The sequence below is a fragment of the Oryza brachyantha genome, chromosome 6, assembly GCF_000231095.2.
Source record: "Oryza brachyantha chromosome 6, ObraRS2, whole genome shotgun sequence".
In the NCBI taxonomy this organism is placed as follows: Eukaryota; Viridiplantae; Streptophyta; class Magnoliopsida; order Poales; family Poaceae; genus Oryza; species Oryza brachyantha.
In genome coordinates this window covers 16,338,072-16,399,019 of record NC_023168.2, presented here as the reverse complement: position 1 = coordinate 16,399,019, position 60,948 = coordinate 16,338,072, and the positions used below count along the sequence as shown (strand labels likewise).

The window sequence follows — 60,948 nt, the reverse complement described above, 5'->3', positions numbered from 1 at the left end:
CGATCCACCATTGTGCCAATCAATTTTTCACCGCACGAACTCCCTAGCCTCGCCGTCCTTGGTCCCCGCATGGTGGTGGTTTCTCAATTTGCCACACGACGAAAGAGAGAAGCTAGGGGCGGCAACAGAAAAGGAAGGAGTTAGTCATATAGATGGTCAACAATACAGCGATGAACTGGCGATTGGGGATTTTTTTAGAATGAGAAAGTGCTTTTGGACTTATTTATAATTATTTTTTTATTGAGGTGTTGCCTACATTATTTTGGATAATAGTTTAAATGAAATCAACTTAAGAGGTGAAGTGCAAAAAAAAAACAAGACTGAAATGGAAAGATTATGTGAGGGTCTGTTTAGGGCACAACTGCATTGGATTGATCCTAGCTTTGTGAGTGTCTTTATATACTTTTTGCTTAGTTGGAGCTTTAGTTTACTTGAGAAAATGCCACGCGTACATTGGTACAATCAAAGGTAACAACATGGATGGTAAGAACCTAACGTGAGCGCATGGCACACACGAAGTCAAATGTTAGGAGAGGAACGTTTTATCATAAAAAAATAATCGTATGTATAGCAACACTAAGTCTACTAGTTAGGGATACGATGAATGGTTCTGGAATCCGTTCACCCATAGCCCTTTCTACATTTCTACGTGACAGTCATTGATAGACTCAGGGCGCATTCGCAAGACACCGAAGGGCAAATATCTCACTCTTTCTTCGTGCACACACATCCCGAATTGCTAAATAATATATTTTTTACTTAAAAAATATGTAAAAGTTGTTTAAAAAAATCATATTAATTTATTTTTTAAATTTACAGTAGCTAATACTTAATTAATGATATGCTAATGACTCTTCTTGCCGTGCACTAATTAGACCCATTTGCACCCGCTGGTACGATCAAGCCCTCAATTCTAAGCACAGCGGTTAACAAAACCAGGCCCACCATTCAGAATTCACAAAAATAAAACTTAGGCTGCATTCAGTTTCTAAAAATTTTTAGAAGAGAGGTCACATTTATGTTGCTTTCTATGGCACGATATAAAACGAGTGGGGGTAGGTGATAAATTAAACAAGCATTGCCACACAATAGGAACAGCATGATGCCCTTTCGGTCCAAAACGATCGAGGCGATCACTAGGATATGCCATTTTGATGCCCATCTGCAGATCAATGTTCCACGCTGCAGTTACATTGAAAACCATATCCTCGGGCTCTCTTCTTCCAGCCCCATATGGCTTTTCTAAGCCATCCACTAGGCAAGTTGCTGCTTCTCAAATCTGTGTAATTTTTTTATATTATCTTCAAGAAATACGTGCCTACAGGCTACAGTGCAAAAAGAACAATATTATAGGCACATAATTTTATTAGAAATATTTTCATAGCATAAAATACTACTGCAGTTATTTGGACAGTACGAGGCTGGATCGTTACGGCATATTTAAAAAACAGAAAAATTATATATGTTTGTCAATCTAAAAGCCAAGTCTAAAAAATAAAATAATTATGGAAAAACACTAAACCAATTCTAAATTTAAGATTCTAAATTTAAATTTTAGTTTATAAATATAAATATAAGCGAAATACGAGTACAAGATAGTATCTGCGCGATTGTGTGAGACGGCCGAAAGAATAATGCGAGGAGGTTCTCACCATAGATTCGGGTCATTTTTGTTTTTTTTTTCTTTTGCCCTTTCCGCCATGAGAGCAAGTATAATAACAGACTAAGTGGAGAGGATAAAGAGGAGAAGCGGCCTACAAGCTTATAACCAGCTATGACACAAGAAACAAGAAACTCTATGAGAGAGATAAGTTGACCATGTATTAATTATAAACAGCTAAATACTACTCTCTCTTAGGGCTGGATAACGAGCCAGCTCGGCTCGGCTCAGCTCGGTCTGGCTCGTTAAGATAACGAGCTGGCTCGGCTCGGCTCGTTATCGTAACGAGCTAAAAACCTAGCTCGGCTCGGCTCGTTACAAAGCTCGAGCTGGCTCGTTAGGCTCGTGAGCCATGCATTGAAAGTGAATTTAAACAATTTTTTAATAGATTATACAAGCAAATTTTCAGTTCAAACATGAAAATCATATAAAATTGTATCTAAATATTAAAGTTTGAACCACATATCATATGATGAACCTATAAAGTGCTAAACACATGTATTTCGGGTGAAATCAATGAACGCCGGCTAATCGCGTGTCTTTGGTGTAGCTCGTTAGGCTCACGAGCTAGCTCGAGCTGGCTCGTTATCTCTAACGAGCTAAAATGCTAGCTCGGCTCGTTAGAAAAATGAAACGAGCCAAGCCGAGTTTATCACGAATCGAGCGAGCTAACGAGCCACGAGCTTTCCGTCCACCCTCCACCCCTACTCTCTCTGTTTCATAATGTAATATATTTTACTTTTTTGTTGCAATGTTTGATTATTTGTCTTATTCATTTATTTTGCTTTTGACTTACTTTATTATCAAAAGAACTTAAGCATGACTTGTCATTTTTTATATTTATATTAAATTTTTGAATAAGATGAATGGTCAAACGTTGCAACCAAAAAAGTCAAACATCTTACATTATGAAACAGAGATAGTATATGAGTAGGCTGAGAAAAGACTATAAGGATTCTTAGGGCATGCACTATGCAAGCCCCTCAATAGAAGGGGTTCTAGGTGCCACGTAGGATAGACCACTCTTTTTACAATGCAGGCCACTTGTGGTGGGAACCACTAAAATTTTACTTTTCAGTCTACCCCTTTTATATATACAGATATATGCACTTTAGCCCTTACAACATAAAAACTCAGTGCATTTACATCCTTCACATCCCTCCACCCACACCCGACGCCCATCCCCACCGACACCCATCTACTCCGGCATCGTTCTCCTCTCCTGCGTCGATCTCCTCTCCGGCGCCCATCTCCCCACCCACTCCGGCATCTGTGGCGGCCCTCCGCGTCCCTCTCGCCCCCTCCGTCATCCTCCACCCGCACCCCTCTCTCCTTCGTATCGATAGAGATCTAGCGACGACGGCGGCGGTGGTGCACTGTGTGGCGTGGGCGATGGCAGATCCAGCGTGTGGCACGAGTGGCGGCAGATCCACCGTGCGCTGGCAGCAGATGGATCCCGGCGGCGGCGCATGGAGACCGGCAGCGGTGGCCTGCTACGGCGCGTCGGGGACGGTGGTGGATCCCGGTCCAGGAGCTCAGCGCCGGCGGTGGATCTCGATGGGGCGGTGGGGTGAGCTCGACGTCGGCGGTGGCACGTCGAGGGCAGCGACGGATCCTGGCTCAGGAGCTCGGCACCGGCGATGGCGTATCGAGGGCGCGTCGGCGGCGGATCTCAATCAAGGGGAGCTCAGCATCAGCGATGGCACGTCGAGCTCAGTGCCGGTGGCAGATCTCGGTGGGGGGAGCTCGGCACCGGCGGTGGCGCGTCGGGGGCGACGCCGGTGGCGGATTTCGGTGGGGGAGCTCGGCAAAGCTACGCGACGAGGCATATCGGCCTGCGGTGCGGCTCCCTGCTTGGAGGCGAGCAACTCCCCGCGCGGCTCCATCCCAAGGATGCGGTACCCTCTGCAAGGTACGCATAGCTCCGCAGAGCACCGATCCTAGCTGAGCTGAAGTCGTGGCTCCTATGTGGCGAGCTGCTCGGCACGTAGGAGCACTGTACACGTCTTTATAGCTAACTTGCTGTCTATATTATTAGGCTTGCTCTTAGGTGGTGTTTAGATTGAGAAAATTTTTGGAAGAAGTGTCACGTCAAATGTTTGACCGGATATCGGAAGGGGTTTTTGGACACGAATGAAAAAATGAATTTCACGGCTAGCCTAGAAACCGCGAGACTAATCTTTTGAGCCTAATTAATTTGTTATTAGCACATGTTGGTAATGTAGCACTTATGGCTAATCATGGACTAATTAGGCTCAAAAGATACGTCTCAAGATTTCTTCCATAACTGTGCAATTAGTTTTTTGGTTCATCTATATTTAATGTTTTATTTAGGTGTCTAAAAATTCGATGTGATATTTTTGGAAAAAAAATTTAGGAGCTAAATAAGACCTTAGTTTGTACTCTACTGTAGTAGAGTGCGGTAGATATACCAGTAGGCGAGAGAGATTCAAGAAGCAGTTCAGACTAGAAGTTGTGGGTTTGAGGAGATGAGATGAGGACGGCCACTCCTGTTCTGTTCTTCACGTCGCGTCAGGAGAGTTACGGGAGAGATCGGCGAGGTGGCGACCTTTTTGCTGGGTGATCGTTTGTGGGGGAGATTTCGACTGGATTTGTCTTGCCGGGGGGTTTTCTATTGCTTTCCACCGGGATATATGATTGGATGGGCGGCGGACGGCTGGTTGGATTTGGACTAGCCAACCGCTTGCATTGTTCTTCTGTCTTTTCATCTTATAAGTTAACTAATCTTTGATATATCATTTTTAAACTGTTATTAAATTAAAATAAAAAACATAATAATTTTTGGAATAAAAGAAAAGGAGATGCATTTGTACAAAATTATGTTTTAAGATCCAATGTTTATTCCGTGTTATCCAATTAATTGTTTTCGAAAGTTCTTTTTTTTAAATTCGAAATTCGTAAGTCGTAGTTGCGACTTCTTAAACCTATATTTTTTATTCTTGTGTTTTTTAAAAATCCTATGTTTTAAATTATGAGTTTTAGATATGTTTTCTATACTTACTGTATTAGAATAAATTACATATTGATTTATTTTTATTACATATGTTTTCACTTTGGATCACCCTTAAACATGTATTTTTCATTGTACTAACACTTTTATTGACCAAAGTTTTACATTGGGCTAAGGCTAGAATCATATTTTCAATACCATATACAATTACCACCATTTGTATTTTCGACTAGTTTTCACAAATTGCACATACAACGTTACAATTATTATAGATCTGATCCTATTTCTTCTTGTGTCTAAAACTCAGTATTCACTGTTTGTACTAACACTAAGCTATGTACTCAATGCAATATATCTTTCTAAAAAATACTCTTAAATTTATATTTCTCTAATTTTATCTCTAGTACGAGGTCTGTGAATGCTCATATGTAGTAATGAAATCCCATTAGTCCGGTAGGATGTACTGTGACATGCTACATTTGTTGTTCTTTTGCTAAAGCATATATAGTTGCATGGTAAATTTTCAGGTCATTGTTATGTACTTGTAAGAGGCTAAGCATAGACAACAATTGGTACTATGACAATTACGAAACCCCGTAGTTTAAATGCTGCTAATTATACATGGTTTTAAGTGAAAGAGATAAGTGTTGTCTTGGGCCATTGTGGAGCTTTAGTCCATAAAGGTGACAAAGTGAAATTTACTCATTTACTTCGTAACCGATAAATTTGCCATTGTTGCATTTGGATCACCCTAATCGAACTATTTTATACACATAACCGACCTCAAACACATCGGCTTCAATAAATCAGGAAATGTGGTTTATATATTTGCCGGAGAGAACACTAAAGATGGCTAGAAAAGAAAGTTATATGATCCAAACCGCAACCGTGGGAGGTTTACACGCTCTAAAGTACAGCGGCAGGTTTAAAGATGGGATGATTGTTGGGCTTTTTCAGGGAAAAGCCAAACAATATATTTGCACACTAAAAATAATTTATGAATAAAAGTTGTATGTATGTGTTTTTAGCGAGCTACAAGTTAAGGTTAAAAAATAAACTATGATAAAAAAAATTCCAAAATTAACTCTAAATTCAATGTTAAAAAATTCAAATTTGGCTTATAAGTATAAGAAATAGACGAGGGTACGATCCAAATTGCAAATTAGATAATAAAAGAAAACTCCATGTACAATTAAATTTTTGTTGTAAAATCAATTACCTACAACACCAATGTTAGCGAAAAAGTGGTAATTATAACACGAATCAAACAATTGTTTTATGCCATAATACACACTTAATACTTTGTTCCGACGTAACTATAAAATAATACAAGTGTGCTAAAAGATAATTACGCTTTAAAAAAGACGCAAATATCACATCACAAGAATGGTCGTCAAATAACAAATTCAAAAGTGGGACGAAAGACCGCACATGACCATACGACCCCACGAGAATGCCTTTTTCACGCAGACCAAAAGTTTAATGAATGACCATGTGTACTTTTCCTCACACCCAGAGATAAAAATAATATCTCATGGTCATGTCAGGTGGACGGCATATCCGACCAACCAGGACATACACTTTTTCTCACTGATCACTAACACTTCATTCTTCTCAACTAACCCCAATATTTATTGGTCCACTTAGGTCTTCTCTAACATGATCACTTAATAATTCACACAATTCACACAACCACCCAGCTTTGCTTAAAATAACAAGGCATCCACGTAGCGTCACGTGGCACCACACACACAAGAACTCGTGAGAAACACACTAGTACTACTAGCTTTTTTTCTCTCAGGAATCCGATCCAATGCTTCTCAGACACATCACTGTTCCAGCATGCAAGGGTGGCTCACTCTGTAGAGCCACGTCAGCCACTTATAACTCAGATTAGTCACTTCAATATGACATCCTTACACGCAAAAAATAATCAAATTAATCACTTGGTCGAGTGCAAGGTTGGTGTAATCCTGACAGGATAAAATTTCGAGGTGGAGAGGTTAATACGATTTTTTTTTAATTTTACAGGTGGCAAAGAGAGAGAAGGAAGCGGGAGGGGCTTTTAAGTGTGAGACAGGGACGCGCAGAGGATCTGGGACTATATGCGGACGGATATTCCTCTCGCGGGCAAAGGATTATGCTGCGAATCTTCCATGGGTGCACTGATCATGGCGTGGAGTACCCCCTACTTGGCGAGGGATTTCTCGCGGATCCTCTGCGCCGTGCAGACCGTGTGTTCTCTGCTTTTGGCTCAATATATTGGCGTGCATGTTTTCTGAACTGTTAGTTAATATACTTTTTATAAAAATATTTTATATATAAATTTATTATCTCATATTATAGAGTATATTTTAATTTTATACTAGTTAATTTTATTATTTATACTATTAAATAGTTATAAAACAAATAATTTTTCATTTTTTATTCTTCATCAAGCATAAAAACATAACCGCTGTTGGAAGATTTTTTAAGTTTCAAGGAAGGTATATGCGTCGTCTCCCTGGTTAGGGGACCACGTGGGTCAAGGCAGTTATCTACGGACTACTACTTATATATTACTTATATATAAGTTCTGTAAAGCGTCGTCGCGTCGACGCTTCACAAGTTATACATCATGGACGGCTATTAAAACAAAGAGTAGTATTAAATATATTCCATGGAAGAACAGTAATATAAAAATGCAATTGGATATGTAATGAGTGATTTTCTATTGTAGTTGTGTTACAGGGTGAAAATATTATCACTAAACCTAACATACTTATGTAATGTCAAGGAGATTGGCTATTCTAATTTATCTATAAATTCATACAGTTACATACTCATAGCTCTAAAGCTCAATATATAAACATATTATATCATCACACACTTGTGAGTCTTAGAGGTGATTGTTTTGACTTTTTCATTGAAAAAGTCAAATGCCATATTTGCAAATGAAAAATAATTTATGAATAAAACTTATATATATATATATATATATATATATATATATATATATATATATATATATATATATTACTAGCCATCTAAAATACAAGGCTAAAAAATAAATTTGGTGAAAAAATCTGAAAATTAACTCCAAATTTAAGGTTGAAAATTCAAATTTTAGCTTATAGTTTAAATTACAGGTCATATAAGCAACAAGCATATCAAATCATCAGGAGTATAAATTATTACATTTTTCAGGTCAACATTTCATCATCCCATATTATCTCTACTTCATTTTAACATATATATGCATCCATCATTTATATAGTATTTAATCAATAATTAATTAATTATCCATGTATTCCATAACAAAACATGAAACATCGTCTAGTTAATGTAAGAAGTCGAGTTGTTCCAAGTGATACCAAGTATAATGCACTCGCGTATTCAACTAGTAACTCTTTTCTCGTGCGGCTGTGCCTAAACATGGATCTGATATAATGATATTTATAAATACAAGTATAGACCAACCAAAGTATATTCGGACCATGAGTAACTACTACGATTGGTTCAGTTCTCTGCGTGTACCTCATCAAACTGTAAGGACGCAGGATAATCAACTATAGGAATATTCTGCTGGATATCTCTACATGGATGCTATACTTAAACAATACTGCAAAAGAAAAAAAAAAGTTGACAAGTGGTTGAGCTCTTGAGGCTGCGTTTTTTTCGGCCTATCCGATTAAACTTATCTTAGTACTAAATGGTATATTTCGTACGAAAATTTTCTATATAAAAATTATTTTAAATGATCAAATAAATCTATTTTTTAAATTTTTAATAAATAGTACTTAATTAATCATATACTAATTATGTTTATCGTTTTCTGTGTGGCTAATCAGCCTATGCAACAGTCAGCTTCGAACGCATGACTCCGAGCTCCAACAGCCCGCTTTTACTATTTCTTTTTCAAAGATATATATATATATATATATATATATATATATATATATATGATATTTCATGTTATTAAAAAATGCGTAAATGTGCAAAAATATAAATCATGCTCAAGGTGCTTATAGTAATAGAATAAATAATAATTATATAAGGTTTTTAATAACACAACTTGTATCCAAAATCAATTGTGTCGAACATTAAAAATAGGAGTGAGTAATTTTTTAAGAGATCGCTAGGTACTAGCATCGTTAATGTATAGACCACTGTCCTGTAGTTTGCTAACCTATCTAGACAATTTGAGGAAATTCAATTATAGATGAGTATCAACCACATCTTTGATAGAGTGCTTAATTTGACTCTTTTATACCACTGCAGTTCAAGTGCTCAACGATAGCCAAAATACCGAACCAAGAAGAAGGATGCTCATTAATTATTTCAATGTTATACCATTTTTTTGCATTTTATGGACTGACATTTAAATTGGTTTTCTGAGGAACAAATATATATGGTATCGATTCCAGGGATGATCTGTGTAATCGAAATAGTCACTTTATGCAACATCCATTGATCATACGGAAGATAAATATACATGTTTATAATCGTGCTGTTTAATACTTCTTCCACATCCACAAAATATGTCCATCATACGAGTTCAAAAATCTTTCGCCATTTTAAATTATATAAAAGATGCGTCGATGATACAATTTTCATGGTTATAGCTCTAAGCTTTATTTTCTCACCGTTCATGTAATTGTTATAGCTCTTTGCAGTAATGTCATGAAACCATGTTGTTTTTATATAACTTTATTTATTCTTTTTTCCATGCTTAATAAAACACTATGATAATTAGTGGACTTTTTAAGCATCCATGTTTTTGTTCTAGTCCTTCGTAATGGCTTCATTATACTTGCTCTACTATTAGAATTAGATGCCTCATCCTATCTCTTATCAAAGAATTAAGTTCAACCCTACTTATCAAACCAAACTTAAAATCAATAGCCCAACCTATTCTATCCTGCTACTTATCCTTCGAACATAGTAGTAGGGACCACCGACTCGAAGTCAAATTCTTCTCATTAAAAAATATTAACAAATCGTCATATTTCAAACCATTTCTATATATTAATATATGTTAGTAGCGCCGACAAATAAAACCTTTTCTCCTCTACTCCGTAGGAGGACCAGAGAAAGACTGGACCACATTCCAGCCGTGTGAGCCCTCCTGTGTGCACCTACCAATTCTCTCCCTCCCGAAATTCCCACCTCTGCACAGAAAAGCGAAAGCGAACGGAGCAACACAAAATTATATCCTCCGCGCCCGCGAATATTCCTCTCGTCCGCTTCCTCTCCCCGCATATCCTCCTCCGCCTCCGCCTCCGCCTCCGCCTTCCCTTTCCCCTCTCCTCCGCCTATTTCACCACCACCCCGCCGCGACGATTCCACCTGCAAAGATCGGTTCTTGGCGACCCCAGTGCAGCAAAGGCGAGGGTTTTTTTTTTCTTTGCCCCCTTTTCTTGAGGAGTCGTGAGTTTGTGAGGTGCGAGGAGGAATTGTTATTGTTAGGGTTTAGGATGAAGTTTGGGAAGAGCCTGAGTAGTCAGATCGTGGAGACGCTGCCGGAGTGGCGGGACAAGTTCTTGTCGTACAAGGATCTCAAGAAGCGGCTCAAGCTGATTGGCGGTGGGGAGGAGAGGCAGGCGAAGCGGGCGCGCGTCGGCGGGGATGAGGAGGCGGCGGCGGCGGCGGCTTTCCCGGCGATGACGCCCGAGGAGGCGGACTTCGTGCGGCTGCTGGAGGCCGAGCTCGACAAGTTCAACTCCTTCTTCGTCGAGAAGGAGGAGGAGTACATCATCCGCCAGAAGGTGCGTGTTGGCTGATCTCCTCTCCCGCACGGCTCGCCATTAGTTTCGATCTTGAGTTTCTTGGGGGTTGGGCGTGGGGGTCTGATTGGGGGCCGCGTTGTGGAGCAGGAGCTGCAGGACAGGGTGGCGAGGGCGGCCGGGAGGGAGTCCAAGGATGAGCTGATGCGGGTGCGCAAGGAGATCGTCGACTTCCACGGCGAGATGGTGCTGCTCGAGAACTACAGCGCCCTCAACTACACCGGTGAGTGTCGGTCGCCGCACTCCCCCACCACCCGCCGCATCGCAACACCTGTAGTTTTCATGCGGCTTCCACTAATTAATATTGCAAGGGTTCGTTAGCTTGTTGCTTATGTTGTTGGCTATCTCTTCTTGGAATGTTTTGTGAAATTGGGAGCTAGTAAGACTGTAAGAGAAAGTGGGAAATTTTGCTTGCTATAGTAGTTTAGTCATGTTAAAAAAATGTGATTTAGCGCACATCACAAAGCCGGCAGGAGACATGGAAGGTTTCCGTCATGAAAGAGACGACTTCCTGTGGCTGTGGGCAGCTATGGTTTTGCCAACACTTGTGTCGCTGTCAAGGCAAGAAGAGTGATCCTTGTTTGCATTTCGGTCCGCGCATGATTTTGCTCTCTATTGATGAATGGATACTTTAGACTGGGCTCAGAAGTTAACCGTTGGCGTTGAATCTCAGGCTGTAATAATGTTTTCAACCAACCAAATGGCGCACTAAACCTTTTGTGCCAAATGAAGCTTTTACAGGGAATACTTGATTGATAATTGATTTGGTATCAGATATTATCTTCACAATGTTTTTCACTATAAATACAGCCTGATTCAGGATTAACATGATGAGGCACAGTATTGTGCGGTAGATTATCCTCAACCCTTCCTGTAGTATTGCGCTTTAGATTATCTGCTTCCTTGCCTGTCCACTGGCAGCACAAGTAGTGTGTATGCAAAGTAGCAATGTAGAATTGTACTGCTTTGCTATTTTTTGATTTGGCGTGTTGATATGCCTTAATGCTGAATAATTCATTTCCCCCTTTATCGGTGTTAGTGCCTTCTAATATCTGAAATTTTCTCTCCTAGCCTATGGGGTTACTGACAAATCATATAACTCAGTTAAATATATGTTTAATGTTGCTGTTGGCGGTTGGGACAAAATTTACTAAAAGCATCATTTCTATTATAAGCTCAAGTGTTTTTGAAATATTAATTTAATAAGCAGGATAGCATATGCCTCCCCTTGCCAAATCCAAAATTACAGTCACTCTGCATCATTTCAAAGATCGCGAGAAAGTTTCATAGACGCATTAAAAATAATGCACAAGTTGCAAAAAAAAGAAGGTGTAGTCATCTGCTGTAAGATAAACCAATTTGTTCTAAATTCCCATGCAGTATTCACACCTGAAATACCATAATAGATAAGTTTGCAATATAAACATAAATTATGTCAAGTACATTTATAGTTTTGATTTTTAGGATATGTGCAAAATTCATGTTTGGTAAATGGCGGCACATGCTTCATTGCTCAAATAATTTTCAGATGTTTAATCAGTTGATAAGTCTTCTGATTAAAGTCATGTCTAACAAAAAGAAAGTGCAATTTGTGCTACATTTGCGATCTGCATGCTACTTAATATTTGTAAATGCTCCAGCTATGAAAAATAAAAGAAATTTGTGTAGCTAATTTAACAGTCTTCATTAGTTGACTCCTAGCTGAGATGTGATTGATGTTGCTAGCTTTGCATGCTATGCGTCATCTGTTTCCTAGTGCTTCTTTAGTGGGCTACTTTTTAAAGTCAGTTTTTTGGCTGGCTTCGATGAACTTGAGGCTAATGAGTACCTTGGTTTGCTGTGTTGTTATGTGCTTGCGCACAATGGTTTCAGTGGACATGCTGTGAGCCTGTAATCCATGACCACTCTTATATCAGCATCTTGCTTTTTCTGTGTTTCCTTTACAAGATGCAAGTTGATGGCATCGCAGACCTATATGGCTATCAGTGGGCCAGGTTAACACTAATTTGGGGAGTCCGGCTTTCCGGATGTGGATACATTCTAAAGTTCGATAACTTGCTGATTGAAGATATCACACAAAATTTAAATTTACTGTTTATACCATGGCAAGCTTAGGATGTTTTGCTCAACCAGCACAACAGCATGCAAGTTGCATGCTTCTAATATGCCTAAACTGGAATGTGTCAATAACCATCATTTGTGTAACTGCATGATACATTTCTACTGCCGTTTTGCTCATATAGTGCTGGTCTATTTCACTTGCTTATGCGAATAAGAAACTATCATTAGTGTTGTACAACTGTATGAAACTTTCCTGGTTATCATTTGCGATATGAAATGTTATCCTGTCTCACCCAAATTGACTAGCATCACCTTTAGTGGTTTCCTTTACACATCACTACCATGCTAGCTTTCCAGATATGAAAAAAGTTTCTGGACCATACCCCATGAGAATTCAGGTGCATTGGCTAGGGATGTGACAAGTTGCAAATGGCTGTGATGCCTCAGATGGTATGTCACAGCTTGTAAGGATGTGCATATTTTGTGCCAATTGACCATATTTTCTGTATTTGCCAGTTTGTGCAGATATCGCCTACACTAACATATTTTGTCTGATTGAACTAGGACTATCCACATCCTTTGCCAATTGACCATATTTTTTGTAGTTAGTTTGTGCAGATATCACCTAAAATGTTTTGTCTAATTGAACTAGAAATACTAGTAATACCTTGAGTTTTTAGTTTAAGCTCCATGATTATCCTAGGTTACATAGAAGTAAAAAATCATTTATTTGTGTTTCTTCTCTTGAGGGAAAACTCTTTAGGAGAAGTGATATGGGAAGTGGACTAGATGTTGCTTGAAATTTGGAATATGTCAAACTCTTCTCCTTTGTTTTGGACGTTGCACACTACTAGTCATTACATTTTCACTAGTTGATATTTACTTTCCATGTTGCTGTTTACAGGATTAGTTAAGATTCTCAAGAAGTATGACAAGAGGACTGGGGCTCTGATCCGTCTGCCATTCATCCAGAAAGTGCTGCAGCAACCTTTCTTCACCACTGACCTCCTGTACAAGCTTGTGAAGGAGTGTGAGGCCATGCTGGACCAGCTCCTACCATCGAACGAACTGTCCGTATCAAGTGAAGACGGGAGAGGCGATAGCACCGGCGAGGACAAGCCTTTGAATCCCAGTTCATCCTTGGTTAACGGTGGCGCCATTCCAGAGTTAGATGAGATCGAGTACATGGAAAGCATGTATATGAAAGGCACAGTTGCAGCACTTAGGTCTCTGAAAGAGATCCGGAGCGGAAGCTCTACTGTCAGTGCGTTCTCCTTACCACCTCTCCAGGGCGACAGTTCGCCGGAGGAGCAGCAGGAGATGTGGAACAAGATTCCAGTGATTGAGCAAGCCGCCAAATGACATGAGCAACCTGCGATATACTGTTCATGTACACTGCATCATGACCTTGGTCTTGACATTTGCTGGAGATGGTGCCGGGGATCTCACTCTTTTGTCATATATTCTCAGTAATTTGTATGATTCCAGGATTCCTAACAGCTGTAAAATGGTGGACATGTTCAGCATAAATTGTGAAATCATAGGAAACCCATCATAACCACAGAACTGATGTTTTTGATTCACTATTGTGAGTTAAAAATCCTGAACTTCTTTGCTGATCTACATCCTCTCTAGTTTTTACTGGGCTCTCGGTACAGAATTGTTATGGATTACAGTATAACACAAAAGATATTGCTGAGTTTGACAGTTTCTATTTAGAGATGATTTTTTTGTTAAAATTTGTTCAACATCTTTGATGAGTCAGCATCATGTGTTCAACTAGAACAAACTTATTTGTTGCCTGGGAATCAAGTGATTGTGCAGTTTTACTGAAATTGTGATATTATGTTCTTTAAGGATAACATATTGTACCGACTAGAAATGAGTCTGCACTTTGCTCTAGTGCCACATAGCTAAGATAGGACTTCCATTTAGAATGTTTATTTTATTTATACTCTTAAGTAACTATTATAAAAATCGGACACTACTTTAATCTAGGTTATCTCAAACACTCGGTTGTGTTGAATCAAATTACCCGAAGTCATAGGAAACACCCATATCGTTTCGTGATGGTTCTGCCATTCACTTCTGTTTAGTTTGGGCATGCACCCTTTGCATTCGGCCCTATTAACCAAAACACGCTTTGCATTTGGCCCTATTAACCAAAGCAGCAAGAAAATGAGACCAAGTTTTGCATGTTTCATCGTACTTAGGTCGTCGAAAATGGTTACATGCGCGTGATATATATATATATATATATATAGCATTATAGCCTCCATATAAACTATGTAAGCTAACACTATGTATTTGTAGTCTACAACCTCCGTCCTAAAATAAACGAATTTCTGAGTTTTTGGATATTGGATAGAATTTTCAACCCTTCGTCTTATTTGAAAATTTTTTATGATTAATATTTTTATTGTTACTAAATAATAAAACATTAATAGTACTTTACATATGATTAATTTTTTTGATTTTTTAATAAATTTTTCAAATGGGACGGATGGTCAAACGCTAAATCTAGAAAACCTAGAAATTGTCTTTTTTTGGACAGAGTAGTAGGTGATAAGTGAGATGTTTTAAAACTTTTTTCATTCTAAATCATTGTCTTCATGTGAGGGAATAATGTAAAACTAGTTGAATTTTGTTAACATGAGATATTAGAGAAAAACTAATTAATCTAAATATTTATATACGACATATACAATGATACTATATCTTGAAAGCTAATGAACAAGTAGAGCAACATAAAAACCGTCGGTAACTTAACTTTAGTATGGCATAGAAACACGCTAAAAAGAGTTTGTTATAAACATCTTAATAAAGCATTACAATTTAATTATTATTTATGATACTATGAAAAACAATTAGCGAGCACATAGTCGATGATAATATGGATAAGCTAACCAATCTAAGATTTCTTATAATAATTTATTTTTTATATCATACAGTTATTTAGTCTTAAAATTGAAGAGTAAGTACCATGTAAATTATTGAAAAAGCTGAAATAATAGACATTACGATTGAATTATTACTTTTTTTTTATAACTGCAGTTAGTTAAATAGTTTAAAACTACTCAACCTTTCTTATTATAATAGTTTTGAGTTTTATATACTTATTTATTTCTAAGATTTTTTTGGTATCATCACCATATCAAAATATAATCGTTGGGTTTCAAATTTGTTTCAAAATACAATTAATCCATCTATTCTCTCAGATCTACTAATCACAAAATTTCTTATTTTAGTTTCATTGCCTATTTTTCCATCTCAACTAACCAAACTATTTCTCACCTCAAACTTAATGAGTACAAAATGCATATTTTGATATGAAGTAATTAGGCATTATGATAATCATATTCCAGGCCACGTGGGCCAACTGGCCATTGATAATTGGGGTTAGTATGACTCTAGCTTCGAGTCCACCTCTTATGGAGCTATAACCGAGCCAAACGATGTTAGCTTCCTCCAAATGAAGAGGAGCGAGCTAGAGTGTTCCTAACAAATTATCTCAAGGGGTAGATCTGGATTAGTCGCCACTCAACTTTTACTTCAGATTTTGATTTTGATTTTAATTTATTAGTTTGGGCTGTACGAAACATGCCTTACGCCTTCGTAGCCAGCTCATGACTCCATAATTTTGTAAACTTTGGAAGGCGCACATATTCTCTCCAATAAACGAGAGCAGAGGCAAAACTAGGGGATGGCAAATTCCACGTTGGGGACGGGCCCTGGCAGGGACTCGTCCCAATGGGGCTGGGGGCAAATCTCACCCCGCGGGGAATCGGGGCCGGGCCTGGTTTTTTCGGGATCAGGGGCGGAGCAGTTTTGACCCGTGTGATCCCAAAATATTAAAAAAATAAAAAAAAAGAAAAACCCACTATTGGGCCAGCCTGCTAGGCCCATTGCCAAAACAGCAAAGCCCTAGCACTCGGCCCGCAGTCGCACAGCCGCACTCCACAATCCCAATCAGAAATCGGCGCCTGAGCCCCCGCCGCCCCTGCGAAAACCCTCCGCCGCCGCCAAGACATGCCGCCGCGGAAGCGGCCGCCGCAGCCGGCCAAGGCTTCGGAGACCCCACCGGAAACTAAGCCCAAGATGTCGCCGCCCAGTGCGGCGGCGTCGGCCCCGGGGACAGACAAGGAGGTCCGGATCCTACCGGACGCCGCCCTCGCCGGCTTACCGGCGCCCGAGCGCTTGATCTACAAGCTCGTCTTCGCGGGGGGAGACAAGGGGATGGCGCAGACGGAGATCCGGATCAAGATGGGGATGCCGGCCAGCACCCTCACCAAGCACCTGCGCAACCTCACCGGCGGCAAGAGCATCCTCAAGGTGGTCAACAGCGTCCACAAGCGCGCCGAGAAGATCTACATGGACTCCCGCCTCGACCCGTCGCCGGAGATCACAGGGGGCACCTGGTACCGCAACGGCCAGCTCGACTCCGTCGCCGTCGCCTCCGCGCGCCGCAGGTGCCTCGACCAGGTCGACAAGCTCGGCGTCGCCCCGGCCGATGCGATCCACGAAGGCATCAGCAGGGACTGCCCCGGCGTGGCGTACTCCATCGAGCAGGTCAGGGACATCCTGCGCACCATGGCGCTCGACAGGGAGCTCGAGGAGGTCAGGAGCACCGGGGTTGGGCAGTTCAGCGACCACAGGGCCGGGAAGGTGTGCTACCGGAGGGGCGGAGTGCCGCAGGGCGGCATGATGGAGAGGATCCCGTGCGGAGTTTGCCCCAGGATCGATGAGTGCTCGCCGGACGGCGTCATCTCGCCGAGCACCTGCGTCTACTACAAGAAGTGGCTGCAGATGGACTTCTAGGCGGTGAGCTCTCTTCCACTGCCGCTTTTGGTGGGATCACGCGCAAAATTCAGCTTCCAATTGCTCAATTGGCCTTTGTTCTATACTGTGGAATTCCATAGGGTAGACATAACAATTAACAGATGTTATCATCTTATTATTGTATTTAAGTTAATATTCAGTCATATATAGTTATTATTACTTAGCTTTTTTTCTGTATTACTCTTTCTTATGTATTTATCTGCAACAAGTTTCGGAGATCTATCCAACATCAACATTCGAAATGCTAAGTTGCTTGGGAATTTCATCCATTGGTACTCGCTCATAATTTGGGACCTGAGCACAATAGAGCATGCCTTCTTCACAAGCATGATATAAAAGCATTCTGTTATAGCAAAAGGAATAATTAACATAGGTGAAGTGAGGCTTAGTTTGTCGCAATGTGAAGTTTTCACCATTCTATGAAAGCTGAAAACCCTGATGGCTTTGATGAACAGTAGCCTACATATGAAAATCTTAGTCTCTGTTTCACAATGTCATTTTGGTTAAGCATTAAATAAAGTCTGTCAAAACTCACAGTTTTGTTGTACATACCTTTTTAAGTGTGTTGTTCACACAGATAGGTATGATCTTGATGAATTTCACGGTGTAGACCAGTTCACAATTAGAACCAATTTGGTTACCTGTGACTGTAATAAGTGGTCTGGATGGATTTCACGTTGAGCCAGTGAGGTCTGCAAAAGATGGAATCAAGATATAGATCTGCATAGATGGCATGAACAAATCAGCTACTCAGAAAAATGACAGTACTCAGTATCACATTTCTACATCACTAAAAATCTAGAAATCAATGTGTATCTAGCTAGCTGCTTCTTAACATTGTGATAGATACATTATGCATAAAGTCTTTTTGATGAATAGCCACACCTATCTACAAAACAAAATGGAACAAAGAAAATGTTCTTTCTGTTAGTATTTGGACCATAAAAACTATGTATAATTGCAGAGCTCTTTCATCAGCTCTTATGCAAATTGGGAGAAGCTAATGGGAGATCATGACCAGTTCTTCGTGGAACGATCTATTCATGGTTATTCTTGATTTTGGTTCAAGGTTCAACCAACCAAATATATACACGGACAAATTGCTCAGTGAGCCCCTGGCTTTGTCTCAAGTACCTTCCCAAAGCAGCATCTTGTGCCACAACAGGATGTGCTATTTATGATTAGGAATTTAGGGTTTTTGTGTATTCCTTTGTATATCTAATCTGTCATCTCTCATATTTTAGATTTGACCTTTGATCCCAAACCACTAAGTGCGTGGTAATGCTAACATATTTTAGATTTGACCTTTGATCCCAAACCACAACATGTGTGGTAATGCTATAGGAATTAGGTTAGTATATGGAGAGAAGCTATATAATACTAAGGCATGTTGTACCTTCTGCATTTTCTTTTTGTTTCTCATAATGTCATCAAAACCTTTCTAAAAGTCTTCTCAATTCTTTTAGTCAACTTGAGGGAGGACAGTGGCGTGCTGGACATAATGTATGGCAACTATTTTGTCAAGTTGTTGATGTAAATATTAGTCCAATTGTCCATATCCTTCTTTTTATCTTGTGTGTGTACTTGTATAAATCACACAAAGGATTTCATATATATAAACTCTTTTTTAAAATTTCTGTTTATACCTCCAGTTGATCTAACAAGATTACAAGAAACAAGTATTTCCATGATGTATTTTGTAGCTTGAAGCTTGTGTATCAGGCTGATGAACTAACATATATTTAGAGAAATGGGACAAGCACAAGCTGCTGATAGGATAATTCTTAGGAACCCCTCAACTAGCTTTTTGTGATCACAAAAAGAATTAATTTTCCCAAGAACATGGGATTGAGCCATATCTTCTTTTATGGTAGGTTTTCATTTGGTTTACATGTTATTTATGTCATCATTTTCACCTCAAATCTCCTGAAGAATGTGCACTGCATCTGAAGGTGATGCACTCTCACGAGTCCTGAGTCTTTTAAGGAACTATCCACAATTCCACATTATTGATATTGTTGGCTGTAGGGTAATCCTAGATATTGCTTCCAACTTGGGGGTTGAGTTTCATGCTTGCTTTTGTCTAGACTAGGTGACTGAATCTTAAGTTACTGCAATTAAAACCTCGAGGTAATTTGCATTTTATCTGGTAAATACACAACAGTGTCCTCCATAATGTTTTTTCCCCTGACAATGCTAACTTCTGCAGACTAATGCAGGCATTTGCAGACATTTCTGAAGACAACTTCCGCTGGAGTTCAATCAAAATAGGAAAAAGTGACATCTGAGGAAAATCTCATGACATCTTTAAAGTGACTAGGTATCTTCTTGGAACCTGTCAAAGTGGATTATGCTATGAGGATGTTAACACCAGCGACTTAGTCTTGCAGCTCTATGCTTGGCGTTTTCTTGTACGCTTCTATGGTTGTGCTGGGCCAAGCAGAAAGAAGAGAAGTCTGGGTCGGGTCATGTCTCATGCCTTGTGCTGCCGCATTGTCAAACTGGGAGAAAGTGATGGGCATCTCTAAACAAGGTACTCTCTCGGTTGCTGTTGCTGATTAATCTTCTTAGGAAGTGAAACGTGATGGCAGCAGTGAGAAAGACGTGTTAAGTTGCTCTCTTTTTCCTGCTAATCTTTAGCCATGAGCGCGATCTGCACCTCTGCGGCTACGTCACACTTGCATTGCATACATATTGAAGCAGCTCCGAAGCTACGAAAAAAAGTGTGTTTTGCTTTAGGTTAATCTGCGTTCACCAATGACGTGTATTTTATTCCGATTTTAACTCGTGTTATACTGTTATGTACCCCCTCTCTATTTTAATAGATAACTTCAATGATTTTTGGGCATACGTTTAACCATTCATCTTATTTAAAAAACTTCTATAGCTATCATTTATTTTGTTATGATTAGATTTGTTGGTAAATATATTTTGATCATGACTCACATTTTCACATGATTATAACAAAATTTTGAATAAGACTAATGATCAATCGTGCGGCGTTCGGCAAAAAGTTAATTGGGTCGTCTATTAAAATACTGAGAGAATACTTAGTGCCTGGTATAATTGTGTTAGTGTTACCTTTAAGCTTTAGTCTTCTGGGTCACTGGGTGAAAACGGAATACTGTCTTGTTTGTCCATCTGTAGTATCTGAAAAATCAACTCGTTGCAATCTGTGATATTGCCCTGGGTTTAGCTCTGATGTGTATTGACTTTTGTCATCGACATCGGCACATCGGGCGGACAACGTAATTCATGACCATCTGTATAGTGTGTTGAGCGAGGTACAATAGTCAATAATAAGGGGTAATCTTTTTGGTTGTTGAAGCAAAAGATTAAACGGAATACTGTAAATAAAAAAAAACTTTATGAATAAAATTTTTATGTGTTCTTAGCAATATAAAAGCCATGGATGAAAAGTAAACCATGACGCAAAAACCTCAAAACCAACTCTAAATTTAAGATTGAAAATTTGGAATTTTGGTTTATAAGCAAAAATGAAAGGATTAGTGTGAAATAGTTGTGCCGTTGTCCATTTGAATAGTGTGTTGAACGAGGTACGAGGTACTATAGCCAATACTATAATTTTCCATCTTATTAAAAAAAACTTACATAACTATCATTTATTTTGATCGCATATTTGCAAACATATGTCAAACACATCAATGAGACAAATGATCAAACACATATCAAAAAATAAAGGGTGAATAGGATTTATATAAAAAAAACTGGTTAGGAGAGAGAACATAAGCAGTTTTGTTCTAGGCGGTTTCAGAATTTCATTGGTCAAATTTAGAACATACTCAGTCTGAAAATATAAATATTTATACGCTTTATATAACTACTTGGATGCTTTATTGGAGAGATTAAAATTGAGATGAGCAGTAGTTGTAATTGGTTAAGATAAGAAATTAGGTGAAAAATTAAATAGAAAATTTTTGTATTAGTTGAGATGAGGAGGTAGATGATCATAAGTAGTTGCATTTTACGATAAATTTAAACTACAAAAGTAGCTAAATTTTGAGACGGACAAAATACTAAGCTCTTATTTGCTTGTTTTAACTGTAGTAGTTTTGTTCCATGTTCTTCCCTTAGGGCAATACCAATGTATTTGATATGGGACCCATATATAAGAGTCCATAGTTTTGAAAACCACCACAATGTGTGCATTAAGGTGGGTCCTACTAAAGACAAAAAAATGTTTAAAAAGCCAATGACTACTTAGGTAACGGTTACAAGTTCTTTTAAGTTCTTTTGTTTAATAGTTGTTATGAACATTACCACTGTACAACTAAGATTTTTTATTGTCTTCTTTCTATCCATAATGCTATGGAAAACTTTTGCTATTTGCTTAGCATAGACTAATTGCACAATGTATAAAGGTAGCTGAATGAATTTTTTTATTTCCTATGGACTGCTTTTCAAGCACATTATGGTTGCCCCCCGTAAGGCCATAGGCATGCCTTGCCAACGGCAGCGGCGTCCTTCTCACCTCCTCATGTTTGCACTATAGTTTGTCTTCACCCTTAAAAATGCTTCCTTTGTTCTAAAATAAATTAATTTCTATAGTTTAAAATTTTGTTTCAATGCAAGTTTATTTTTACTCCCTTATATATACCCCACTCTTAGATAAAAAGTTCTATCCTTTAGTACCTCTTACATATCTTTCGGTCTATACTAATTTCTTTTTAGTAAGAGATACTTTTGTTTTGTCATTTCCTCACCACTTTTTCTCTGGGATGCTGCGAGTCAATTTACCCAAGGATGGAGGGAATGGCGGGCTTCTCTTATTAGTTATCACCCCTCCATCAACCCTCGCTGCCTCTCAAATCATTAACTTTAACGTATGCTTTTCTCCATTTCAAAAGAAAACTTAAAGTTTTCCAAAATACAAGTTGGAAAAAACGAAAAAAGCGTATGAATACTACTAACTGCAGTGCTATCAGTAGTGGTGGTTCAACTGCCACTACTCTTTTCCACGAATTTACCTTTTTTTTTTCTATCCCACACACATGGTCCAATCATCAAGAATTGGAGCAGAATGTTTTTGCAAAAAGTAAAAATTGGAGCAGGATAGTGTGGCTCAAAATTAAATCATATACTCCTCCAACTCTCTATTTTTCTCAGCTTCCAGCTTCCATACCACCCAATGTACTCCATTGAGCAAGCATTATACAGTATAATTAACTTTTTGTACTCTTACGAGTGATGATAATAGATTTACGGCATATGAGGGTTCACATGTCATAAATAACGAGTGACAAATTGTTATCATCCAATTTTAACAGTGGCAAACAGTTAAATAGCCCGCATTATGCGACTGATGCCTTGCTCATTTCGTCATAAAATATAGTTATTTTAAAACTTTTTAAAGGATCATGGATACGGGTAAAAAATTATATAGACAATATTACGATTTGTTGAGATAGGAAAGCACGTGGATAAATTAAATGAAAGATAAGTGAAGAAGTAACTATGCTCAGGGCTGGTCCAGATATTTTAGGAATCCAGGTGGGATAAAAATTAGGACCATATAAAACTATGAAGAGTTTGATTAAAAATATTCGATTAAGATATATTTTTTACACAAATCTAATATTATTATATTTGTATTCAAAAAGTACTTTCATATGATTATACTTTTGTAACATTTGACCAAAACTTTTATTCTAATGAAACAATATTTGAAAATCCGAAGGAGTAGGTATCGTCATACAAAATTCAAAGGTAGAACCTAGGATTTAATACTTGAATCTCTTTCTTCGTGGCTGACGGCAATGGCATGCACGGCTACCGGACGCCAATTCCCATCGCCGCGGCTCGGTCGCTGCCCCGCCCCCGCGCGCGCGCGAGCGACGTGCCAAAACTTGCAACCGAAAAAACAAAACACACACTTCGTGCCGCGCGGTCTCGCTGCCCTCCTCTGATGAGGCGCGCGATCGCCTTTTCGCCGGGCCGAGCGCAGGCAGCGGGAACCGCGTCCCGGTACGTGTTTCCCACCAACTCTCTGTCCACGCCTCTGCGGCTGCGGCTGCGGCTGCTGACGAGCGAGCGCGTCGGCTAATCGGATGGGGGAAACAGCGAAATGGGGGGGTGACGCGGCGGCGCACAGTGCATGCATGCATGTCTGCGAGCGTACGCGCGTGCACCTGCGCCGTCGTCGTCTCCAACTCGCCCACTCGCTCTCCATGCGTGCGTGCGTCTCACCTGGCCTTCGTTCGCATGCGCGCGTGCAGGGCGACGGCGTTATGTTTTCGTTTTTATCATGTTTCTCTTTTTTATTATGTTTATAAGTAAAAATTTGAAATTTGAATATTTAATTTATAGTTGATTTTAATTTTTTTATCATAGTTTGTTTTCAGACTAAATTATATTTTTCTTCTGTAAATATGATATTTGGTTTTTTTTTTCTGACAAGCCAAAAACAATATGGGCCCGGGAGGACTACGACGGACAGACGGCTGGTTCTCTGGTTTGACAAGTCACGTGTAGACCGTCCGATATGTCGCCCGTTACTACGTACCGATCGAAACAGTACGTACGACGTCGTCGGTCGAGCCAGGAAATGGACAAAAAAAAAAAAAATCGAACACCGTGAAACGGACCCCGAGTGCGCGCGGCCGGCCGGGACGCCGCTCACGCTCCGAAAACGTGGCCACAAATCTCGTCAAAACTCAAAATTGTGCGGGCTAGCTCCCACTCGATCCTGTTCCTCGCCACGATCGGAAACCGTGGAATTCAACGGGCGCCGCCGCCGCGCCTGCTGCCGGCCGCCCGGGCTATTTGGCACATATACGACACGCAGAGGCGGAACCAAGAATAAAAGTGTAGGGCTGAGCTAGCATGTCCTTTATTATTTATAAAATTTTCATGATGAATTAATAAGATATAAGTGTGATCATATAGTTAAGTGTAGGGCTTAAGCCTTAATTGTCTTACCCCCTTGATTCCGCCCTTGACGACACGGAATGCTGGATGGATGCTATCCGTTCGGCCGTCGTTTGGTCAGGCCGTTGTCGGCGGGACAGGAGGCTGACCTAACGAAAAATTAAGTTCGGGCATTTATTAGAACTGTTAATGTGTTAAAAACTACTTAATTACATATTAGTAATAATACACTAGGTACTAAATGAGTGGGTCCTAGGACCCCACTACCTGTAGTTTGGATCCGTCACTGGCGGGTATATATATATATATAACTAGATTTATTAGCATCTATATGAATATAGGGAAAGATAGAAAGTTTTACATTATGAAATAGAGTGAGTACCAATCATCAAATTAACTTAACCCAATATAGTACTCTTGGAGCTTTTACACATAATTAATTAATTAATTAATTAATATCCTTTTGGTTAGTCCATAGATATAAAAGATATAATCTCAAGGTATATCCTTTGGAGTACTTACTATATCTCTAAATATAAGGAGCTTTAGAGCCCAATTTGCCCTAGGAAAAAGAATGTTTTCAACCCATCTTACACATATAAGGATGTAGTATATGTTATTTTATTGCTACCGCCGGCTCGGTTAGTCCAACCCTACGCAAAATAGTGTTATATGTTATACTAGTGAACAATGCAAGTGTCTACGTACTGCCTGCCAGTAGAAGATTAATAGATATAGGAAACAATACCAGGTGAGCCTAAACATGTTTGAACCCTATTTTTTTATAGAGGGATACAATGAGATTGAGTGATCAAGTGACATGTTTAGATGGTGGGATGGAGGTAGAATTATTTGATGTGTTTACCTTCCCATATTATGTTGGACCGTTTACCTTTACAATGGTAGTTTGTTTGGTTCATATTTAAAAAATAATTCAGCATAATTGTATTAATATTAACATAAGTAATATTTGAATTGTTTGTGTCAATTTAAATAATAATAGATAAATAATAAATGTAATTATGTCTGCCTTCAAAAAAATAGATCAATATAAATAACTATGCGTCTGAATGAGACAAATCCGTCCGATCATTTTTGACGGATCATTTTTTTTGGATTTAAGAGAATATTCTCTACTTGGCTTCAACCCATTCCATTTCATTTACAAATCAGACACCCATAAAAAACAACTCTAAAAAAACCCATCAAAACCTTACAACAAACATATCTTAGAGAGCTTAGTGAAAGCTCCCACAGCTCTAAAGACCAGGGTTCGTCTTACTATGGTTACCGCCGCGGTAACCGAGCCCTCCACGGAGGCATGGTTTCGTAAGCCGCGGTAACGGAGTTTAAATTTAAGGAGAATTTAAAAATTTGAGAAAATTTAATGAAAAACATATATGTTGTATATGTTGATATATAGTGTAGTTTTGTCAAAGAAATTCATGAAAAAAATATTTTCGGCGTAATTAAAAATTATAAATGAGAAATTTCGGGAAACAAAATTAAAAATAGCCTATTGCAAATAATGAAGATGGTTAAGAATATTTTGTGTTGAGTCATTATTAATTTACAGTAGACACTAGGGTACATAATGTTGAAATACAAATATACAACGATGGATATATGAAAAATATGTATGGAGAAAAATTATACGTACATGTTAGTATATACGTAATAGTTTTATTCATATAATGGGTAGTGAGTATAGTTGTGACGTAACAATCAAAATGAAGTTGTTGTTACTTGTTATTGGTGTGAATTATTTGGTGAAGGGTGATATGGCGGTGCATGTTTGTATGTTGCAATATCAAGAATTTAGAAAAGATCACGTGCAAATTTTCTTATTTTCCCTGTAACATGTCCTATTTTTCCTATGTCATAATTATAGTCATAAAATATTTTTCTATTTTTCATGCATTTTTTAGATTTCTTTAAAGTATTTTTCATTTGACATTACACCTGCAGTCTTCTCGCGGTAACCGCGGTTTCGGTTACAAAAACCGCGTGGGAAACCACGGTAACCGCCGTTCTCATGCGTTGTTCCAGCAAGTAGCTACCGCGGTTACCACGGCAAACCGTGTGGCAAGCTGTGAAAACCGCACGGGTTTAAATTTAAATTTTTTAGAAATTTACCACGGTTTTTGTGGTTACCATGCAGAATCCGGGGGAACGCGGTGCCGTGGTTTTGGCGGTTTGCGCGAAGTAGAACCCTGCTAACGACAGTACTACTGCAGCTGAAGGTGGTAGGGTGATTTTTCAAAATTCAAATCCATTTCCATCTTCCACGCACCCCCATCTCCGCCTGGAACTTTTTGCACTAAAACGTCACCACCGGACACTTTTTGGCCGCTTCCTAAGTTCCGGACTACGTACGTACTCTCCTCCTAGCGCGCGCGCCACACTCAGTATCGTGCCCCCCAAAACGTGGTGAAATCACCGACTCGTCAACACATACGAGCGCTGCCGCGCGCGCGCGTATGATTTACCAGGCCAATTCGGCGACCGCACGAACGAATTGAACGGCGTAGGTCGCGCGCGGCCTCGGGTCGGGTCGGCTCGACGATCGCGTGCTCATCATATCGTGGTCGTGGTCGTCCGTCGAACGATCGATCGGCTTCCGCGTGTGAGCTGACTTTTTGCAGCCCCAGCCGGCCCTGCAGCGCGAGGGCGATCGAGGCGGACAGCAAGTGTAAACAAACAGCAAGAGGGCCGGTGGCCGTCTCTCGCTTCGGTCCTGCTTATTTTGCCTTTTCTTTCTCGGTTTTATGTGTATTTTTACACTTTAATTATTTTAATAATTTAAAGCCAATCAAAAATACTCTAATCAATTTAAAGTTAAAAGTAAAAAAAATTAAATATTAAGAAATGACCATATATAGATAGAAGTGAGAGTTAAACTCAAACCGACCTAGCTACAGCTAGCCGAAATACCGCCGGATATATTTAAAAACTAGGTTAACCACTAAAAAAATTACTATATTTTTGGACGCTGCGGATGGCCGGGGTACAATCGATTTCGTGCCACGTCGATCTCTCTTATCATCACCTGCCTCCTGTGGCCACCCACATCAGGCCGGCCGTGCCATTGTCAAGATGTTTGTTGCGGCATGACGTCGCATGACGGGATCCGGTGTGGCCAACCATAATGTTGGTCTTTGGTAGGAGCTCATCGTTGCAAATTGGTAATAGATTACTCACTACTAGAATACTAGTACTGGGTGTTTTTCATGTACATGCTTCTTTGTGCATTGTATTTAGCTACCTTTTGTTAGCTGGTGATTAGCCGCCACCATACGTAGAGAAAAGAAGAGGACCATATGCAAAGTACATATGGATATAGCATTACTTTATTTTCCTCTAGTAGTCTAGTTACAACTTATTAGTAACTTTGTTGTGTCGTAGGCTACATTCTTCCCTGTAGCTTATCCATGTATTATTTTTCGACTTTTGCACGGGATGCTAAATGGTTTGTTTTCTTGCAAAAGTTTTCTATATAGAAGTTTATCGTCTAACATTTCTAATATAGATTTTGATTTTAGAATAGTTAATTTTATCGTTTATAACATTACATATCTATAAAAAACAAATAACTTTTCATATTTCATTATTCATTTGTAAAATGAATATAACTTAAGTCAAAAGATTGCTAAAACAACCAGAATCTAATTTATAGCACTTTATCCCAATTAAGAGGGTGGTGTTAATGAATAATTCAAGGACATTATAATTAGAGTAGTAGAAACTTCAATTCAGACCACGAAGAGAAGCATTTGCACTTTTGCAGCTGCATATGTGCTCTTGGAACATAGCTAGCCTCAGGCACAAATTTGACCACAGAGATTTGACACATTGGATGGACCAAGAGGCACGTGCCACGCAGTATCACTCTTGTCCCCTTCGATTTCTCGAGTTGACCAATGGCGCCCTAATGCTGCCAAGCTGCCTTTCCATCTATATATCTCACCTGCACCTCTTCTACCCATTTTAGCCTCTTGCTGTCCACCTCGAGTTGCACCCGCTCCATCCACCTCGCCGCCGACGTCGCCGCGATCCATGGCCGCCGCCGCGAGCTTCGATGGGCACGGCAGCAGCGCCGGCGCAGGGGCGCTCGGCGTGCACGCCGCGTCGCGCAAGATCGGCAAGTCGGCTGTCGCGGCGCAGCAGCGGAAGCCGGTGATTATATACATGGTGTCGCCCAAGATCATCCACGTCGAGGCCCACGAGTTCATGTCGCTGGTGCAGCGGCTCACCGGGCCGGAGGCGGCGGCGGCGGCGGGCGTGGGCGGCGGCGGGGACAGGAAGAGGGCGGTGTCGTCTCCGACGTCGTCGTCGTCGTCACCGAGGGATCAGGCCGGCGGCTCGCGCAGGGGACCCGGCGGGACGCCGCCGGTGCGCGTCAAGGCGCGCGCCCTGAACCGGCCAGCCGGCCCGGCCGTGTCCGTGTCGGTGACGGCCACGAGGCAGCAGCAGCAGCAGCAGCAGCAGCAGCAGCAGCAGCAGTTTGCCCCTCCCTCCTCCTCGTCGGCGGCCGGGCCGTCGCCGTCGGGGTTCTTGTTCCATGACCTCAGCCCGCTCCGCGGCGCGGCGCTCAAGGGCGAGGCGGCGCCTCTCGTGTCCCCGGGCAGCTGGCTCCACCACGTCGGCGACCACTTCTTCGGCGCGCCGGCGGCGCTCGGCTCGCCGTCCGCCTTCCTCGACATCTTCGGGCCGTTGCCGTCGCAGCACCACCAATGATACACACACGTCTCGCCGGATCGATCAGCAACGACGACGATGACGGCGACGACACAACCGCGCCATGCATGCATGGTCGCCATTAGGGTTTCTTCCTCGCGACCTTGCAGCTTGCACGGCGTAATAATCGAATCAAAAAAAGATTCGAAATGAGCTTAAAATCAACTTGGTTTGCATATGTATAGGCTTGTATATTAATTAGCTCATCAAAACTGTAGATAATTTAGGTGCTTTACAAATTAATTCCCTTTGCTAGCTCGCATGGCTCTGCAAAAATTAAGGATTGATGCTATGTGCATGCATCGGCCATGGCTGCAGCAAAGTGAATTAAGAGATCGATCGATTGAGTTGTGTTCTATTGAATTTGTTCATCTGATATTACATTGATATTACTTTTATTTAATTTATTTCTGTGATTTCTTGCTCTTGGTTAATCCGCGTGCAACCATTTTTTTTTGTTACAGCGATCATATATATCACGATCATATCGGATATATTATCCATGCGTTTTTAAAATTATTTTGTGCAGTATAATACTTCTTGCACGGCACTGTAAGTAACTCTTGGTACACTTAATTATGATGAGCTAACTGATTTTTTTAGTTCGTTGTAGTGTCGTGCAAGTAGATCAATCGACAGTGATTTGCTTCGCGCAGCTGGTGAATTAATTAATTAGGCGCTTGACACAATATTATACATAGTTGTACACAAGTTGTTCATCCCCAGCTATCTATATAAGTGAATTTTCTTTTCCATGCTCGATCGATCGGTTTTAACGTTCTGTCCTGGACATGGAAACAACGACTTGTGTTAATTGGCTCGAGCAAATTAATTAATTAGAAAACCAAATCATTTTAATTGATTCACAGGTGATCGATCGATATGATATATATCCCTTGATCAACATTGACAGAGATGCATAAATAGATTCTCCAATTAGCTTCATGCCAAGCTGACATCTGGAGCCAGTTGTAGTAGTTAATTTATTGCAATTGGATCCATAGATTAGGGCAAAATAATGGAACTCTAAATTGAACGTAGTTGTGTGCATTTTTCTGATAATAGTCGTGCGTGCTTTTCATTAAACAAAAATCACAATCAGTGTATATGTAGCAAAAGAGGACTATACATATGAATGAGGGTCTACTCCGTATAGTATTTTTCTGCACAATCTCAAAGTCAAATTGATTGTTTTCGAAGAGAGAGAGGGTGACAGGCCAACATTAACTCCAAATAGAATTCCTACATGTTTTTGGTCTCACCTAATCCAGTCAAGTCATGAATCTCTAATTGACTTATTAAAAAGCCTCATTTATTGATACCGTTAGTATGTTGAGAATGCTGGAAATTTATTGGTATTATCGATCGAAGCAAAATCAACATTCTTAAATAGTTTTCACCAGCATATGTAGAACTCATTCCTTTTTTTTGTTTCTTTAAATCGTTTCCATTAGCTAATCTGATATAATAATGATTTTAACCCTGCACTCAGTTCTCATTATGAACTGAAACTTCTATCCGACAATGTATTACAAAATACAATAAAATTTTGAAAGCCAAAAGGGCATTTGGTCTAGTGGTATGATTCTCGCTTAGGGTGCGAGAGGTCCCGAGTTCAATTCTCGGAATGCCCCGTTAAATTTTTTTGGCCCTTTTTTCCGTGATTTCACTAAGCATATACTAGTATTTTCTCGCCCTGATTCTGATTGTACAGAACATCTCAAATATATTCGATTGCTTCTGATTGTTTTAAGGACACATACATCTCTGTTTCTTTTATTCAATCTTTAATTTGCAGATTAACAGCGTGCTGTACATCCATCCAGTCCGAAAATTTTGGATTTAAAAAAAAAAGAAATTACGCGGTTAAATCCGACCAGCTATAACGTTTCTAAATCCTGACAATTTCTGCATTTTCACCGTGCAGTTTAATTTCTGACAAAAGCTCGACGGAGTAAAGAAGTGCAAGCAAGCCCAGCAAAAGGCCCGTTTACCCCAATCCAGCATATGGGCCATGATGTCAGGCCCATACAAGTTCACCCATATAAAATCTCGCCCTCCCAAGCCCATGTCGTGAAAACTCGCATGTTGGGTCTTTTGTTCCATTCTACTCAAAGGTCAAATGGTTAATTTGCACATGTAAAGAACCACCTCTCCCAGCTCCTAATCAGGGTTCACGTGTGTGTAATTGGCAAAACGGTACATTCAAAAAAAAAATTTCTTATTGATTTAAAAGTCAATGCTAGAAAATAAATATCGGTGAAAAAACCTCTAAAATCAACTTCAAAGTTATGGTTAAAAATTTAAATTTTAGCATATGCATAAACAGAAGCAAAAAGATGGGTGTGTGAGCTGATCCACGAACCCATAAATATGCTATTTTAAGCAGGATAAAAGAATGCCATTTAACCAAAATATTAATCACTGCATTAAAATGCAATTATTCTTGATGTTAGACGAAAAGGTGAGTTGAGCCTGGTCTATTGTGCAACTTTACTAAATATATACAGTACCTCGAGGTAAAATTTACCCTTATATCCTTAGAATTTTCTAACTACAGGGCCTCAATTTATATTCTGCAACAGGCTTAGGTAACACCTAAAGTTACTTCTCTATAACTCTATAGTTTACACATAAATAAAACTCAAGGTTGAGTTCCTCCAAAAAGGAAAAAGATAATCAAGCTTTCTTTTTTTAAAGAAAGCAACTGTGGTTTAGAGCAAGTTCAATAGTATAGCCAACTATTAGCTCCAATTCATTTATAGTCAATCTAATAGTTAATTCATAGTTACCTACAGAACATCAATACATGGTCTCATATGTCATACACATATTTTGTTTTGGAGTCCGTGTACAGCTGACTACAAATAAGTAGCCCGCCTCACTCCTCTCCTTTCTTATCTCTTTAAAATATGTTTATAGCTGATTTTTATACGTGGATCCCACTGTTACGAGAGACAGCACAATAAGAATCTTGATCCACAGTGCTGGGTTGCTATCAAGATTATGATTGCGGAATTAAAAGCGGTTTCTCTCTGCACCGTGGATATGGTCGAGTGGTCGACCGGTCACCAACCTTTAAATTTCTGTGTATTAAGGTCGATATCACCGTCACAAGATTGGGCAAAAACAATTTGGTGTCGCAATCATCTTCAGAAGAAAGCGTTTGCACGCAACTGCCGTCCCAGCAGAAAGAACTGAACAACCGTGTCTCCTATTGCCGTGTTAGGTAGAGATATGGATAAGTTACCTTACGAAAAACATAATAATAAATTAGTACATAATTAATTAATTATTAATTATTAAAAAAATATAAAATATATTAATATAATTTTTTAAACAATTTTTATATAGAATTTTTTAAAAAATACACTGTTTAACAGTTTGAAAAGTGTGCACGCGAAAAACGAGAGTGTTACTTAACTTGGAGGGTTGAACGAACGCGGCCTATATACATATAAAAAGATGGCGTTTCTTAAAAAAATCAGAATTTTATTAAACAGGCATGGAGTTCACAGAGATAATCCACTAAAGGACGAATGGATTTTACAGGCTTTTCCATCAGAATCAGTAATTCCACTAAAAATCATCCATTTCGAACACATTCTAGGGCTGCGTTTGGCTGGGTGAGGGTAAGTTAATTACCTTGACACGAAAAACATAAAAACATAGCAATAGATTAGTACATAATTAATTAATTATTAATTATTAAAAAATATAAAATAGATTAATATAATTTTTTAATACAACTTTCTTATAAAAAAAATTTAAAATACACCGTTTAGTGGTTCGGAAAACATGCGGGTGGAAATGAGGACGATAAGTTAGAGGGGGTGAAAGAACGCGGCCGTAACATCGACAAATGAGATGGTTGAGAGGGCAAAATACCCTCGTTATTCCTCCAAAAGAAAACTTCTAAAAATACACTAAACCCTTGTAAGTTATGGTAAAAGGGTACTTGTTTAAAGTTTAATCTGGAAGCTTTTTTTTTTTCTGTCCGGAGAGGATTTAAACTGCATGGTGGTATACCATGTACAGCTAATAAGTAAATCAAATTGAATTCGACTGTTAGGTCCTTGGTACCATTTTCAAATGCAAGCAGTTACAGAGATTTCTTCTTTAGACTAAGTGACTAACCATAAGGTGGAATGTGCACGCCTGCCGCGGCACAAATATTGCATCTGTGAAGCGCTTTGATACATCCATTTCGTTGATTGGACTAACATGATTATATTTAAATGCTATCATCGTATTTTTTTAATAATAGAAAATATCCCGATCTTTAGTTCAAGCCACATTTAATGTGATTCAGTTTAATCCACCAATTACGAATATTGAAAAATACGGGCTTCAAAACCAAGCTTTGAATTAGTTTCAGTCTTTTTCAACGATAAATATCCAGTTTTCTGTGGGTAAAGCTAATGGACAGCATCAATTGGCAAAAGGTACAGGCCACGCTTTCTAAATTCACAGCGTGACGGCACCAGAGAGCTCCATCCCCTCAAAACCCTCAACCCAACTTGCCTGTCCATGAATAGAATTGTACTAGTTTTGCAACTTTTGAAGCAAATAACCATAGGAAATTTAATATGCCTGTTAGAAAACGCCAGTCAAATAAACGATGGTTAAGATAAAGAGGGAGACAATTTACCCAGATTCAAGTTCTCGACGTGACGAGATAATACATTACTCCTACTTGGCGATCGTATTGCGTAGATGATTCTCTATGCCCTTAAGGGGCGCCCCGTACCCTCTTATATAGTGGGGGAGTGGCTACAAATATGATAGAGTCCTAATCTAACATGATTAAGATCCATCCTAATTCGGTTACAGCTCAGGTCTGGAGTACATGACATGCAATCCGGTACATACCAAACTCCTAGCCGATACCATACATATATAATCTCCTTCCTATTTGGTACCCCATTGACCGTACGTATTCGTGTAGTCTACAGATACCTCCGGTATAGGTATCCTACAAAGACGAATGTTCAAACGTTGGAAAAAAGTCAACATCTTAAATTATGAAACGGAGGTAGGGCCATATTAAAAGAAGTAACTTTGTAAAAAAACAAAAGTGACCAAGTAACTATGATGCTCGAGGAGTTAAGATCAAGAATAAATTTAAATAATTTGATGGATATAATAAATCTGAGCGTAGAATGATAGGTGACAATTTTGCTCAATTCAGGATGTAACATATAGATGCAACTTACGCATGAATTAGATATGACCACAGACTCTAATTGATTTAAAATTAAAAAAATAATTTTGGACGCAGTAAAGTTCGTGACCGTGAAGGGAAAGCTTTTTGGTATTTTGTTGGAAGGTTAACTAATTAAGACTAATTACTGTAAATTGGTCACGTCCTATCCATTAATGGAAATGTATTAGTTTTGCAACTTTTGAAGGGAAGAACCATAGAAAATACTAGGCATAGAACACCGTGATTAGCAGATTTAAGATAGCTGAATGTAAATGATTTACGACGATAATTAAAGGAGTAATTGGTTGAGTGTTTAATGGAAAAAACAAATGATATATTTACAAATGAAAACTAATTTATGAATAAAATTTTATATACATATTTTTAGCAGTCTAAAAACCAAGACTGAAAAATAAACTTTGGCAAAAAAATATCAAAATCAACTCTAAATTTAAAATAAAAAATTTAAATTTTAGCTCATAAGTATAAGCATATGCGAAAAGATGGAAGTGTAAAAAACCCCATCGTACACTTTTAAAACCCTCAAAATTAAAATAAAATATATTCCATTAATATTTCACTTTTTACTATTTTGTACGTGTATGTCAAGAGACATTTAGTATACTCGCTGCCTCGCTAGGTGGCTCGATGGAAACGGGGAATGGAATCACGCGCAAGACAGAGAGACTGGACCAACGGGCAAGATGTACGCAGCATGATCTGATGCCTGAGATACTAAAAGAACTGTAGCTTCTACAGTACAGAACCTGCACGTGGCAGCTAACCTCACGTGGTATATCAAAACTATAAGTTTTATAGATTTCACCATTGAGATGAGAGAGATTAGATTATGATCTACTACTCTTTCCAGAAAAAGAAGATTTATGGGTTTTGTACTTTAACCATCCTTCTTATTTAAAAATTTTATTAAAAATTAAAAAAATAATAGTCGCACGTAAAGTACTATTTATGTTTTAGGGTTTATTCGGTTCACAGGATTTTCAAAACATAGGAATAGAAAAAACATAGAATATCGTAGGAATGTACATGTAAAATAGAGAATTGAAACATATGAATTTTTCCTTCAATAAGCTAAATAAAGAGGATGGAGTGGATGTTTTTATTCCTATGAAATTAGTACATTTTAGAGGGTTTGTATAGGATTCCTATGGAAACTTTTTCTTTGAATCCTGCGAAACGAATGTATGAACAGTGTTTATTTCAAAGGAATAGATATTTCCTATGGTTTTCCTTTAAAACGAATAGGCTCTTATCATGCAGTATCAATAAAAATATTAATCATAAATTTTATTTAAATAAGACGAAGAGCCAAAAATTCTATTTCAAAACTTAAAAATTCATTTATTTTAGAATGGAGGTTGTGCTTCTTTTTTGGCACTAGGACAGAAAATATGTGTGGAAGACAAACACTGACCTCTTTCTTTTTTGGTACTACCACGATATAGTATCCTATCTTGCCTCTTGCACAGAAACCTTCTCCGGTGGCTTTGAATTAGGCAAGTGCTCACGTTTCAGTGGTGGCAGCTGTAGTGTTTTGTAAGGGTAATATACGGTTACCATAGTATAAAAAATTATCTATAAAAACTATTTTTTATAATGGAGGTGTCTTCTACTAATAATGATTTTCTCCCAACTCTATATATTCCACCAGTGTTGATCATGACACATGTCCTCTAGAAATTAATGTTTATCCCCAATGGTGAATCTATGATTTCTCAGTGCATTGGGTGAAGAGAAGACTTGATTTTCTTTACGAGGAAACCATTTCTAAGGCCATTCCTAACCCATAACATTAGATATAGTTTCCATAAACTTCTTATCATTAAAAAACTAGTACTAGACGCTACTCTTTCAATACAAACACCTACTTATCTCATATGATATCTTGAATGTCGTGTAAAAACCATGTCTCATGTAAGACATGGTTTTATTTTCTTTCATCATTTATTAACTTGCCACATCAATTTTTCATCCTAGATGATAACTTAATTAATGTTATGGACATCATCCTAGTCATTGGGGTAGGAATGACCTAAGCTTCTTCTCCTCTTTCTTCATTAATTACATTGCCATGTCATCATTTTACTTATGTGACAAATTATTTAATTAGGATTATTTAATTAGGATAGAAACCATCGTTAATGCACCATTAGGACTGCCCTAAAAGATTTACCGATTACCATCATCATTAGCATCTACATAGTATTTAAGTAGTATAAATGTGTGTCATGCTTTTAAAGTTACGTGTTCACGTCATCACGTGTATTGGGAATTTCAGATACCTTATTGTCTATTCATAGGATTATCAGCCGTAACCAAAATTTATTTTTTCAAACTAAATTTTAAAGTTTATTTTAGGTTTGTTTCATCGAAGTCTTTTTTTCTAGGCTGGGCTCTAAATACTGTGACAGAATAGTTCTAAATAAATTCAGCTAAAATGCCAAAAATCCGACATCTATGTTTTAAACAATAATCATCACCAAAGTTAGCTTGTGTAGTCATTAAATTATGTTGGCCTCACGGATTGTAAAACAACACTTAGTATGTAACTGAAACGAACATATTCTTTCTGTTAAAATATAGAAATACTTGTATAACTGTATACATAGTGTAGTCGTCGTGCATCTAGTACACCTGGGTTCAATCATGAAGTGATTGCAAAATATAGGTGTCCCGTCCATGGATTTAGAGGTCGGGTCTTATTCAATTTTAAGAAATAATCTAGAACATAGTATTTTCAATCACATGCAATGAAAAATTGTACCTGTCATTGACTCCTCGAGCCTCCCTTAAGCATAATAGTTAGAAAAAGCATTAATAATTGTGAATATTAGATATGAGATCATCCTGCCCAATTCTCCATACATGTTTCACGTTACAACCATTGGCATACATAGATTGATTTTATAAACAACAACTGCATCTAATTTTATGCCATGTCCGTTAACAACAAAACAAATATATTATTTCGGGAAAACCATAATAATAAATAAAGAAATAAAAAGGGACAGTATGAAATGGGCGAGCATTCCGACATGGGCCCATCCGGCCCAATTAAAGAACTAACAAAATTGGACATGGACGAGCTCGCCGCCCCAGCCCCCGTCACGTGAACGCCCATTGGCCCTCCCACCCATCGCGCCCAGGCCCACACGTCAGCGACCGCCACGTAGGTAAGCGGCGACCAACTTGACCTCTCCTCTCATCCCCTCGCGGATACCCCCGTCCCTTCCTTTTCCACCGCCTGCCCTGACCCACCGACAGCTCGGCCCCACGTAAACCCGGCCCCACCTGTCATGGACAAGGGCACTCGCTATGTAGGTGAGAGAGGATAGCCCCGCACCCGTCGTCTTCCTCCTCGAGCCTCCTACGCCATTGCTGCGTCTGCGGTTGCTTGCTTCCCCCCCCCCCCCCCCCCCACCACCACCCGCGGGCTCGAATTGCTTATTTAATCGGTTTCTCCGGACTAATCTGCGAAGAATTCTCCACTCCTCCTCCACCCGCTTCCTCAGCCCTCACTCCTCAGTGTCCTCACTGCGCGTCTGCGCCGAAGCAACACCAACGCCGCACTCCAAAGCCAACCGCCTCCACCCGCCCCGTCGCCATCGTCGTCACCTCCACGCTTCCGTTCCTCATCCCCCGTCCCCGCACGAGACGGAACCCTAGAGGCGAGGAGCTATAAGAGAGGGGGCGGACTCATGGCGCCCGCGGCAGCGTCGCTCTCCGCACCCCACGCACTCGCGCGCCTCGCGTCGTCGTCTCCCGGGAGGAAGGGCGGCGGCCTGTCCGTGCACGTCGGGGCGCCGCCGCGGCCGGTGGCGTCGCTCGCAGCGGCGGCGGTGGTGGTGCCACGGGGGTGGGGGAGTGGTAGGAGGATGGTGGCGGCCGCGGCGACGGCGGCGGAGATGGCCCCCGCGGCGAGCGGGGAAGAGGGAAAGCCGTTCGTGGAGGAGATGAGGGCGGTGGCCATGCGGCTGCACACCAAGGACCAGGCCAAGGAAGGGGAGAAGGAGTCGCAGGCGCCGCCGGTGGCCAAGTGGGAGCCCTCCGTGGACGGCTACCTCCGGTTCCTCGTCGACAGCAAGCTCGTCTTCGAGACGCTCGAGGCCATCGTCGACCGCGCCGCCGTCCCCTGGTGTGAGTGATCGGAAAACCTCCCCCTCCTCCGTGCCTTACTTTGGGCCGCTTGAAAATTTTGTGGATGACGTTTTTTTTTTCCTTGCTACGCTAGCGTTTGGTTGAACCGAGTGAAATTTGATTGGTTCTCACCTTCCTTATACGGTGACACCCATGAAAGTTGGAAATGTTTCTCACCTTCCTTATGTTGTTTTAGAATAGTCAGATATAATTGTTTCAGCCAGAAAAATTGGATGCATATCTCTTGTTGAAAAAAAAATGTCAAATTGAAGTTGGATATCCGATACTCCCAGCCCATGTGATTATTGTGGAAGTAAGGAGCCTACGAGCAGTGGAGCACATGCACAAACCCCTGTTTTGAGTTGGTTTGGATGTTTGTGAAATATATGTAATCCAAGTTAAGGCATTACTGACTTTGAGCGTATAATTATTTCATGTCTTCGAGGAAGGAGGCATGCATCAGCTTTGGTGAAGTCAGCTTCCGACTTGAAATTCCAAAAAATATTATATTTTCCATTTTAGTTACATGATATGCTGTACCACTGACCATGAGACTGGTGGCTTGTGTTGGGCAATCTCATTAAAGTACATTCAACTCGTAATTTATTTAAATAAAATTAAGGCGTTTCCTTGTCATTGAAAGGCATCCTGGCATGCTGCTGGTAAAACATGTGGCAGATCCAAAATATGTTTTTGAGAGGATATCACTAAAATATGTATAGGTGTTTTTAAAGTGTCAAAATGCTTTATAGGCAAAACACTTTTAAGAGTATCATCAAGTTATCGATGTTTTCTTATAATATGCATCGACTAAGAAGTATAGGAAGCCATGACACTTCTATTTGCAGTTTTTGTTGGCACTTTGCAGTATAATCATTTAAATTGTAGTACCTTGCTGATGGTTCCCATTGTATGAACTTATTAACCTTCTCTGAGACATCCTTTTTTTTAAATACCTTAAATCACTAAAAAAAGTCCACTGGGATGACCCTCTCCGCTGGACATCCCCAACACAGTTATTTTTCTGTACCAACTCCTGTATTGTTCCCCTTAATCATATAAAAGTCTTGTATTCTGCCATTGTATATTACTCATTTTGTCACTAGGAATTTGGAGTCCTGTATTGTTCCGCTTGGCATGCTTTGTGTCGAATTATCTGTGTAAGAATTATACATGCAAAACAATTTACGTATGCACTGTGGTACCCCAGTCCCCAGTTTTATGTATTTCTGTTCTGTCATTCAGCTATGGTGTGGTATGGCATAAAAACGCCTCCAATTCAGGAAATAATTAACTTTTTGCCACTCTTAGAAATAGCACTAACATATTTGTCACTGGGCCCACATGTCATAGACACATGAGGCTCCACGTGTCATAGACAGCGGGTGGTAAATATGTTAGGTGCCATTTTTAAAAGTGGCAAAAAGTTAAATGCCCCCCAATTCAGGGAGTTCGCATCATGCTGTTATTTTGCTGATATGAGTCATCTTGCCATTTTCCTTATAATAACAGAATTTCTTTTGAAGGGAACTATTGACACCAACTAGAATGTCTCTGGAATTCACCCTGTCAGTAGCCCCTGAGAGTCTTGTTACACCCATAGTTTCATGGACATAAGCTATGTCCATCAAATTGCCTTCGCTATCTCTTGATTGTATATTAGATGGTTGGATGAGAGAAACCTCTGTCTTATTTAGCATTTTGCAAGGGCTTGCTCAGACTATCGAAGAAAATAAAATAATAGAATATAACATAATATTAATGGTGGTACCCTCTGTATCCTTTTAGCTTGCTTCCTAAGTTTATCTTATCTGGTTTGGTGAAACTCTAATATTTTTTCTATTTATTGTACCATTTCAATTTTAGAACAAGATATGTTTCTTGCATTTGAAAACAAATATCAGGCACATTGTTATTTTACATAATGTGGTGTACTTTGTTGGAATATAAAATCTTTAGTTGGATAATAACTTATATAGTTTGTTTTGCTGTATGGAACAACAAAAGTATAATTACTTGAACCTCTGCAAAAGTTCTGTAAATTTTTTTAGAAGGTGAATTGAAATTTTTACAAATTTTCTAGACAATTTATTCCATAAATGTTTGCAAGAGGCTTCTTACTGACATTCTATATATTTATCTTTCAGATGCTGAGTTCAAGAATACTGGTTTGGAGAGATCAGAACAACTGAAGAAAGATCTGGAATGGTTCAAGGAACAAGGTCACACAATTCCAGAACCATCTGCTCCAGGCACTACCTATGCTTCCTATCTGGAAGTGTTGGCCGAAAAGGACCCCCAAGCTTTTATCTGCCATTTCTATAACGTGTATTTTGCTCATACGGCTGGAGGTCGAATGATTGGGAAGAAGGTACATTTCTTTTTGTTTTGACTGATGAATTTATGATATCATACAAACCTCATCTTGTCTTATAGTAACAGTTCAGAATGTATTCCAATAATTGCCAAGCGTATTAGCTATCGAAACAACAAAACTGATGCCAACAGAAAGTTTTTTGCTTGCCTTACTGTTTAGTATGAGCGCTTTTCATGTGTGATGGTTACTTTTGTTAGGAATTAGCTTGATCTGGTTAGCTTTGGATGCTTATATTGGTATTTTAGAGTAATTTTACAGTCCTTGAGAAGATATCAGGAGATACCACTTTTTTCTATGTAAATTTTGGTACCTTAGGTACTAGGAGGTATTAAATTTTACACTAAAATTTTGGTACATCTCAGTACCTACTCTACTCAAGGACTATAAAATTGCTCGGTATTTTGTGTTAACAAAATATAAGTACGTTAGTTGAGATTATGAAAATAATACAGAAGACAACGAATGTTTTACCCATGTAGGATTCTCTTCCCACCACTGTTCTTAAGTGGTGCTGATCGTAGACACCAAGGCCAAGGTTCTCAAACCACCTGACTTTATTACAATGTGGTTTGTTTGGGCATATGATTCGTAGCATTTTCGTCTTAGCTTATATGAATTTCTATACTCTTTAACCATGTCTTCATCGCCATCTTAGGTATCTGAGAAGATTCTGAACAAGAAGGAGCTGGAGTTCTACAAATGGGAGGGCAATCTGTCCCAGCTGCTACAGAATGTCCGCAACAAGCTTAACCAAGTCGCTTCTGTAAGCCCCTGGAGCTTTACTTGCCACGCCATGATCTTCCCTCAATTCTTCATACTTGCAGGTTGTGCTAGCTAATAACCAAACGCAATTCTTCCATTTGCTGGCTTTGCAGAGCTGGACCCGGGAGGAGAAGGACCACTGCCTGGATGAGACTGAGAAGTCGTTCTTGTATTCCGGGGATCTCCTCCGTCACATATTCACCTAAGCTAATTAACCACGGTGTCTGCACTGTCTAGTCTTGATAAAAACACTGTAAATACTTAAGTCCATGTCTGTCAGACTGTTACTGGGCACTGGGCAGAGATCGTTTACTACTCAACCAGCTGGCCTAATTTAATTTACCTTCAATCAAAGTTGGCAAAATTTAAATAATCCTTCATTTTGCTCCCCTGTTATTGTGATTGCTACTTCCTCGTTGCTGTGCCAAAATCTCCTTTGCTAATGGTCCATGTTTAACTGAAGCTTCTTGCATTTTTGGGCTACTGAAATGTAAGACATATTCTCTATATGGGCTCATCACCATATATATGTAACGTGCATATTCGTATTCGATAATAAACATTACAATTTCACCCTAGGCATGTATTGACAATTAGCAACAGGATAGCAATCAGGGTAGCCTAATCATTTTCAGTCTCTTCTTTGGTTTATGTGCAAAAGAGGAAAAAAGTGTACTCTTCTATTGTGGTCGAGGGTATATTTTACGATAATTATATAGTGGATTTGTCTCTGTTTTTTTTCCCGAAACCTTTGTGCGGGTGATGTGTTGCTAGTCCCTCTCTTTTCGCTTTTGTTTATACTTATAAACCAAAATTTAAATTTTTAACTCTAAATTTAAAGCTGATTTTTAGTTTTTTTACCTAAATTTATTTTTCAATCTTCTCATAGATCTTTAAAATTATGTGTATAAAATTTTATTTATAAATATGTCGTTTAAAATCAATCCTCGGTGCTTTAGGGTCCCTTTGATTGGACAATCCGCCCATGCAACAGCTTAGCTTGCGCCGACTGATAAAAGAACTCCAGCTAAAATTGTTTCTTCGATCTTGACGGTCTTGCTACCATGCACTCTCCGATCCCGAAAATTAGTTTGTTTTCTATATCGATGTACCCTTTTAAAAAAACAGCTTCTATTTGGGATCTAACTCAAATCCTCTTCATTCCATTAAAAATCCCAATGTCATAACGTTCTAGCAAAAAAGAAAAAGAATTTTTGGATATGAATATGCACATAACCTATATTCAGATTAATCCTTATAAATTGGTTTTTACGATGGAGGGAGTATTAAATTTATAAAAATATCTACTGTTTATCAGTGATTTTGGTCCAATTCGGTAATTTGTTACCGATTTTGTTCAATTATATGATATGGCATTGACTTTTACTTGACTTCTGTGATTTAACATTATCATGTAGCTAGTCTCAGTTAATACTGTACACTTTTATCGTGATGATTAAAATACCCCTAGGATGAAAAAAATCTAACATTTGGCAAAAAATATCCAAAAATATCATATTGTAGACATCCAAAATTTGGGTGAAAACTTTAAAGTTGATATGTCACATTTTTTTACCGATTTTGGGAAGTGTTAATTGCATGTGTATTTCAATCATTAGAATAAAATTGTACAGTACTAACGAAGACTAAGCGGATGTTGATGTTAGATTATAGAAGTCAAGCAAAGTCAATAGGGTATTATAGAACAGAACGAAATCAAGAGTCACTTGTACAACTAGACCAAAGTTAGTAGTATACAGTAGATTTTTGCTAAATTTCTATGGAGAACAGGTAATGTTAGTGATAAATGCACTTTTTGTGACTAATCTACACCCAAAATAAGTATTTTATAATACATGATGCTCAAAGTCTTCAAATTTATATTAAAGATGTATCTAAAACAATGTGTTTTTGCAACTTGGCCGTTTATCTGTGTTCCTCAAACTTATGGTTCCTTTAGATCAAAGGATTTTTCTTAAAGAAGAAACATATAGGGATACAATTCATATGTACCAGGTCGTTTGGTTTTGAAGGATTAACTAAAAAGAAATACATAGGATAGGAAAATTGTCCTCTACAATTTGTAGGAATTATAGCATAATGTCTAACCTCATGTAATAAAATTCCTTTGAGAGTTCCAGTATAACTTGTATCTTTATCTTTGCCTTCTCTATCTAGCAGATGTTTTGAAAAATTCAAGCACATGTTTTGAAAAATTCATGTAGTTTAATGTCCAATAAATTTAACCTGGCAAGACATCTCAATTATGCTTTTTTTATTTTTTATATTTCAAGCCAAAAGAACCATCAATGGTAGAGGGGCTTGAACTTAATCGACCAGTAGTTCCATATAAATCAATTTCCAAGTTACAAACATAGATTCATATATATATAGGACAGCTAAATGCTTCCTTTGTTTTTTTAGGTTGACGTCATCGACTTTTTTTTAACTTTCATTTGATCATCTTTTATTAAAAACATGTAATTATGATTTATTTTATCATTAAATATACTTTATACATTATATATACTTTTATTTTTGTAAAAGTTTAATAAGACGGATAACTAAACATATAAGTAAATAAATGATAACTATGTCAAACATACTGCTCCCTCTAATTTTTTAATTGATGTTGCTGACCTTTTGATTTACAGTTAACTCTTCGTTTTATTAAAAAAATATCTAAATATACAAAATTATAAATCATACTTAAAAATGTACTTTAGTAATAAAACAAGTTATAACAAAATAATCAAAAATCATATATTTTTAATAAGACAAAGGATCAAATATAAATTTAAAAGTTAACGGTCTCAATTAAAAAAACACAGGTGCGCCGTGTCTGTTCAAGAACCGAATCTAGACCTCTCGTTGTTTCTTCCATTGTTTTGTCTCCATTCGTTTGTTTGCAGTTACCCCATCCTAAACAACAACAATGCCAATGCCACCAGATAGCTGTCCTCTCCTGTGCAAGATGACGAAATGGCACCGGACGGCATCTCTAACCTAACCATACCTCGCCGCCCTCTCTCTCTCTCGCTTGCCGGCCGTGTCGTCGTCGTCGTCTTCATCCATATATTTCTCTCACTGCACCCGTCTTCTCTGCTCATGCATGGCGTCTGGACGCATGTTCAGGTGTTAGGTTGCACTAGCTAGCCAGCTAGGTAGCTCGTGCCTCGTTGAGGGTTTGCTGCTGCTGCCGGTGAGTGATGGAGGTGGAGAGCAGGTACGTCGCCGTGAGGCACCACGTGGAGGGGTTCCCGTCGGAGGACGACTTCGAGGTGAAGAAGGTGAAGGTGAGGTGGACGCCGGAGTCCGGCGAGGTGCTGGTCCGGAACCTGTGCCTGTCCATGGACCCTTACCAGCTCAACCGCATGAAGCGCCGCAGCGCGTCCCACCACGCCGTCGACGGCATCGTCCCTGGCGAGGTAGCTGCTCGCGCGTCCCCCCTCCCTTCCCCTCTCCTCTCGATCGATCTCTCGCTTGTTCTTGGAGCGCTTTGATCTAGATCTGTACCAATTTGCTGCCCTGCTTGTGCGTTTGTGAAGAGGATAGAGTCGTACGGCGCCGGCGAGGTGGTGGCGTCGGCGTGCGACGAGTACAAGGAGGGCGACGTGGTCGCCGGCGTGCTCGGGTGGGAGGACTACACCCTGTTCCGCCCGTCCCCCGCCGTGCTCATGTCCAAGCTCGCCGCGGCGCCCTCCGGCGACGACCTCCCCCTGTCGCACCACCTCAGCGCGCTAGGTGAGCTAGCGCCTGCATGCGCCGCCGCGTCGTCCTCCCCTCCGCCGCGACGATGCGCGCAAATCCTGAGTGTGTTTCGATCGGTCGAGCAATGCAGGGACGAGCGGGATGACGGCGTACGCCGGGTTGTACGAGGTGTGCAGGCCGGAGCGAGGGGAGAAGGTGTTCGTGTCGGCGGCGGCGGGCTCCGTCGGCAGCCTCGTCGGCCAGTTCGCCAAGCTCGCCGGCTGCTACGTCGTCGGCTGCGCCGGCACCAACGCCAAGGTACTAAACAAACACAGGGCCATCTGACAAGTCATCACGAGCTTACCTACAGGATCATTTTCAATTTCATTTTTTTAGAAAGTTAAAAGATGTACTTAAAAATATATAAATAAAATTTTTACATACATGATCTTATCCATCTAAAAGCAAACTATAATAAAAACCCTTAAAATCAGCTCTAAATCTAAAATTAAAAATTTTAATTTTAATTTATAAGTATAAGTAAAAACGAAAAGATTGGATTGCTAATCTATCTCGAGATCTCTCATTTTTTTACTCTCGTAGCAATAGATTCCTTTCCATATTTGGGAAGGAAATTTCGTGTCTCCCAGAAATTTTTTTTTCTGACCAGATATTAAGTTCAGCAAAATTTGTTGAAAACTTGAAATCCTGTCCAACATATGTTCAAATTTATAGTTTTTTGTCTGAAAAAGTCAAGAATACCAAACTCAGGTGTGCCTGATCAGCAGTCCTACCCTGCAGCACAAATTCTGAAATGAACCCTATCCTGATCTATTCAGCATTCACCACAGGTTGACCTGGTGAAAAATAAGCTTGGATTCGATGACGCTTTCAACTACAAAGAGGAGCCTGACATGAGGGCAGCACTGAAGAGGTAAAATGTAATTAGCACCTAATGACATTTGTTCATACCCTTGTCGAAGCTCAGAACCTGCTTAGAAGAAGAAAAAAAAAAACGCAGTAAAATGACAGCTCCATCCCTTGTGAACATTGTTTGACAGATACTTCCCCGACGGGATCGACATCTACTTCGACAACGTCGGCGGCGAGACGCTGGAGGCGGCGCTGGCGACCATGAACACCTACGGCCGCGTCGCCCTCTGCGGCGTCATCTCCGAGTACACCGACGCCGGCGGCCGCCGCGCCGCGCCGGACCTGCTGGAGGTCATCTACAAGCGCATCACCATCAGGGGCTTCTTCGCCTGGGATTTCCTGGCGAGGTTCGGCGAGTTCGGCGGCGTCGTCGGGGACTGGATCCGTCGGGGAAAGGTCCAGGTGGTGGAGGACGTCTCCGACGGCCTCGAGAGCGTGCCGTCGGCTTTCACGGCGCTGTTCCGCGGCGAGAACATCGGCAAGAAGATCGTCAAGCTGGCATAGGAGTAAAAAATACACATCCATGCCCCCGTGAAGCTATCGAGCATGTCAGTGGTTGTGTCAAATAAATTAGATGTGACTTAAGGATATTTGCTGAGCGCAAAAGAAAGTTGTTTTGTTCAGGTAAAAGTATGCAATGCATGAAGAAAATGGCCTAACATAAGATAATTAAGACAGCTGCCATGTGTCTGAATAGGGTGGTAACGGTCCAACCATTTTACCTATAAAATTTTGCCTATAAAATATAAAATTTAAGGGTTAAGTTTAAAACGGATTAAAAATAAAATCATATAGAGTTTTGAGCTAATTTTTTTAAAAAAATAAATTAAATTGTGAAAAAACCCACGTACCTTGGCCCAATCTCACCCCTATACTGGCCATCTATATCTAAGTGGATTTAACTCACTGGTCACAGCACCATGTGCAATGCAATTACTATTTTGTCCATCCCAAAAAAATATATATTTATATGATTCAAATTTTATACAGTATAAATATTCATGCAGTAATTCTCATAACTTCTAGGACCAGTCAAATGTTTAGAAAAACAATCAAATTAATTCAAAACTTAAAAACTAACCACTAAAATGATTAAAAAAATCATTTAACATCACCTTAGTCTATGTTATTCTTTTAACATCACCTTAGTCTATCACCTTAGTCTATGTTAAACACATCACCTTGGTCTATGTTAAACAGCCTAGAAGTAGCAGTACCAATCAGGCATCTGGGTGTTCAACGAAATTAGAAAAACGTGGGGAAAAAAAGACAGGCAGGCAGCACGCCTGAAGCCCTGAACTCTCACTTCGCACTCCACCCTATTCAAAGTCAGGTACGAGAAATCAGAAATGAAACCCATTTTGGCATTTTTGAGCTGTCCAGTAAAAAAGTGTGCAAACATCAATCACTGAACATCCAACTGTATCTACTAATTTTTAACAAAAATTTCACAGCAGAAAATATGGTATGCACATTCACCTGAGGGTCAAGTAAACGTGGCAAGTAATTCGCTGTGCTCAGCAATGGAAAAGGGAGAAGAAATCAAAGAATACATGTATGTAACCAAAATGTGCTAGTTTGGCCAGAAGAATCCAAGTTAATACAACGAAATCTCAAGCGCTGCCGGTTGACAAATTGATCTGATCAGTGCCGTTGTTTTCTGAACGAATAATGGACCATCCTGGACAACCCGCAGCGCAGAGAGACCAAGAACTCTCAGATTATTAATCGTTGGGGGCTGATATAATCTTCTAATACCTAGTGAGCTATTAGTGCTGTATAATCTCCGTCTGCTACGGCCGTGGTCTCCTGTACGGTGATTCAACTCAAGCTGTTTTGTGTAAAAGATCACCTATCTGACCATTCCATCCATGTGGATTTGATGCTATGTGCTTCCGCTTCAGCTAGTAGAAATGACTAGCTAATGGCTCAACACCCTCAGATTTTGGCAGTGTAACCTAACCCAGAATCATATTAGTGCAAGTTTCACAAGCAATGCTTGTCATCAAAGCCTTCCTCGGTAAGCAAGCCTGTGACAAGTTTCTTTAGCCTGTCTGCACCAGGCCCCGGGCGGAGATCTTGTACGCGCTCCACAGTGAATGATCCTTTCCCTGTTGTAGTGTTCAATAGACCCATCCATCCACCAGCCACAAACCCATCAGGTTCACGGCCCAGTAATTCCTGGTCAATCTTGTCTAGTACAGGATCTTCTCTTCCAAACTTCCTTGCAAAGGGAGCATTGCTGTTAACCATACCATCAAAATCATTGAGAGTGAGGTAATGAGGGTGTTGCTTTGGTGGGTTGTCCCAAGAAATGAAATGTAGATCATGATTGACTGTGGTGTTGCGGAACTCTGGGACATTGCAAATGACCGTGTGGAAGTAACCCTCTGGTGAAGAGAGAAAATTGGCATAATACATCAGGACGGTCCTTGGAAGATTGTCCCATCCCCATATACAGTATTCAATAAATTGATGAGTAAGCATCATCCACGCCGAGCCTAGAACATGATACATTTAAAACATGTATTAGCATTCTGTTAGTGCAAGATAATGAAATTTGAACAATAAATGATCAAATTATACATGGGCAACATAACTATCTCTGGATACTAGCATATTCTAGGTTTGCAACCAGAAAGAGAAAGTAGCATAGCTAGCAATACAATGTTACAAAACTAAAGTAAGCGGTAGAGTATTGTGGTCAGAAGTAACAGCTTGGTTCAATGTTTCTACAAGCAACTGGATAACCACAGATTTTTGATCAGAAGTACCAGCTTGGTTCAAGGATACAACAAGCAACTGGTCTTTGATTTTCCAACAAAAGACAGAAACATCGAGATTACGTGACAATTTCAGGAATAACTAGTAAGATTAGCTACTGCTTTGTTGTCACATAGAACAAAACATAACCAATATGACATGCGTAAGCTTAAATTATAGTATCAGAAAACATTATCTTAGTCTGTGACCTATGAAACAAGAGGATAACACACAGCAGACTATGGTTAAGAATTTTAGGCGATATAAGACAAAAACATCGGTTTCATCAATGCTAGACAATCCTCCCAAAGTGATTTTTTTTTCTTGGTTCTGCATTAGGAGAACTGCAATGAAGCTATTGATCACTATCTCAACTATTACTTACTTTATTGCTACACATTAACAATAGATGCCAAACCATAGTCCCACCCAAATTGCTAGCTTCCAACTTGGTTCCTCAACACATAGTCAGTTGATATCAGGGCTCGTGGTCAACCAAAATAAAACAAGAAATAACACCAAGACGTCAGCCATAAAAAAACATTTTTTCACTTCTCTAGCATGGTTAGCTGCAAGTAAAACTTGATTACAGGACATACAAATAACTCACTGATAAGCACTGAGTAACTAATTGGCAACTCTGATCGCAAACAATCAAAGTGGTAAACAAAAACTGAAAGAAGACGAGGAGGGAGCTTATGCAGAACCATCAGGTTAGAGGAAGCATTTACCGGTGAAGAGCTTGAATGCGGTGGGAACACTTCTTTTCTCTGTAATCCAGAAAACGTCGGACTTCTGAAGGCTGTATAGCCCAGGGTCAATAATCACTGGCTTTGCCCTCTGATACCTACGGAGGAAAAATTAGTCACAAGCAACTGGCAGGAACAAAACAAACCCATTCAGCAAAATTCAATGCTTACTCCTTCCATCCTATGTCACTGGTATGCTCAATAAAGTTAAGTTGCCTTGGCAAGTCAGATAGCAAATACAACAGATCTGCAAAGAAGGCAAGCAAAGTAAAATTAACACATGTAAATTCTAACACACATGTTTACTGAAGCCTAATCCTAAATTCCGATAGGCCAAGGCTAGCGATTTCCATGAACGGACAAGGCCAATGATCCCCATGAACAAGTAGGTGTTTTTTATATATATAAAAATGAAATTACAAAAAAGTAGTTGTAGTCTTGTAGATCGAAATAGAAAGATAAAGCAAGATCAGAGTCAGGGGGAGCAGAGCAGTGGAAGCCTCCATATAAAGAAAGAACAGCCAAAGATTTGCCTACCCCAGATAACACCTAGAAGGGGCAAAATTAATCGAATCTTACCAAATTCCTAGACTAGTTGGGAAAACATGGCCATAAATTAACCAAAAAATATCACTGCATACCCCAATTGGCAACTGCAAACGTATAAAAATCACATCTTTGCCCCCCCTCAAACTCTTCCACCCAAAGAGCCCCCAATTTGAAATTTCCAATCCCAATATGCTCCAGTGACCCAAACCTCGAATGAAATGAGACCAAATCGACACGAAGAAGCGGAAAGATCGCGTTTAGGAATATGGAGGTTCGAAATTTGGATCGGAGCTCGCGTATTTGTGCGATCCAATCGCGGGATTGGATTGCGGCCTGGGGCAGATCGCATCTTGTGCTTACCGTCCTGGGTGACGAGGGGGTAGTCAGAGGCGGAGAGGTTGATGAACCAGTCCCAGTCGCCACCCTCGCGGAGCAGGATGGCCGCGGCGTGCAGCGTGTTGGCCACCATGGTCGGGCCCCGGTAGGTGACGAGGTTGGCGCGGGTGACCACCTTGACGTTGCGGAACCGCGAGTAGACCGGGTCGGCGCGCACGGCGGCGGCGAGCTCGGAGCGCTCGGTGGCGGGGGCCTCCAGGTCGAGGTGGACGACGTACATGTTCGACGGGTGGTAGAGCGCCCTGAGCGTCCGGCGCAGCGCGGCGCCGTCGCCGGCGGAGCCGGACACGAGATAGGCGATCCTCGGCACGGCCCGGCGCGGGGGCGCCCCGGGCCGCATCTGCTGCTGCTGCTGCCGCAGCTTGGCCTCGACGAAAAGCGGCTCGGCGGAGGCCGCGGAGGGCAGCGGCGAGAAGGAGAGGAGCAGCGCGCGCGAGGAGGAGAAGAAGAGGGACGCCGAGATGAGGAGCGACGAGAGCAGCACGGACGCCAGCAGCGGCGCCGCCCACCTCCGTTGGTACCCGTGCCCCGCTCCCCCCGCCGCCGACGCCGCGGCTGACCCCGGCGACGGCGGCTTCGTCTCCATCATCCTCCCTCCCACCACCACCACCACAGCTCCCTCCCTCCCTCCGGCGACAAACCCAGCCGGCGTGGATCGCGGCGGTGGGCGCTGGGGACGGGGGGATCGGTTTGCGGCCGGGGGACGCGGTGGTGCGGGATTAAATGTGGCCGACGGTTGGTGCCGCGATGTGGCGTGGCGTGGTGGGGGGTGGTGGCCGGGCCCTGTGGGCGTGGTGAGGTTACCGCGGATGCGTGGGGGGGAGAAAGAGAGAACGAAAGAAGGGGAAAAAAAGCGCAAAAAAGGCCAGAAAATCTCGTGTGCGCAGCGCTGCTGCTGCTGCGTACTCCGCGCGATGATGGATGCGTCTCCGCCTGCCCTCTGCCGGTCGCGTTGGGTTGGGGTTGGCCTATGGCAAAATCCTTCAGGATGGAGACGCCAAATCTCTCTTCTTCTTCGTCGTAGTCTTCTTGGTCTTTGGGTCGTGGAGTAGAGTGAGCGACGGGGTTTGGAATCTCTTTCAGCCTCGTTGAATCATTTTTATTACGCATTAATAGAACTGTTTGTTAACGATAAAAAGGTGATTATAGTTTAAAGTTTTATATACATGCTCTTAACGGTATGATATGGAAGTAAATGTTAAAAAAATAAATTACGATGAAAAAATCCTAAATTTAATTGTAAATTTAAGTTTTAAAATTTAAATTTTAGCTTACATGCAAAGCATAAGCGGAAAGATGGGATTTTGTTTTTAAGGTGAACTTGAACTTGTGCATAATTTGTATTTGACTAGAAAGAGGGAACTTTTGATGCTATACGATGTTATATCAAAAGTGTTGCTTGTATTTGACTGGCAAAAGTATTGTGCTTGATTTGTAACTTGCGTTTATTTTTCTTTTGTCAATAATGGTGAACATCAACATAAATATTGTGCTTGACATTTACCAACTCGTCTGATTTCCGTTAGATATTAAGGAAATCTCAACTTAAAAACAATCGGAGGTTCAAAGATTACTAACAATTCCTTGGTGTCATTTGATATTTCGCTATGTCACTTCTAATAACGTTCTTATCTTTGAGTCAAGGTATCTATCCTCGTTCGTTACTTTACCATGAGTTGACATATATTGTTTCCCAAAACATTTGTGTTATTCCTACTATTTCACTTCATCAACAGAAGATCCAAATTAGGAGTCAAATAAACTGATCATGATGCATATTGATGCATTGGTGCGGCAGGAACAAACCCACTAACACCTCCTAAAATGCCAATACATTCACGCCACTTTCTCGCGATTGACTTCAAAAATTAAATCTCCTGGTACAATTGAGGTACACTTGTCCATCGCAGGATTAACTTAAGTATAAAAATTAATTAAAGAAAAATAGTAACTCTCTATTGAACAGCTCCACCAATATATGTAAGGGGGACGGATCACTGCATAACTGAACAAATGCTTTTTTTTTCATAAATTTTCTTTGTGTATCCACCTCAATGAGTTCATGCCTGACGTATTGGAACGTGCATGAGCAGAACCGTGACGCGGAGCTCCAGTACATCCGTTGAGGTCAGCAGAGAGCATATATGGCATACAATTAAGTACAAGTAAGTACAAGTGAAACAACTTATTGGTAATTAAAAAATGAGTAAAATACATGACCGATCCTTAAACTTGTGACGCAGTACCACTCAGATTCATGAACTTAAAAAATGTACATTTAAGTCCATAAACTTATTTTAATGGATCATCTACGTCCATGAACTTATTTTAATGTGTCAATGAACTCGTTTTAATGTATTATCCAGGTCTATGATTGTAGACGTTAAAACGAGTTCATGGACCTAAACGTGTATTTTCTAAGTTTATGGACCTAAGTAGTACCGCGTCACAAGTTTAAGGACCGACAATGTACTTTGCTCTAAAAAAATTATGGGTAAAGTTTTTATATATGCGTTTTAGCAATACAAAAGCAAAATCTAGAAAATAAACTACAATAAAACCCTCAAAATTGACTCTAAATATAAGTCTTAAAATTCAAATTTTAGTTTATAAGCATAAACATAAGTGTGGGATACCTATACTAGAGGTATCCATACACTACATGAATATGTACGGTCAAATGGGTACTGAATAGAAAGGAAATTATATCTGTATGGTATCAACTAGCAGTTTGGTAGCTTTAGAATATCCAAAAATCTTCCAATTAATTAAATTAATTTATACACTATTTTTCTCCTAAACTTTGATTAACAAATTATTTTTAATACATTAATTAATTAATTCTTGGCCTGGGTAAAACTCAAGGCGTAACTGAAGCTCACTTCAACCTTAGGTACAACCTTCTGACTGAAACTCTGGCTCTGGCACTTGCTCTGGTGGGAAAAAAATTAAGGAAGGCTAAGTACAAGCCACCGTACTCAACAAGTAACACCCAAGAGAGGAGAAATGGAGGGGATGACCGGTGGGGCCCACCCGCCGGTCACCACCCTCCTTGGGGCAGTGGGCCCCACCTGTCTGTCCCTCTCCCCTACTGGTCTGTGGGCCCCACTCCGTCAGCCTCTCACCCTCTTTCTCATCCAAGCTGTGGGCCCCGCCCGACAGTTATCCCTCTCTCCATCCCTTTCTCTCTCTCCTCATGGGCCCCACATGTCATCCCCTCCACTTCTTCTCTCTTGGGTGTTACTTGTTCAGTACAGTGGTTTGTACTCAGCCTTGCTTAAATTTTTTTTCCACCAGAGCAAGTGGCAGAGCCAGAGTTTCAGTCAGAAGGTTGTTTCTAAGGTTGAAGTGAGGTTCAATCCGCCGTCGAGAATGTCTGTGGTGTAAAGCCGTCATCGCCAGCTGAAGCTGAAGATTAGATGGTTTTAGCTTTGTTTTCTTTTTCCGCTGTATTTCGATAGATAATTGTTTTTATTTGTTTTTAAGTCGTGGAATTGTGTATTAATTTGTCATAGTGTGTACTCGGGTTGATTTCTGGATCGAGATTAATGCATGCTATTGTTTAGAAATTAGCGTAAATTTCTGGGCGTGACAAAGACGACGGTAAATCGATGGTGATGGGCGGGGAGGATAGACGTTGGTGACAGGGTCCATAGGAGGCGATGGCTGCACTCAATCCTAGCAATGGGTAATAGTGGAAGGAAAGCATCAAATTGATCCGAGATAGAGGATATAGGTCATGTGAGGTCCATGGATGGCAAGCAAATTTGATTAGCCTAATTTGGTGAGTTGGGAGAGGCATTTGGCTAGTTGGATGGCTCTAGGAAGCTGCTGGAGAATTTTTTTTCCAAGTTTGTCAAGTTTTGGCTTTGAAAGCCATCTAGAAAGGTTGTTGGAGATGCTCTCACTAAAATGGACCTGCTTAGGCAATAAATATAATGACATCTCTAGAATTTTCCCTAAATATAAACCCTAATAGACAAGCGTTCGCATGCATGTATTATGCACAACTACGAGAAAACAAGCCCACATATAGCCCAGGCATGTGAACAACCCATGTGAGCTACCTCATCTTCTCGTTCTTTCACTTCATCTTGAACTCCGTCTTTTCCATGCACGCAGACCAATCTGTTATAGATGATGGCAATGGCCTCTCCCTGGTGAGCTTTCTACATTCTCCTTCTACCGATTTATTCATAGCAACCAAACATGTCCCTTCCTTTAGTCGGTGACACCATGCATCATCACTTTGCTACCACACCCTCACTGTCTCAACTATCATCCGCTACCCCTACATACTTAACTTGTTGTAATTATCAATGCCGTCTCCTAACCACAAAGCTCCTCTTACACTCTGTAATAACCTCTAACAACTGCCCTCTTTTAACCTATGGCTCTGGCAGCACTGCCATTGCATCACTATCGGTCTATTGTGTCTCTAGTTATCCCTCTAAGCCTACAAACTCCATCACTTCCCCAATCGCACGGTTTGAACAATAACCCGAACCAATGGGGAGGTTTGTTGATAGAGGAAACGCGTGGATGCTCTTGAATTAGGGTTTTTTTCGATAAAGACAGGCTATACATCGACTAAGATTAGTGTATTATAATACCAATGAACCAAATTAATGGATTTGTCAACTGTGACATGCTTTTGTATATTCTTCTTGCCAGAGAGTGTATATATCTCTTATTATTGTAATAATCAGCAATACTTCCATTTTGTCATATCACATATATTAATACAAGCCGAGAAAACTATAATACCCTTTACTCTAATAAACTTCAATGCATGGATGAATAAAAGGGCTGAAACCCCTCTCCCATTTTCATTACCATTTTGTTTCTTGGAAACGGAAATGATAACGATATGACACTATTAGAGAATATATCGAATATATCGTAAATGGAACTACTGGAATGGAAATATACCAATAACGGTAAGAGGCTGGAAATTCTTATGGGAAAACTGTTTTCAACATGTGTTAACAATACATCATTATATAACTTCACACTTACACTGTGTCTTAGGGTCCGTGTGCAGCTAGCTACAAATTAGTATCCCATCTCACTTCTCTCCCTCTTCTTGTCTATTTAAAATATGCTTATAGTTTGTTTATAGTCTGCTATTGTATCTGGTCTAATCTGCTAGTAGAGGTTTTGTAGAGCCCGGAAATAAAACGTATTATTATTATTATTATTACAGGAGAGCCTAATCAGTTGCCAGTTGGGATGTCCGTTTTGGTTTAGTAGTTTAGCTACACGATCTGCCATCTTTCCTATCAACCACACATCTCCGCGCTAATATAAGTTCACCTGGCTTATCAACACAGCAGAACCGTCCGTTTTATTCCGTGTTGAAAATTAAGGGTCACGTTGATGAGTAGTAGTACACCTGCATCTGGATTCCGGAGTAGACTTTGGTGTTTACTCCGTACCTATCAACAGCAATTGGGCAATTATTTAGTCGTTTAAAACAGCAAATTGGTATTTTCTTTCGTCTACTACTACTACTAAGACAACCATGTTTGAAGACAGACACCCTCGTATGTTTATGTTTATACGTGTAAGCTCAAGTTTAAATTATCCACGTAGATTTAAGTTGATTTTAGAGATTTTTTTATCGCAGTTTATTTTTTAGCCTTGAATTTTAGATTACTAATAACACACATATATATATTATTTATAAATTATTTTTTCATTTGTAAATACGATATTTCTGAAATAAGCCAAAAAATGAGCATCAAAATCACGTGTGTTTTCTGTATCAATATAGCAAAAATATTTTTTTATCATACTCTTTTTATTTTTATCTACATCATACAACAAATTTTTTTTAATAAATATGAAATCCATTATCATCCATAACATTGGATTTTCTATTTTCTCATATCTTTTCCTATATCATTATATATTTACATATTCGTCCCGTGCTCTAATTTTTTCTGGGAGAATTCAGAATTTGGGTGGACCCAGTAGCATCAACCGTTGACAAATGGACGGTGGATGTTGTAGGTTGTCTCTAGTTCAATCCTGCTTTTTTATTAAAAGAAAAGTTGTTACTGGAGACTCGAGCCGTCAGTGCAGAATTTCTGGATCATTCGAGAGTGATTGCCATGTGCTTCCTTTTGCTGCACCAATTTTATTTGGGTTCAACCACGAGGGTGGACTGTATTGGAGAATTCAACGCGTTGTGTTAGACTAGTACTTTTCCTTTTCGCAGATAGGCTCGTACAGATGACTTCTTTCGTTTTTCAATAAGTGTCACTATTAAGTTTCACTGATTTAATTTTAGTTACTTACTAATTACTCTTGAACAATGTGAGTTCGATGAATAAGAGGTTTATGTATGTATTTTAAACGTCATACACTTTAATAATATGATACTCCGTACGTTCATATTGGTAAGACTTTCAAGCATTTTCTAAATTCATTTATTGATGAATATATATAATTTATATATATATATAATATGTCTAGATTTGTTATTATCTAATACTATAAAGTGTTACGCTGTGAAACAGAGGGAATAGTTAGTATGCACATCTTTTTTTTGAAAAAGAAGAATTTTCAAAATATCAAATAAATATCACCCATTGTCAGTTGTTTGAAATCTAAGAAAGTATTAAAACTCCCGTGTGTAAATAATTTTCAGTTTACCCATTTCAACAGCACGTGAATGTGCGCATCTTGTTTTGTCATATATTCTCATGTTTGACTAAGCTCTTTTAAAATTCTATACCAACCTAGTAGAAATGCTAATTCTTGTATATATACTACTATAGTAGGGGCTCATCTTTTTATCTTTTTAGAGAAATACTTAATGAAATATTTGCAACCAAAAAAGAAAAAGAAAAATAATAATAAATAAAACTTTTATATACACGTTCTTAGTGATAAAAACAAAAGCCGATCCAAAAATAAGCTACGACGAAAAAAATCTCAAAATCAACTCCAAATTCAAGATGAAAAATTTAAATTTTACCTTATAAACATAAACAAAAGTAAAAATACGATAGTAGACAGGTACTACTCGTAGCATGTTCATACAAAACCTAAAAAAGTGCTTACATATTTTTCTAATAAAAGGTTCCATTAAGATGGAATCACCTCAAATTTGACCGTAGTTGTAAGCTAAAATTCAAACGTCTAAACGTATAAGACGACTCAAAAGATAACCCCACCAAATGTTACATATTTGGATTTGATGAAATCGCTTCAATTCCAAACGGCTCTAACATGAGTCTGGGGCAGCCATATCCATCAACATTATTAGCTGACATCAAGCATAATCAAAATAACTTATAATAATTAAAAAAATAATTTATAGAAATTTTGGTCTTGTTTAGTTGCCAAAATTTTTTGACAAAAACATCACGTCGAACGTTTGACCGAATGTCGGAAGGGGTTTTCGGACACGAATGAATAGACAAATTTCAAATACAGCCTGGAAACAACGAGACAAATCTTTTGAGTCTAATTAATCCGTCATTAGCACATGTTGGTTACTGTAGCACTTATGGCTATCATGTCCTAATTAGACTCAAAAGATTCGTCTCACGATTTTCCCCATAACCGTGCAATTAGTTTTAATGTTCATGTATATTTAATGATTTATTTAGGTATCTAAAGATTCGATGTAATGTTTTTAAAAATACTTTTTAGGAACTAAACAGGGCCTTTATTTATCAGTTCGTAGCAATTTAAGACCAGTCATCATGGGCTAACACATAGGTTGTGTTCTTTTTAATTCTTAAATGAAAGATGAAATATTATTTAATTTTTATGATAGTTATTTAATAGTGCGAATGATGAAATTAGCTATTAGTTAAAAATATATTTTCAGAATGTAAGATAATATATTATAGATAAATACATAGTTCAGCCGTTTGAAAACCATACGTGCTAAAAATAAGGCAGGCACAGGAGAGGCAACCTGAGGCTGGGCTGCAGAAGAGCAGGCACCCTGACCGGCGGTGCCCGTGTCGTCGCAGGACAGGAGCACATACACCGCGTACTCCACCACCATGAGTTACTCAACAGCTCATCTAAATTTAATTATTCATATTTTTATTTAGATAATTATCTAAAATATTTTTATTATTTGTTGTACTTTAGCACATCATCTATATATAGCATCCTCTATATCTATTTAGAGGATTAGAGAGACAACATCTAAATACAGAGTTTCTCTCCTAGTATAGATGATATTCAAAAATAAATGATGAGATAAATTTTGCGCACAAGCTCAACTTTTACGCCTAGAGGATGGGACGGATGACCGGCGTGACGAGACGACGCACGTGGTCGCGGCAAATGAGGAGGGGGTCGCCACGCCGCCTTCACGGGCATGGACACAAATTCTCTTCTCCTACTACTATACTCCTACTGTGATTTGATCTGTCTCCTCTTCTAGCCCCTTCTTTTTGCGCTACTGGTATCTGGTTCTGCCCTGCCACGCGTCGCACAACCTTTTCCTCCTTTCCCTCGCACGGTCAGGAAGATAATTTAGAGCAAGTTCAGTAGTATAGTCTACTAGCAGCTGCCATTAATTTATAACCAATCTAATAGCTAATTTATATAATATTTATAAAACATATATCTTATATTTCAAACACACAGTATGTCTTACAGTCAATAATAAAGCTAGCTATAAATTTATAGTCCACTGATCTTCTTTTCTTCTTTAACTCTTTAAATATGTTTATAGCTGGTTTATAGCACTGTTCGTTCTACTGCTCTTAGAGTAAGAGCTCTAGTCCGTATAAGGTAGCCCGCCTTTTAAAATATATATTCCTTCGGTCATAAAATGACTTTAATTTTTAGCTACATCACCTATATTAATATAGTAAAATTACAATGATGAAAATACATTTTTATTTTTAAATCTCAATACACATGTTCCTATTCTAGTTTCATGTTGCCACTTCAGTAAACTGTAATATAATAATTGCTCTAAGAAGAGCCAAAAGTAAAGGCTTTACGGGGCATAGGTTGTAAGTATTTATAAATTTTAAATCTTATTATAAAATATAATAAGATTTAGTGTTATTCACCATACTACTTATTGCATCAATCAATTTTCATCTGGTGCCACATACCCTCCCATCATCATCTATTTTTCATTTATTAATGGCATTGGGCTTATTTCTCTCCAAGAGCTTACTCCTTACTAAATTAAATACTTTTAGAACGGAAACAATGCTGCTATTAACTTTATCCATATCATCGTCCATGGATTACAAGGCAACGTATATAGACTTATGTATGTATTGCCTACCAGTGAATATGTACATGCATTTACCGCTACATTATTTGTCCCCACTAGTTCCAAGGCTCAGGTATGTATTGAGTTCTTTTCATTTTTTACTTACTCGTATGGAGTTTTTATTTGATACAGTTGACTTTTGAATATATATTTGCTCATTTGTCATATTTAAAAAAATGCAAATATACAAATTTACAAGTCATGCTTATAGAGCTTTTAGTAATAAATTAAATAATAAAAAATAATTAATAATTACATAAACTTTTAATAAAACAAATGACCTGATCTTAAAAACCAACGTAAAAAAAAGTACCGTTTTCGAATGATGCACCGTCTCACACTCGCAGTACTCAAGCAAGGGCTCTCCCTGTCTTTTTAAATTTCCTCACTGTTCCGAAGGGGAAAACGTCACAGAACTAGAACCACCATGACATTAGCGTGAACTGAGCCGTGCGATTAGTGTGAACTGTGTTCTCAGAAACTCAGGTATACCATGAACATTCGGATTTCTGCAAGCGGTTTTGGTAGCAAGCGCAGTGAAAGGATGCAAGTAAATCGACTCGTAAACCTATTTATAAACCAATTGAGGCTGTGTTCTAGTTCGGGGCTAGTAACCGGTGTGAAAAATATATCAGTATATGTTTAATTAATTATTAGCTATATAAATTTAAAAATATAGTTTCATATGATTTTTAAGCAGTTTTTTATAGATTGAAAGAAAAATAAACCGTTTAGCAATTTGATAAATGTGTAGGTGTAAAAGGAGAGAATATATATATGTGAGGAAGAAATGTCGAAGAACCCGGCCTAATTGGTTCTAGAGTATATAACAAAGCGTCGGTGCAAATCTGGGTGCATGCTACGATTAGCTTTAATCTTACCACTCAATTTGATAGTCAATTAATTGCTCGATTGGATCACTGTCAGGCCAGTTGATCGGCGTGTGGTGTAAGCAAATCCGATTTTGATCACTGATGATTGCCTCGCCCTGGGCCTGCCGATCGACCGTGGATCGTCGATGCTGACGACGCGTGTGCCGCGCTTTACAGTGGAGCAAACGTGCATGGATTTGGCTGCTAATCGATTGGGTGCTAAGGGCTAGGCTAATAACATAGCCAAAAACTCGCTATAAAATTTTTTTAGTCTTTTTTTACTCATTTATGTAGTAGTTAGGTT

At 39.6% G+C, this 60,948-nt stretch overlaps 6 protein-coding genes and 1 non-coding gene across 10 annotated transcripts; 6 read left to right on the top strand and 1 right to left on the bottom strand.

Moving 5' to 3' along the window:
* The first annotated feature begins 9,842 nt into the window (after positions 1 to 9,842).
* LOC102713370 (SPX domain-containing protein 1) lies at positions 9,843 to 14,123 on the top strand. Its single transcript, XM_006656154.2, has 3 exons — positions 9,843 to 10,378; positions 10,487 to 10,619; positions 13,362 to 14,123. The coding sequence occupies exons 1-3, from the start codon at positions 10,088 to 10,090 to the stop codon at positions 13,817 to 13,819; spliced, it is 882 nt and encodes a 293-aa protein (XP_006656217.1). The 5' UTR covers positions 9,843 to 10,087; the 3' UTR covers positions 13,820 to 14,123.
* A 2,137-nt stretch (positions 14,124 to 16,260) lies between these two features.
* Positions 16,261 to 20,138, top strand: LOC102713091 (DNA-directed RNA polymerase III subunit rpc6). 4 transcript variants are annotated; one of them, XR_001550475.1, is made up of 4 exons: positions 16,261 to 17,278; positions 19,516 to 19,616; positions 19,687 to 19,829; positions 19,937 to 20,138. XR_001550475.1 is itself a non-coding variant. In XM_006656153.2 (2 exons), exon 1 carries the CDS (start codon positions 16,487 to 16,489, stop codon positions 17,273 to 17,275), a length of 789 nt encoding a protein of 262 aa, XP_006656216.1. In that variant the 5' UTR covers positions 16,261 to 16,486; the 3' UTR covers positions 17,276 to 17,278; positions 19,516 to 20,138. The 4 variants fall into 4 exon arrangements, 1 of the variants encoding a protein (XP_006656216.1); XR_001550474.1 differs by having other exon boundaries at positions 19,687 to 20,138; XR_005811999.1 differs by having other exon boundaries at positions 19,506 to 19,616; positions 19,687 to 20,138.
* An 8,102-nt stretch (positions 20,139 to 28,240) lies between these two features.
* Positions 28,241 to 28,921, top strand: LOC121054725 (nuclear speckle RNA-binding protein B-like). Its single transcript, XM_040525181.1, has one exon. It carries the CDS (start codon positions 28,241 to 28,243, stop codon positions 28,919 to 28,921), a length of 681 nt encoding a protein of 226 aa, XP_040381115.1.
* Positions 28,922 to 30,483: 1,562 nt separating this feature from the next.
* Positions 30,484 to 30,555, top strand: TRNAP-AGG. Its single transcript has one exon. It is a non-coding gene; the product is annotated as a tRNA-Pro (tRNA).
* Positions 30,556 to 37,568: 7,013 nt separating this feature from the next.
* LOC102712820 (heme oxygenase 1, chloroplastic) lies at positions 37,569 to 41,813 on the top strand. Its single transcript, XM_006656152.3, has 4 exons — positions 37,569 to 38,285; positions 40,433 to 40,656; positions 41,318 to 41,425; positions 41,538 to 41,813. The coding sequence occupies exons 1-4, from the start codon at positions 37,847 to 37,849 to the stop codon at positions 41,628 to 41,630; spliced, it is 864 nt and encodes a 287-aa protein (XP_006656215.2). The 5' UTR covers positions 37,569 to 37,846; the 3' UTR covers positions 41,631 to 41,813.
* A 2,511-nt stretch (positions 41,814 to 44,324) lies between these two features.
* On the top strand, positions 44,325 to 46,804 carry LOC102712542 (NADP-dependent alkenal double bond reductase P2-like). Its single transcript, XM_006656151.3, has 5 exons — positions 44,325 to 44,852; positions 44,973 to 45,168; positions 45,266 to 45,432; positions 45,966 to 46,048; positions 46,176 to 46,804. Exons 1-5 carry the CDS (start codon positions 44,634 to 44,636, stop codon positions 46,549 to 46,551), a joined length of 1,041 nt encoding a protein of 346 aa, XP_006656214.2. The 5' UTR covers positions 44,325 to 44,633; the 3' UTR covers positions 46,552 to 46,804.
* A 668-nt stretch (positions 46,805 to 47,472) lies between these two features.
* LOC102711631 (beta-glucuronosyltransferase GlcAT14A-like) lies at positions 47,473 to 51,265 on the bottom strand. Its single transcript, XM_015838858.2, has 4 exons — positions 50,469 to 51,265; positions 49,731 to 49,806; positions 49,542 to 49,657; positions 47,473 to 48,548 (listed from the first exon to the last, which is right to left on the bottom strand). Exons 1-4 carry the CDS (start codon positions 51,091 to 51,093, stop codon positions 48,034 to 48,036), a joined length of 1,332 nt encoding a protein of 443 aa, XP_015694344.2. The 5' UTR covers positions 51,094 to 51,265; the 3' UTR covers positions 47,473 to 48,033.
* Positions 51,266 to 60,948: the final 9,683 nt, after the last annotated feature.

Excerpts from the sequence above, each read along its gene's own strand:
- LOC102711631 (XM_015838858.2), bottom strand. The coding sequence starts at position 51,093 with ATGATGGAGACGAAGCCGCCGTCGCCGGGGTCAGCCGCGGCGTCGGCG. Across the intron at positions 49,658-49,730 it reads AGTGACATAGGATGGAAGGA|GTATCAGAGGGCAAAGCCAG; the intron begins GTAAGCATTGAA and ends TTTCCTCCGTAG. Across the intron at positions 48,549-49,541 it reads CGCATTCAAGCTCTTCACCG|GCTCGGCGTGGATGATGCTT; the intron begins GTAAATGCTTCC and ends ATCATGTTCTAG.
- LOC102712542 (XM_006656151.3), top strand. The coding sequence starts at position 44,634 with ATGGAGGTGGAGAGCAGGTACGTCGCCGTGAGGCACCACGTGGAGGGG. Across the intron at positions 45,433-45,965 it reads GCGCCGGCACCAACGCCAAG|GTTGACCTGGTGAAAAATAA; the intron begins GTACTAAACAAA and ends CATTCACCACAG. Across the intron at positions 46,049-46,175 it reads ATGAGGGCAGCACTGAAGAG|ATACTTCCCCGACGGGATCG; the intron begins GTAAAATGTAAT and ends ATTGTTTGACAG.
- LOC102712820 (XM_006656152.3), top strand. The coding sequence starts at position 37,847 with ATGGCGCCCGCGGCAGCGTCGCTCTCCGCACCCCACGCACTCGCGCGC. Across the intron at positions 38,286-40,432 it reads CCGCGCCGCCGTCCCCTGGT|ATGCTGAGTTCAAGAATACT; the intron begins GTGAGTGATCGG and ends TTTATCTTTCAG. Across the intron at positions 41,426-41,537 it reads AGCTTAACCAAGTCGCTTCT|AGCTGGACCCGGGAGGAGAA; the intron begins GTAAGCCCCTGG and ends CTGGCTTTGCAG.
- LOC102713091 (XM_006656153.2), top strand. The coding sequence starts at position 16,487 with ATGCCGCCGCGGAAGCGGCCGCCGCAGCCGGCCAAGGCTTCGGAGACC.
- LOC102713370 (XM_006656154.2), top strand. The coding sequence starts at position 10,088 with ATGAAGTTTGGGAAGAGCCTGAGTAGTCAGATCGTGGAGACGCTGCCG. Across the intron at positions 10,379-10,486 it reads AGTACATCATCCGCCAGAAG|GAGCTGCAGGACAGGGTGGC; the intron begins GTGCGTGTTGGC and ends GTTGTGGAGCAG. Across the intron at positions 10,620-13,361 it reads CAGCGCCCTCAACTACACCG|GATTAGTTAAGATTCTCAAG; the intron begins GTGAGTGTCGGT and ends TGCTGTTTACAG.
- LOC121054725 (XM_040525181.1), top strand. The coding sequence starts at position 28,241 with ATGGCCGCCGCCGCGAGCTTCGATGGGCACGGCAGCAGCGCCGGCGCA.